General features: G+C 50.3%; 3 protein-coding genes and 1 pseudogene across 3 annotated transcripts; 2 read left to right on the top strand and 2 right to left on the bottom strand.

Annotated features, from left to right (window-relative positions):
• Window positions 1–11,866: 11,866 nt before the first annotated feature.
• LOC131559702 (olfactory receptor 14J1-like) lies at window positions 11,867–12,799 on the bottom strand. Its single transcript, XM_058808137.1, has one exon. The coding sequence runs from the start codon at window positions 12,797–12,799 to the stop codon at window positions 11,867–11,869; it is 933 nt and encodes a 310-aa protein (XP_058664120.1).
• A 6,201-nt stretch (window positions 12,800–19,000) lies between these two features.
• On the bottom strand, window positions 19,001–33,575 carry LOC131560193 (olfactory receptor 14J1-like; the record flags this gene model as incomplete). The annotated part of the gene is made up of 2 exons (XM_058808860.1): window positions 19,001–19,144; window positions 33,114–33,575. Coding segments are annotated over 2 exons (606 nt in total), but the record flags the coding sequence as incomplete, so codon positions are not given.
• An 8,350-nt stretch (window positions 33,576–41,925) lies between these two features.
• Window positions 41,926–49,621, top strand: LOC131560194 (zinc finger protein 239-like; annotated as a pseudogene).
• A 2,326-nt stretch (window positions 49,622–51,947) lies between these two features.
• LOC131559718 (olfactory receptor 14A16-like) lies at window positions 51,948–52,919 on the top strand. The gene has a single exon (XM_058808151.1). The coding sequence runs from the start codon at window positions 51,987–51,989 to the stop codon at window positions 52,917–52,919; it is 933 nt and encodes a 310-aa protein (XP_058664134.1). The 5' UTR covers window positions 51,948–51,986.
• Window positions 52,920–70,837: the final 17,918 nt, after the last annotated feature.

The following is a 70,837-nucleotide window of genomic DNA, read 5'->3' on the forward strand; positions in this document are numbered from 1 at the left end:
TGCGTGGTCATTAGCCCTGTGATAGATGTAGCCACTCATTAGTGAAACATATATTGACCTTTGTGTATTTAGAAGCCAGACAAGGCCATGAAATCTGACATCTGGCCTTGTTTGGGGCTGTACGGTCAAAATCAGCTCCCTTGGTTCCTCCTTGAGCCCTAGCCAGGCTTTGGGAGGGACCCAAAAGGAGGATGAAAGCAGATGTTGCCACACTAGCAGTGCTGTCAGTTTGTTCATTCAGCACTGTCAGAGCTGGGCCCTCTCCCAGCGGGGTTGGAGCCTCACCTGGGGCTGGAGGCACCTGCAGGAATTCCCAGTGCCCAGGAGTGGCTCTGCAGCCTTGGCTGTGACAGCTTCCCCAGCTGCTGTGTGGGTCTGGGGGATGGTAAAGGCTGAGGGTAAATGCTGCTGGATCTTTCTTAATCACTGCTGCAATCTTTGGTGTGGATGGTTGGGTGCATTGCTGAGCTGCTCCTTTTTTGATTCTTTGCTGCTCTGAACTGCAGGAAATGACACTGATTCCTTCAGCTGGAGTTTGTGTCTTTGGTGCTGACCCGTCCCACTGGCAAAACAAAACTGGCACAGTCTGGCCAGATGCCAACAAAGTGTCACTTGTTCAATGTAAATGTGAGGAATCAGTCTCATCAGAAATTCCCAGGTGGGAAGCCCTTCCCTGGAGTTCCCTGGCTGTGGAGTGGGCTGAGGTAAGAGCCCCGTGGGAGCAGTGGGGCAGTCGGGTAAAAGAAGCTGCACCCCTGGATGTCTTCAAATGCATCCAAAAATTGCACATGGAAAAGGAAAAGACCTTGTGGGTTTGGGCAGACAAGGATGAATTTGTTGAGAGTCCATAGGAAACAGCACCTTCAGAAGGAACAATGATTGTTGGAATGCTCCCATATGGAGCAACAGAAGAAGGTTTTAATCTTAAGCTCAGATGCATTTGTGCAAGTGAAATATCAATAAAATAAATAACTATATACATATTTATAGGGTAACAAGACATATATATATATATATATATATATGTTTGTATCTATCTGTCTGTATGTATAGCAATATGTGTATCTATATATAAAATAATAATAATGTGAAATAGTGCTGACAATGCTAATTTGGTAGCTTTGGCTGCTCAGGGATGTAACACTAAATACCCTACTGAACAGGATTGGCCAGGACCCTAATGTCAGTGGTCAAGTTTGTGAAGGCTGCTGTGACACTGAGCGACTTGCACAGGAATTCCATCCAGGAGCCTGGGTGCCCCTCAGGGACTGGGACCCGGCCCCTTCCAGCCAGAGGGGAAAGGGTCCCCCCAAGCCTTGTTAGCCACAGAGAACATGGTAAAGCTGAACAACAAAGGGCCTCGGGGCATTATTCTGGAATTAAAAAGGTGCCAGCTCCATGGACAACAAAATTATTGTTCCTAACTCCTATGAGATTGAGAAAAAAGAATGAAGAACAGTGTCACTGAAGTACTACTGATGTCTGTAAGATATACCTTGATAGTCAGCCAGAATCTTTGTCTGCCACAAACACCTCTGGTGTTTCACCAAGGGGTTAGTCATCAAAATGTAATGATGGGTTATGATGGATTGCTGAGCTTTTGTAATTTTTTGCTAATTTTCGTAGGAAGGAGACCAGGACACCAGATGGTTCATCACAGGTCCAATTTATTAAAGAAAACATCAAACACTTATACAGGAAATAATAAGCTCATGAATATTCTGTAAGCCAAGCAATCTATTGGTTAAACTATACCATTAACTCATCCACATTCTTTTGGGCCTACGTTCTCTACTTCTCACACCTCGCTGTCCATTTCTTTATCATACTCTGCTAGGCCCAAGGACACATTATCTTTGCAGCTGCAAGATTTGGAATTAACTACGGTCTTGTACTTTTCTGTTCTTTAGCCTGCTACTTTCTCAACAGACACCCTGCCTGCAAAATGGCCTCTGCCCTAGTTAGGACATCTTTACCAAATCAATTCGGCTGTGTCCTCTGTCCTCAAGCCACTCTTTGACAAAACTCTCCACAGCTAATGATGATGTACTTTGTTGAGCTTATCCTTTTGTAATTCTTTGCAGCTGTGCATGATATAAATGACACAATTCCTTAAGTTGGTGTCTTTGGTAGTGACCCTGCCCAGTGGTGAAACAGGGCCCCCTCTTGCCTAAGTGCTCCCTGGGAAGGCAAAAGCCATCACTCCAAAATTCCCCCCTTCCTCCCTGTTCCCCCCTTCACACCCTGAGCATGATGTGCTCTGGTCTGGGGTATGCCCGGGTCAGTTGGGGTCCCCTGTCCTGGCTGTGTCCCTGCCCAGCTCCCCCGCAGCCCCAGCCCCTCCCCAGCGTGGCTGGACGAGGGGCAGGACAGGCCTTGGCTGTGCTGCAGCTCAGCAAGAACAAAACCATCTCTGCGTGCTCAGCCCTGTGCTCAGCACCCGGCCCAGCAGTGTCTCAGTGCCAGGGGCTGTGCCCTCAGTCCCTGCCAGGGGTTTCCATGGCAACTGCCAGGCCAGGTGACCCAGGTGTCCCCCCCAGTGCCGGTTGCCATGGAAACAGTGCCCAGCCCTGCCCCTTTCTGTCTGGCTGACCTGGCCTTTGGCCCTGGCAGTGCCGGTGGCTGCTGGTTCCTGGTGCCTGAATGGCCAGCGCGGCACAGGGCAGGTGGCCATGGCACAGCCCCCAGCAAGGGATCCCCTCTGGCTCTGGGCACTGACACCAGCCCTGAGCAAGGGACCAGGGCAGCTTTCCATGGCCACCAACCATCACAACGGCTCCGGGCATTGGTTGCCATGGCACCAAACCAAGGAACGGGTCCCCGTGGCCGTTGTCATGGCACCTGGATGCACCAAGGAGTGTCACTGCAGATGTACCTGGAACAGCCCTGGCACTGCTTTGTCCTGAGGGTTGCCATGGCAGCTGAGGGCAGCAACAGCTGGGGCTCTGCAAGGGCCCTGGGGGAGATGGGAAGGAGCAGCAGAGCAGGGGCTGATCCATCCCCAGTGCCCAGAGCCGCATCGTCATGGAGCTGCCAACAACATCCCCCCTCTGCAGCCCTGGCCTCTCCCCCAGCTCACACAGGTGCCCCAGCCTTGCAGGCACAGACACAGCAGCACTGGCTCAGGAGCCCCTGTTTGCATTGCACACAACAGGCGGGATCACCCCCATGCTGTTGGTATGGGGACATGAACCTGAGGGAGCACAAATGCCATCAGCCTCTGGGGCCAGCAAGGGCTGGGGGACACCAGGGAAACCACTCAGCTTTGTCCTGGCCTCTGCAGTCAGCCAGAAAGTTTGTTCCCATCAGCTGGGAGTTTCCTGCCCCACTGCAGACACTGTTGCTCAGAGCCAGGGCTGCCTGGCAGCCACCCCCAAACTGCCATGAGCATTTCCTCTGCTTCAGCTTTACTTTCTTTACTTAATTTTCTAATATTACCAGTAAAGGCTGTTCAGTTCTTTTGAGCTCTTGAGTATCTCTTGTCAGGATTTCTCCAGTGTGTCCCCCTCAGAGTACACAAACAATTGTAATCCCTTTTAAATGTCTCCTTGAGAGAGTTTTTTAGGGACGAGAGTCAGGGCTTGTCTGTCCTGCTTGGCCCAGCCCAGGCAGGGCTTTCCCAACCACATTCCACACTCCATTTCCCAGTTGCAGCTGCTTGTGCCTCTGAGTTGTGCTGCCCCAGCCCCAGGGACGCTCCCCTTGTCTGCCCATTCCCCCACGGTCTCTGAGCAGGGATGGCCTCAGTGGGGGCTGCTGACATCCTCAGCACCTTGGAGGCTGCTGCTGAATTTTCCTGCTGCAGAGGCTTGTTCAGCCTTCAGCTCTTCAGTGCAGGAATTCAGTGTCCCAGGGCCCATTAACATTCAGAACACCTTAACAAATCAAGCCTCTGGGAATAATTTGATTTAATTTTCAAATCATTTGTCATTAATTAGACAGATTTCTGAAGTTTATTCAAACTGAATATATTCTATTTTAAAAGACAGTGAGAAAACATTTTATGGGGTTTTTTTTTTTCTGTTCATAAATTGATATGTGCAATCTCCAGCTGACACTGAATCCAAGTACCTCCTCATGCAGTTTGAATAGACATGAAAATCAAGACCCTTCATGGATTACAATCAATCAGACTCTGTCCCTACCCCCCACCCCACCATTTCCCCCATCCAAGCCCTGGCACTCAGAGCAGCCTTGTGCAAATCTGAGCTCCCTCCAGCCCAGGCTGCACCTGCAGCTTTCAGCTCCTTGGCTCCAACGCCCACCTGCTTTCTTTGGAGAAGGAGCTGCCTGAGACACAGAGGGATGTTCATTTCTTGTTAGCCAACAAAGCCAAGGCAGGGCACAGCTCCATCAAATACAGAAGTCATTCTTCTCCCTGGCTCTGGCCTGCCCCTGATCCCCACAGCCGTTCCTGTTTCCTTCATCCCTCCAGTGCCAGGGACTTTCTGGGACAAGGGATCACTGCTCTGGCTGTGGAGGGAGGTCCAAGTGCAGCCACTGGAGTGGGAACCACAACTCATCACGTTTGTGTCCTTTGAAGGACCAGAACTGGTGAGACTCAGAGGCACAGAAAGTTTCTCTTCATGGCATACATAAAATATGTGAAAATGATGAAATTTAATAAACATCAAAGCACTTAGCTCCTTGTGACATCCCAGCAACATCTGACATGTCCACCATCCCCAAGTTATTTTAATACAGGAAGGTTTTTAAGCAAAGACTAAACAAGAGGTAATATAAAAGGAAAAGATACAACTGTGATGATGACTAATGTTATAAATGATCAAATTGATAGCCAAATGAAAAAAAAATTAACAACTATTTATTGGGTCAATTACAAAAAAATAGAATTTTGAGCAACCACCACAGCCAAGGCAGTCTCTGTCCCGGGAACAGGTGCTGGGTGAAACCAGAGGTACAACCGACAGAGTGACAGTTTCCCCTCAAAGGTTCACCCCAAATGTCTCCAGGGTCCAGCTTACATACAGTTTATTCTGCCTGAAGCATAGATTACCACATCTTTCTATTCACTTCTTTGAATGCAAATCCATTTCTACACATAGACAAAGATGGGTCCCAGTTGCAGACAGAAGTCTGGGCACACAGGAGAAGTTTGTTTTCATATGTATCAAGTTGGTATCGATTCCTGAGTACCGCAATGAAATCATGTCCCAGGTGCATGTCTCCTGCGCTCCTCCAGACATTCCATTCTGGGAAGGTCCAGATGGTATCTCCCTCATGTGGGAACTGGAGGAAATCCCACATAATAGCTGGGGACTATTCCATTCATACAATAACAGACCTAATATCATCTTAACTGTCCAGGAATCGGCTATAATGTGAATAGGACTCTGCTCCGGCCAGGGTGGCTTTGCAAGCATGGGTTTAGACTCTACTTAATATTTTATGCATACTTATACAGCATGAATTAACTGTATTACATATCACAACTAAGAAGTATTTTAAACTTCTGAAAGATTTGCAAACTCCATGAAGCTCAAAGCATGATGCAATTTGAGGGTGGTGCATTGGAATGACCAGAGAACGGCTGCAGTAGGAAATCTGGGAGCCAGAGCAATTACATATATCCAGCTGCTCTAAATGTAGAGATGTCCTTAGACTTTGGCCATTTAAACAGGACATGTGGAAGCACCTAAAGGAAGGGTGTCATTAAATATTAGACTGAATGTTGGTGGCAAAGAGAGAGGGGAAAACCAGTATTTCTACTCATGCCATCAGAAAAGGAATCCAGTACATCTAGAAAATTCATGTTCCTGGTGAGAAAATGTGGGCCATTACTTAAAAATGCTCAAATGACCCAGATAATAAATATTTACTTATATATTATGAAAATAACAGCAATTAAAACCTGTGCCCCTTTCCAGGCAGACATCAGTTATGTGCCCATTAACAGCCAGTGCCATTTGTGCCCTGAGGTGCCCAGCTGGGATTGGATCACTCAGAGAGCACTTGAGGAAGAACAGAGCACCTTGCAAGCTGCAGGTCCCTGACAGCCCTGCAGGGCTCCTGTCCCATCAACATCTGCTCTGCTCCAGCCTGAAACTGGGCCCAGAATGGTGCCGGGATCATCAGAGAGCTGAGGTGTGTGCTGGAATTCAATGCCGTCCCCATCCCACAGTGGCCCTACATTTCCCTGCTGCAGCCTTAGTCTCTAGCACAGCCATCTCGTTGCTGTCAGCCCCGGCAGCAGCTGCGTGGCCCCTTTGTGGCCCTGTGCTGGCCCAGCCATGGTGGCCCAGCCCCTGTGCTGGCCCAGGCCAGGCCAGGAGCATTGCGGCTGGGAACGGCCCCTGTGCCGTGGTGCCCACAGCAGCCTTGGGGCTCTGTGCCCCATGGCCTCCCTGCTGGGCAGCCTCTGCCAGCTCCTGCAGAGCCCGTGGCACCTGTGGGGCTGCACAGACAGTCCTGTCCCAGGCTCTGCCGGCCTCTGGGCCAGCAGAGAGGCAGCCAGGGCTAGCCATGGCCGGGAAAAGGCCCTGAGCCCAACAGGAGGATGGAGCTGGGCCACAGCCAAACTCAGCCCAGGCCAAAGCTGGGCTCAGCAGCCAGGGCTGCCAAGGGCTGGGCACAGAGACTGGCACTGACAAATGTCCTGGGCCCCCTCCCTGCTCTGTCCGTGCCACCAAGGGCACAGAGCAGCCTCCTCTCTGGCCCACTTGCCTGTTTGCAATGCCTTGCACAGGTGCTGGCCCTGCCCCGCAAGGCCTGGCCTGAGTCCTGCCCCTGCACGCTCAGCCAGGCTGAGATGGACACTGATGGTTTCTGGGCCAGGGTCTCTGAGCCCAGCCCAGCTCCCTGCAAGCTCTGCCAGCTACCCTGAGCTCTGGGCAGCACCAAGGGCCTCTCCCCAGCCCAGCCCAGCCCAGCTAGCTCTGGCCCCACAGCTCTGCTCAGGCCAGGCTGCTCTGGGCACTGCCCCATGGCCTCAGCCCCTGGCAAGGGCACAGCAGCAGCTGCAGCTGCCACAGGACTCAGGCCCAGCCATGGGGGAAGGTGCTTGGCCAAGGCCAAAGGAGGCTCCCTGGCTGCCCTGCTCCCCTTGGGCTGAGGTGCTGAGAGCTCTGCAGCCTCTGCTGCCATCCCATCTTCCCAGGGCAGCACAAGAGCTCCGGCCTTGGGGCCCTCAAGTGCTGCTCCTGCTCCAGGCCCATGGCCCATCCCAGAGCTTGGGCAGCCACAAAGCTGGGCTCATTTCTGTTCATTGCTGCTCTGATGGGGATGGATCCTCAGCCACTTGGAGGTTGTTGATGAATTTTATTACTCCAGAGGCCTCTTCTTTCTTGAGCTCTTCAGTTCAGGAATTCAGTGAAAAAGGCTCATAAACATTTGTTCAAAACACTTGAACAAGACCAGTCCTTGGGAATCATTCCAACTTTTAATTCTTATGTGCTTCATTAGACAGATATCAGAAGTGTATTCAAAGTGAATATACTATATTGAAAACAATGAAGACAGTATTGTTTGTTCCAGTTAGGTTTTCTTCTCTTCATTATAGATGGACATCTGCAATATCCAATTTATATTGACCCCAGCACTTTCTAATGCAGTCTGATTAGATATTAAAAATCAACACCTTTCTTGGCTGACAATCAATCAGACTTTGTCCCTACCTCCTCCCCACCATTTCCCTCATCCAACCCTGGCACTCAGAGTAGCTCAGGAATGGAGTCACATCCAGGGGTGTCCCCAGGGCTCAGGACTGGGGCCTGGTCAGTTCAATCTCTTTATTTCTGAGCTGGATGAGGCCATCGAGGGCACCTTCAGTTAGTTCCAAGCTGAGCTCAAGCAGGGTAGGAGTGTGGCTGTGCTGGAGGGCAGAAAGCTCTGCAGAGGGACCTGGACAGGCTGGAGCCATGGGCCCAGGACAATGGGATGAGGTTCACCAAGGCCAAGGGCCAGGTCCTGCCCTGGGGTCACAACCACGCCAAATCCCTGGCCCTACCCTGACCCTGATCCCCACGGCCTGTCCTCTTTCCTTCATCCCTGCATTGCCAGGGACTTTCTGGGACAAAGGAGTTCTGCTCTAGGTTTGGAGGGAGGTCCAAGTGCCACCACTGGAGGGAACCACAACTCATCAGGTTTGTATCCTTTGGGGGTCAGGAACCGGTGAGACTCAGAGGCACAGAAAGTTTCTCTTCATGGCCAACAGACCACAGTTGAACAGGACACAATTTAATAACAATCATGCTCTTCCCTGACCTATGTACAACGTCCCAGCTGCCTCTGATGAGTGCACCATCCACTTGTGATTTCCATACTAAAATTAATTTAGACATTCATGGTTCTGTGATAGATATAAACACAATTAAGTTCTTGTATCAGGATGCTCATCCTGGAGTGGGTGCAAAACAGCTCAAAAAATTCCTGATTTGCAAAGTTGTCAGTGGGGAAGGGAGGTCAAGCTGCTTTTGGTGTTGAGGAAATGCTGAAACCAGCCTGACTCATTTCATCTCCTCCTGTCCTGGCTGATCTCCCTTCTTTCCTCTTCCACCCATTGGCTTTTGTCTCCACCAGGCCCCCCGGTGAAGAGCCTGGCTCTGTGTTCTCCATCCCCTCCTCGCTGGCACTGCCAGGCTGGGATGAGGAGCCCCTCAGCCTTCCCTGCTCTGGGCTGGACAGGCCCAGCTCCCTCAGCCTCTGCTCACAACCCAAGGGCTCCAGCCCCACCTTGGAGGCCCTTCCCAGACCCTGTCCCAGCTGCCAGACATCTTTCCTGCCCTGGGGAACCCAACCCAGGCCACAGTGACCTGGATAATCCCCGTCCTTGATGTCCTGGTCACACAGCCCTGGCCCCTTGTCCCCATGTCAGGCTCTGGGGTGGATCCTGTGGAACATCCTTTGGTGGAGGCTGTGGCTCCAGGTGGGCCAGGGGGATCCTGGGGGACAGGGACCCTGCTGGGCATGGGCAGGGTTGGACTTGTTGGGAGAAACTGTGAGGGGGAGCTGGGGCAGAGTGACCAACACAGTGACCTGACACAGCCCTGCTGGGATGTCACACAGCCCTCTGTGATGTCACAGCCTGCTCTGGGATGTCACACCTCTGTCCTGTGATGTCACAGTTGGCTCTGTGACGTCACAGAGTCAGTCTATCATGTCATAGCTGCTCAATGACCTCACTTGGCCCACTCTGTGATGTCATAGCCCACTCTGTGACGTCATGTTATCAGATGATCAATTTTCTCCACCAGCTCAGCTCACACCTGGAGCTTGTTCTCCAAAACCCCAGGCCTATGGAAAGCACACAATGCCCATTGTGTGAGGAGGGAACTGGAAGTTCACCAGCCTCAGTGTCCTGCCAGCTCAGCCAGGCCCTCTGTAACATTTGGGTCCACGACCACCAGGGACCACCAGAGAGACCCCCAGGGCAGAAGAACCCATGGGTAATGGTGAGGGAAAATATGTTAATGATTTTGGGAAAATTATTATCATGAGTGTGTTTAGTCCAGGACAATCAATGAATATGTGTGGAAAATACAGAATATGAACAGAAACTTTCCTGTACTCAGCATGTAGGGCTTTGGGAGGAGCTTTCCCCCGTGCATCCAGCTGAATAAAGAATGCTGCTTCTTCATGCTACATTGAGGTTAATGAGTTTTCTGTTTTACCAAATTTTTGGTAACACTCCCACTGCCAAGGAAAGCTCTGTCTCCTGCTGTTAACAAACAGAGGAGGGCTGGTGGCAGATGTGGGGCTCGGAGGCTGCCTGGGGCACAGTGACCATGAAATAATCAAGTGGTCAATGTTCTGTGGAAGAAGCAGAGGCAGCAACAAAACTTCTGCACTGGAATTAGGAAGGGCAGACTTTGGCCTGTTTTGGATGCAGATGCGGGGACTACCAATTCAGGTACTGATTGTTTTAAAGAGAAAGAGCCCTTAAAATCAAAGGGGTTGAGGAAGGACCAACACATTTCAAGAAATAATTTTAAAGGGGAAGGAGCAGCCTCTAGCAGGGAGCCAAAATACGATCTAGTGAGGAAAATTACTGGCCTGGCTGCCCATGGAGCTTTTGTGGGAACTTGGGGGAAAAAAGGACTGGCAATGCAGGAAGTATTTAAGGATGTCCTTAGATTATCTGAAAGAAAATTAGAGAGGTGAAAGCTCAATGAGAACTTAAACTGGCCCATTCTTAAAAAAAAAAAAAAAGTTTGTGCAAAAAAATATAAAGCAAAAGGATGGAAAAGGAGAACCTCTACTCTTTATTGATTGCAGTGGGGAATATAGTAACTAAAGATAATGAAAAAGGCAGAGCTACTTAGCAGCTTGTTTGTCTCAGTTTACAATATTAGGACAGTCTGTCCCCAGGAAAAGTGTTCTCCTGAGCTGGTAGATGGACACAGGGAGCAAAACATACCCCTGGAATCCAGAAGGAAGCAGCTGGTGACCTGCTGAGCCACTCAGATGGTCACAGGTGTCTCTAGGACCAGATGGGATCCATCCTAGGGGGATGAGGGAGCTGGTGGATGAGCTCCCCAAGCTGCTCTCCATCATTTACCATCAGTGGGGAGGTCCCAGAGGACTGGAGGTGCCAGTGTGAGCCCATCCCCAAGAAGGGCTGGAAGGAGGATCTGGGGAACTCCAGGCCTGTCAGCCTGATCTGGGTGCCTGGAAAGGTTATGGAACAGATCACCCTGAGTGCCATCACAGGGCACCCATTGGATGGCCCAGGGATCAGAGGCAGCCAGCGTGGATTTAATTGCCTGCATGAATTGGTCTGGAGGAGGGGATTGTGTCCAACATCAGCAAATTTGCAGATGACACAAAACTGGGTGTGAGTGTGGATCAGCTGGAGGGTAGGAGGGCTCTGCACAGGGCCCTGGACAGGCTGGATCCAGGCCCCAAATCAAACAAGGTCAGATTTAGCAAGTCCCAGTGCCACAACAATCCCTGCAGCACTACAGGCTGGGGACAGCAGCCAGGCAGAAAGGGACCTGCAGGGACTGATGGACAGCAGGCTGGACATGAGCCAGCAGTGTGCCCAGGTGGCCAAGAAGGCCAATGGCTCCTGGTCTGGATCAGGAATGGTGTGGCCAGCAGGAGCAGAGCTGATGTACTCAGCACTGATCTGCCCCGCAGCTCTGAACTCAGACATTGCTGCAGATCCAGAATAGGAAACACAAGGGGATGACAGCATAAAACTTTGCTGGGAGATCCTTTAGATCCTTTAAAGACACCAAGAGCACAGCCCCTCATCGAGACAGTCTGTGGGCGCAGGGGAGGTGCAGAGAAACGAAATGAAAAATGGCACAAACAATGGTTTTAATTTGTGGACAATATTAAAAAGCTAAAACACAGGGGAAAAAAAGAACCAATCCAAAAGAACTATCAAAGACGATTTATATTACAAATTATTTATATTACTTGGCCTGTCCCTGCTGCAGCCACAGCACTGCCACCCCCAGGACTGTGCCCGGCCCCGAAAGCACTCAGGCCCCACAGCAACACCAGGGCCACCAGGGCAGCGGGGCAGGGCCACGGCAGCAGCACTGGCAACACCAAGTGCTGCTGCTGCTGGGCACAGCTGCTGGGCCAGCACTGATCTGCCCGCAGCTCTGCACACAGACATTGCTGCTGCAGCTCCAGAGAAGGCAACAAAAGGGAATCTGCAGAAAACTTTGCTGGGAGATCCTTTCATTCCTTTAAAGCCACCAAGAGTGCAGCCCCTCATTGACATAGCCTGTGGCCTTAGGGAAGTTGGATAGAAACAAAATGACATAAACAATGCCTTTTCTTGTGAACAATATGAAAAAATTAAAACAAAGAAAAAGAACCTCCAAAAGGAAACCAGAAAGAAATATCAAAGATTACTTTTATTACAAGTGATTTGCAGAAATTGGCCAGCAGTTTAATGTTCCTGAATGCATCCAGTCATCAGTCTCCATGCTGCAGCCTTGAGCTCCTGGTTCCTCAGGCTGTAGATGAGGGGATTCAGGGCTGGAGGCACCACCGAGTACAGAACTGACAGGGTCAGATCCAGGGATGGGGAGCAGATGGAGGGGGGCTTCAGGTAGGCAAACATGACAGTGCTGAAAAACAAGGAGACCACGGCCAGGTGAGGGAGGCAGGTGGAAAAGGCTTTGTGCCGTCCCCGCTCAGAGGGGATCCTCAGCACAGCCCTGAAGATCTGCACATAGGAGAAAACAATGAACACAAAACAACCAAATACCAAACAGGCACTAACTGCAGTGGGCCCAAGTTCCCTGAGGTGGGATTTGGAGCAGGAGAGCTTAAGGATCTGGGGGATTTCACAGAAGAACTGGCCCAGGGCATTGCCATGGCACAGGGGCAGGGAAAATGTATTGGCTGTGTGCATGAGAGCATTGAGAAAGGCACTGGCCCAGGCAGCTGCTGCCATGTGGGCACAAGCTCTGCTGCCCAGGAGGGTCCCGTAATGCAGGGGTTTGCAGATGGACACGTAGCGGTCGTAGCACATGACGGTCAAGAGGGAATACTCCGTTGAGATGAAAAACAGAAAGAAAAATAGCTGAGCAGCACATCCTGTGTAGGCAATGTCTCTTGTGTCCCAGAGGGAATTGTGCATGGCTTTGGGGACAGTGGTGCAGATGGAGCCCAGGTCAGTGAGGGCCAGGTTGAGCAGGAAGAAGAACATGGGCGTGTGCAGGTGGTGGCTGCAGGTTACGGCGCTGATGATGAGGCCATTGCCCAGGAGGGCAGCCAGGGAGATGCCCAGCAAGAGGCAGAAGTGCAGGAGCTGCAGCTGCCGCATGTCTGCCAATGCCAGCAGGAGGAAGTGCCTGATGGAGCTGCTGTTGGACATTTGCTGGAGCTGCACCTTGGAACCTGTTAATGGAAAAAGGACAGTGACAAGTCGGGAGAAGCTGCTTTGAGCCAAGCCTGGGCCATTCCCTGCAGACTGTCCCACAGGGACTCACCCAGCCTTGCTCCTGCTCTGGGAAAACCTTCACACAGGTTCCTGCCTGAGCTCCTGCTGTGCTGACTGAGTGTGCCAGGAGCAGCCAGGGCTGTTTTTTGGGGGCTCTCGAGGAGCCATCCCTGCCCCACTGCTGTGGGTTTGTGGCCATGTGGCGGAGGGACAAGGCTGGGTATTCAGGATTTGTCAGGGGAATGACTCCTAATGGAGATAGGCTTGGTAGCATCTGCACTCCCAAGACGAAATAATGGCAGGAGTTTCTTTTAGAAATTGTTTTCCTACACACGCCACATTCCTGGGTCTCTGAGATCAGAAATCCCCAGCATTTCTGCTGCGCTCATAGGTTGCCACTGAGAGATGGAAGAGGCAAAGGATTCCCTGTGGCTCAGGGAAGGTGAGGGGCTGGATGGGCCTGTTCCCACCTGCATTTGGCTGCAATCAGAGCACAATAACACTCCTGGGTCTCCCTGGGATAAACCAGACCCTGCCCAGAGCAGAGGGATCCCTGAATGTCTCACCCTGGCACAAGGTCTCTGAGCAAGGTCTCAGCACCCCCTTGTGGCAAGGACACTCACGGCTCCCTTGGCAAACAGCAGCATTTCCTCAGCTCTGGCAGCTCTGCCCTTCCCCGTGGGACATTCAGGGAACTCCCAGAGGCTCTGGCACAGATTTGCATCCAGGAGGGCAGCTCAGACCTTGGAAGGGCACAGCAAGGAGATCCCTGGCTGTGCCCATGATGGGATCTCAGGGAGGGGGCTCAGCCCTTTCCCATGGACTGCTTTGCCCACAGCCCCACAGGTGCCAGGGAAGCTTGGACACCCCATTCCCATGGACAGCCCTGCCTGGCAGGAATGCCAAGGGCAGTGCCTGACTCAGCTGCTGCAAATGCCAGAGCCTCCCTGAGAGCAGCAGATAACAGTGACAATATCAGGGCAGTGCAGAACCAAGAGAAGATGTTGTGGTGCTGTGCCTGAGAGGGCAGAGCAGAGACAGCCGGGCACTCAGGACAGTGTTCCCGTGCCCAGCTGTGCCCGGCACCTCCCACACACCAACAGTGCCCTCATTCTGCCCCCAGCACCGCTCTCTTCAGCCCCCTCTCCTTCCCTGAGCATCTCCCTGGGCCTGGACATTGCCTCCTGAGAGGAGCCTTGTCCCTGCCAGTGCTCACAGAGCCCATCCCAGCCTGTGTGCCCTGGCTGGGGCCCTACAGTAATCAGCCTGTGTGCAGGGCCCTGGCTGGGGCAGACTCTGTATGCAGCTGGGCAAGGGCAGCTCAGGAGAGCCCTGCTGGGCCCTGCAGAGGTAACGCAGCTGTTGTCCAGGGCTGAGGAGTTGCTGAGGGCCCTTTGGGAGGCCGCCAGCAGAGAGACTGACCACCCAAAGTTACAGATCTGGAGTCCCTGTAAATGTTCAAACATTCCTTGAATGATCCAGTGTGTGCATTTCAACTCAATATGTTTTGGGATTCTGGGATTACAATTTCTGTTCTGCTTCTCTCATCCCTCTGTTGTCTATAATCAAGAGAGAAAAAAAATAAACAACCCTTGCAACAATGTTAGAACAGTTAAGTAAAAAAAAAGATATTTATTGGAAACTTCCAGGTGTCCCCGTGGGGATGTAGCACATCCTGGCCCCTGATTTCAGCAATTTATTAAGGTTGATTAATTAGGATATTTAACAGGAACATCCAATAGGAGTTTCAGTGTCCCCAGTTACACACCCCTGGCTCAATCCATTGGAGTCAGTCCAAGGGCTTCTTTGCCTTCACTTTTTGTTGTGACTGCTCACATTCTGGTTAACAAACAAAAAGTTCTTGTAGGTTCTCTTCCTGATAATAAGACTAAAGAGTATTTCAGGAATGTATTTAGACAGTCAGCTTATTGTTCTAAAATCTAAGAGAAAGCTAAGGAAACATACTAGAGTTAATAAGGATTGAAGTTATGTAAGTATATAATTGTAGTTTAATAGAGTTAATTAGGAGTTTAATAGAGTTAAGTAAGGATTATGGTATTATAAATATATAATAGAAATTTACAGAGCTATGAATAAATAAAAATTTATAAAATGCAAAAATCTTTTTGTCATTACCCCAACGTTCCCATCCTTGTCCCAGAAAGAAATTGAAATCACTCTCAGAAAAGCTCCTGATAATTACAGCAAACCCAGCCTTACCTTCTTTTGGGAAATGAGCTCCAGAGCTGTGCCCAGGCTGGTCTGGAGCTGGGAGCAGCTCCTGCCCTGCTCAGGGTGGCTCCTTCTCAGGAGCACCTCTCAGCAGCAGCCCCTGCCCTGCTCAGGGTGGCTCCTTCCCCCCACAGCTTCTCCCCAGTGCCAGGAGCAGCTCCCCGGGCTGGCTGAGAGCTGTCCCTGGCAGGCAGCAGAGTCCCTGCCCCAGCACAGCGCCCTGGGCTGCAGGACCCTGCTCTGCAGGACAGCCCTGGGCACCCCTGGCTGCAGCCCCGGCTGCTCAGCCCTGCAGCAGAGCCTGGCAACAGGAGCTGCCTTGGGCTGTGCCTGGGCTGGGGCAGCAGGGAAAGCCAGCCCTGCCCTAGGGCCACAGCCCTGCCTTGGAGCAGCTCTGAGAGTCCTCCTGAAAGGTCCTCAAAGCTGTGGGATGTGCCAGCTCCAGGAGATCCCTGCAGGAACTGCAGTTTCTCTTCCCACAGCCAGGGAATGACTGTTTCAAACCTGTGATGCTTCCTGCTGTAGGGAGCCCTGATTGAGCTCTGCTCTGTGCTCCCAGCCCAGGCTGAGTTTAACCCCTCTGTGCCTCTGTGCTGTGCCCGGGGTGGCTGCAGGCAGTGCCCCAGCCCTGCTGGGCTGTGCACAGGAGCTGCTCCTGGGCAGAGCTGTCTCTCTGCAGCGCTGCCCTTGCCAGGAGCTGCTTCTGTGCCAAGAGCCTCTCTGTAGCTTTTTCAAAGGACTTTGGGTTTTGTTTTTGCCTTGGAGTCTCTGAGAGGTTTGTGCAATCATGGCCTCTAATTACCTGCTGTAATGAGTCCCTGGAGAGGCTTTGTCAGTAACAGCACTCAGTGGGGCTCATTAATACTTCAGGATACTTCAGGTTTTTTTAAGGTACTTGGTGTTTCTCTTTTGATACAGACTCTGTGAGAGGTTTGGCAATCATGGCCCCAATTATCTGCTTTAACGAGTCCCTTGAGAGCTTTGTACTGACACTCAGTAGTGCTCATTGATACTTTGAGATACTCAAGTTTTTTAAGGTACTTTGGATTTTCCTTTCTACACTGAGTCTCTGAGAGGATTTAATGCCATCCTGGCCTCCAATTCTCTCCTCCAAGGAGTCCATGAGGAGTCCGTGTTGGGGATGGACCTCAGAAGGACACATTCATGCCTCAAGACACTTTGGGTTTTTTGTCCAACTTTGACTCCTGGAAAGGTTTGTGCAATCTCCTCTCAAACCCTGAGGTTCCAGGGCTCAGCTCCAAATGCACCATGGGGCTCATTATGATCAAGCACATCCTGACAAACCATGGTTTTGCTTTGATTTCCCTCTACTGTAGTGCAGTTCACTAGGAAGTTCTTTTTCTATTGTTACAGAGAAATATTTCAAATAGCTTCTAATAAATCCACATTCCAGTTTTAAGGGTGTATGGTTCTCTTTAGAGAAGAAATGATAGCAGCATTCTTTGACTGATAGAACCAGGGGCTTTCCTAAGGAGGTCTGGCCTGCTCTGAGAAGCTGTGCCTTGAGATCTGACCCAGTGTGGAGAGCCTTGCTCGACATTTCCAAACCAGTCCTGTCTCTCCTCACTCACCTGGGGTCAGCTTAGCTTGGAGAACTGGCTGCACTCAGCCAAAGAGGGGTTTTTCTTCTTTTATTTTAGTAATCTAAAACTCCTAAGCTCCCTGTTGAAAACAGACACCCTCCTCAAGTGTGTGCCAAGCCCAAGCTGCGACCAAGACCACTCCAGACCTGCCCTGGGCCAGCTGTGAGGATGTGTGGAGGCCCAGGGGCCCACCATCAGAGTCTCAATCCCCCAGACATGGAGGACTGGTTCCAGATAAGAGGAATAGGCTTTGAAGTTAGGGTGAGACTCTTTCTTCTCCCATTGATCTTTGCAGACAGATGATTTATGTCACGTTATGTTACCCCATTGGCCCATTGGCCTAATTACCCTAGTTCAACTCCTATTGCCCATGTTTGTTTGGCCCTAGAATGTTCTCTTCTCTTTCTGTCCCTCCATTGGCCCTAGTTTGCTGCATTCCTCCACCCTTGTTTCCCTATTGGTTGACCTGACCTCTGACCCCTCCTCTGCACCATTTTCGCCATTTCCATTGGACCCTGACCCTTAGCTCCATCCTCACTACCCCATATAAGACTCTGTTCCCCCAGCCTACGCCTTGTCTTCGTCCCTGGACCTTGTTCAGCTGTGTAGCCTGTTCCTGTACCAATAAACCCAGTTTGCAGGAGATCATATGAGGACCCATCCTGCCTATTCTCTCGGCTTTCTAAGGTAGCAGTGAGCTTTGGGCTCATGAGTGCTGGATGCTCCAAGGGCCTCAGTAGAGCCATGATGTAGAGCTACACATGGCGCCCAAACAGGGATCAGATTCATTGAGGTCCCCGTGAGCATCCTGCCAGCCAGATGTCACTGGAAGCTGTTCCCCTTTCAGGTCAGCCACAACACTGAATTGAGACTCAAGTTTTATTGAATCTCACTGAAGAAGAAGTTGACAATCCCCTCAACATCGATGGGACCAACTTCACTGACAGCCCCACAAGCCCCACTTTGGCTGGAGATTGTGCCTGTGAGACTGAGAGTGAGTGACTGAGTGGCAGAGAGCTCACAGGGATTTGGGCTTTTGATTTTCTGTTCCTATGGATGGGCATTTCCTCTTCCATTGGGGGCAGCTATGGGAAATAATCAGTCCCAAGCTGCAAAGGATGTTTTTGTTTTGAAGAGTTTTAAATTTAGAAGGGAGTTTATTTTCTGAGGGGAGTTTAAAAGGTATTGTTCATGGTTATTTGAGGAGCTTCCTGATATCTCTGTTGATTCTATCAGTTATTGCTTTGGGATGCTGTTGGGGAAAAGCTCTATATTTTACAAACACAAGGGGTTTTAAATGTTGGGAAATTTTATCTGTTGTTTCATTCAATCTATAGGATAATTTAACGAGCTAATGGGTCAGCCCCTTTGTCCTGGTTTATTCAACCTGCCCCCCACATTCCCTGAGAACAGGACGAGAGATGGAGTCTGCCCTTTGGTACAGACAAGCCATCTGTTGTCTGCCATCCCCCCTCCTTTTCTGTCCTCTTTTCAGGCTGGTAGTGGCCATGCTGCCCTGAGATATTCCCTTGCCCACATTCCTTCATTCCATGATCCTAATCCCCCTTCCTATAAATCACAAGATGGCAATGCTCCTGTTAGAGAGACCTCCATTTCAGATTCCCTCCCATCTTCATCCCCATTTCCTGCCTTTGCTCCGGGTACCTCCCCTGTGATGGGTCCCACCTTGATGTTGAGTTCCTACCCCGGAACTGGACATGGGGCCAAACAGAAGGAAGCCATTTTTGCTACCATAGGCCTTCAACACTGGGTGTTGGTGGTCGTCCAAAAGCCCTGTGCCTCTGCCAGCAGACCTGCTTGCTCTACAGAGGAAGAGAGCAATAGCTTATCCAAGAGTGAGGATGAGCCCAAGGATTCTTGGCAGAGGATACGGAGAAAAGCCGCAAAGAGGGGAACTGGGAGGTGGTAGCCAAGATTCAGGTGGCACCTGTGCAGTATAAGCAGGGGCCAAAACCTCAATGGGAATCTATTCCCACAGAGAAATGAAGTATATAGTAAAGGCTGCAAAAGATTATCGGAGGGGTTCTCCCTATTTTAACAATTTGCTGGACATGACATTTACCACCCACGTGATGGTACTGTATGATTTAAAACAGTGTATGAAAATTATATTGTCACCTGATGAGTTTATTTGTGAAAAGGACTTTGGATAAATAAACTTGATGAGTTATTAAAAGGTTATGTTAAGGAAAAAGGGCAAAAACACCTCACAATGGACCACATTACTGGGGAAGGAGACTATACTAGACCGCAATATCAGGCTGAAGTCCTCCCCCAGTCAATACTGGAAGATCTCAAAGGTGCTGCATGGTCCACCCTCCTCCAAACACCTGATGCTTATACACCCAACACTGACTTCACTGACATTCCCCAAGGCCTGGATGAGAGCTATATCAAGTTTGTCGATCACCTTATGAAAGTTCTGGAAAAACAGATTGACAATCAAAAGGTCTGGGATAATTTTATTAGCAAATTAGCTTCCTGTAATGCCAGTATTGACTGCTGAAATGTTCTGCACACCCTCCCCCTTGACCCTGAGCCAGCCATCGCTCAGATGGTTGATGCTTGCATTTGCTAAGCGGTCTGAGACTGTGACTCCAGCCTAGCCAAGGCCACCAGCCAGGGTGCAATTGAAGTGCTGGTTGCAGCAAACGTTCTTCCCCACGATACAAAATATAATAAAGGTAGTGGAAACTATTATAACTGCGAGAAAACTGGACATGTAGCAAAAGACTGTAAATACAAGAATAACAACCGTTCTCATTTTTCACCAAGCCCTCAGTCCCACAGCCATTGGCCAAATTGTTCCTGAAGCTAACAGCACTACTAGCCCTTGGGAAACTCACAGCAGAGCACAAAATGACACCAAATATGAAGTTCTTCCATTCCACCCTTTCATTGGTAATAGATGGAAGGGTGGGATACAATTGGTTACAATATAAAGATGTATTCTATTCCCATCCTCAAGAGCAGTTTAAACCAGGAGGGGCATTGTTTTATTCCTTATCTCCTGTTAATGGGCCCTTCAATGCCATTCTGCATGACTGAGAGATAACTCCCTCCAGGAGCCATTTCTGTTTAATGGACCCACCCCATGACTCACAGAATGATATCAGCTCATTGTGAGATGCTCTGCCCAGGAGGGAGGAGGTAGGCATCCCCATCTGGATATAATCTGGGGTTTGGGACAGAACAAGCTGCCTTTCCATTGGATTTCCCAGAGGAACAGCTGCCTTTGTCACTGGATCTTCAGAGGAAGACTACCCTTCTACAGGATCACAGCTCCAACAGAACCACACCTGCCACTCCAGGAGGACTGCAGCCACCATTCCAACTGGACTGCTACCAACATCCTGACCAACAGGACATCAGGTTGTATTCTGACTCTGTCAGTGGTTTTTCTATTGTATTATTGCATGTATTTTGTTTTTGTTTTTTTCCTAATAAATTGTATTTCTGACTTGGAGTCTCTCACTGGTTTTGCTTTCAAACCAGAACATAAATTTTGGCACCCAATGAGAGGCAGGAGGTACTGAGAAAAGTCAGAATTACAATTTTGTATTGTAGAAGCCACCTATTTGCTATGATGCTCAACATGCTTATCTGGGTCTTATACCTAGCTCTCTGTATTTTTCTGCACATGGTGAATTATCTGCCAATTTTAATGCTTCTGTGTAAACCAGGGTATGGTTTACACAGCAAGAAAAATTGCTTTATTGGTCTGTTATGTCTATTGCATGATAACCTCTGGGGCAATGAACATAATTTGGAATATGTCCTCAATATTGGTTGCTTGTCATAATCTAGGCTGCTATGTCTGGGGCCTCACCAATTACACCCCGCTACTGGGGGAAGGGGTAAAGAATTTCTTTTTCAAGCCTCTCAGGCTTGACACGGCAGTTTTTGAAAATGCCAAGTTCTCTCTGGATGACAAGGACAGCATAGTGTTGTTAGTTCTGTTTTGTCTTTTCTAAGCCTGCAACATGATTAGGAAAAAAACACTACATGGTGTGGTGCAGCATTTTCTCGAGGAAGAGGAAAAGAGAAGCAAAACAACAGCATCTGTGTGCGCACAGAATGCCACAAAGGAGGAAAGAACCAAATGCCAAACAACAGCATCTCTGTCTTGGCAGACTGTCACAGCTGAAGAAGAAACCAAAAGCAAAGCAACAGTGTCTGTGTCTACACGGACTGTCACAGAGGAGGAAGAAACCAAAAGTGCCATCAGCATTGCCACACACACCATCACCAAACCAGAACAACCTGAACCAGTAGCAGTTGCCCCCATTCAGAAGAAGAGATCAAAGAGCAAATCAGTCCGCATAGTGACTGATGAGGATGCAGCCGGACCCTTGCACCCAGTGGAAGAGACAGAGCCAGAAAACATCACTCGCTTTCTATCCCTGGGTGAGCTGTGAGACCTGCAGAGGGAATTCACCTGCCAGACGGATGAGTCCATCCTGACCTGGCTGCTCCCATCTGGGATTCTGCAGCCAATGACACCATTCTGGATGGAAGTGAGGCCGGGCAACTGGGATTGCTGTCCCGGGATGGGTTCATTGACCAAGGGATAGGGAGAACCCAAGAAACTCTCAGCCTCTGATGGTGACTGCTGATGAGTGTGAGGGACAGATGCCTTTGGAGAGAAGATTTCTAGGTGCACCATGGAAAACGGAGTACAATGGAACAAGGTATCTGATGCCCGAGGGAATTGGCTGTGCTGGAGATTAGAGGCAGCCCCTAGGAGGCCAAGGCAAGCCAGACCTGTGGTCAGGGAGGAATCCTTGGATAGACAGAATTTGGGGGGCCAAAGCCCACTTTTGTCTACGGGCATCAGGACAAGAAGGACCATTCTTTTCCATAGGAAGGAAAGTACAGAGTCCCAGTGTTTTAAAGGCAGATGAGAGCTGGCCCTCAGAAAACCAAGAGAACCTGGACAGGCCTGACAGCTTTTGTCTGGGAGATCTCCTTGGATATAAGGAATTTCAGAGGCTGATTCTTAATTTAAGCCATGGTTGCCTGGAGTTGAAAGACCTTTTTTTCCATGAGAAGAAAAGCACAGGCCCCCAGTGTTTTGAAAGCAGATGGGAGGTGGCCCCCAGGAGGCCAAAGCCAGAACATAGTGGGTTGTGTGAGGTCACAGGTAGGGCTATGACATCACAGAGTTTGTTGTGTGAGGTCATCAAGCAGCTACACCATCATAGAGGGGATTCTGTGACATCACAGAGCAGGCTGTGACATCATGGCATGGCTGGATGACATCATAGAGCAGGCTGTGAGGTCAAACTGTGTGCTGTGCCATTACAGAGTAGCAGTATGACATCACAGAGAGGGTTTTGTGACATCATTGAGGGGGTTGTGACATCACACAGCTGGGTGTGACATCATAGGGTAGGATGAGGGGCCACAGAGAAGATCCTGCCATCATAGAGGGTGGCTCTGTGACATCAGAGAGTGGGTTGTGACATCACTGGGTGGCTGTGTAATATCATGGGATGGGCTGTGACATCACATAGTGACTTTCTGACACCACAGAGTCTTCAGTAAAGTCACAGTGCAGGTGCATGACATTCCAGGGTGACATCCCAGAGCTGGCTCTGTGACATCACTAGGGTGGTGTGATGTCCAAGAGTGGCCTGTGACATCACAGATCACCGTGTGACATTGCAAAAGGGCTGTCTGAGATCACAGGGGGCTGTGTAACATCACAGGGGCTGTGTGACATCACAGGGGCTGTGTGAGGTCACTGGGGAGGTCACTCTGCCCTGGCCCCCCAGAGCAGTCCAGCACCGCTCGTGCACAGCAGGGTCCCCTGTCCCCCCAGGTCCCCCCGCCCCCGGCCCCGCAGCCTCCCCCAGAGGATGTTCCATGAGATCGACCCCAGAGCCTGACACGGGGACAGGGGGACGGGGCCCTGGGGGTGGCACAGGGGAACAGGGACCCCCTGGCAGCGTCCCCGTGTCCCCCAGGGCCAGAGCCTGGGCCACGGCTCCTTCATCCTGTTACGAACGAGGGCTTGAGAGCGCTGAAAAAATCCCCAGCAAGGAATCAGCAACAATCAGATTTAATATTAAGGGACAGAAGCACAAAATTCCTTGGCAAGAGTCACTCTGCTCTCTGCTCCTGACTGGACACTTCAGGCACACCAAGGAAACAAAGCAACAACAAAACCAAACCAAATCCAGGCAATCATACCAGAAATCAGCCAAGAACTCTTCCTGGCTATGTGTGAGACACAAGGACAGTGAGGGTAAAGATAAAAGGCATACGGCCCAAAAGCTTAACAGAGCTCAAACTTAACAGGACTTAACTTATACCTTAACTTTTACTGATACCTTCAACTCCCCAATTTAGCAAAAGAACAGCACTTAACACTATTTAACCTAACTTAAAACCTAGGAGTTAGAAATTTAGCAGAGGAATTACGCTTAACAATCCTTAACTTAGCTAATAATTTAAATTTAACAACTTAGAAAAAGAACAACGCTTAGCAGCATTTAACTTCGTTTAGACCTCGTGACTTAAACTTACTTACTGATAACTGGATATCTAATTGACTCAGCTATCCAAGGCAATCAAGCCCCCCAGAGAGCAGCATTTCTACCACATCTCCCTAGCACAGGCACTCCTGTGTGCACACAGACACAAAGAGTCAGTGCAAGGCACCTGTGAGAAATTCCGCTGAGGGCAGGAAATGCTCACTGTGGATCCTTTGGCATCCCCCCAGGGGGCGAAGAGTTGAGCCTGGAGGAGTGGGGGGATCGGCCTAGGCTCCGTCGTTGTTCAGGATCCCCGAGTGCAGCAAACATGAGAGTTCTCATCTGGGAGAGGCCCCACTAAGAGGGAGTGGCTGGCCCAGGAGAGCTCCAAGGGCTCCTTTTGGAGCGCTGTTTGCAGGGCCCTACGAGACGGGCCCCAGCCCCAGCAATGGTTCATCCTGGCTGCACTTGGCATCAACAGCTTTCTTTGGCAGGGTGAGAACAGGGATCTTGTGCTACTGAGGGAACAAAAACAGTTCCCAGGGCTGCTCCTAAAGGAACCAGGAGCTGGTTGGGCAGAAGCAGTGCCTGAAGCAGACAGCGTTTGTGATGAGCAGCAGAGGAGCTGAGCCCAGGGGCTGTTGGCCAAGGCTGAGCCCCAAGGAGCATTTTTCAGCTGGCAGGGTGGCTTGAGAAGGGGAGGACGGAATGCAGCAGCACAGGGCCCATGGAACCAAGGGACCATTGTGACACTGTGGGGCCCTGTGAGACTGCTGAGACTCATGGAGTCATGAGAGCTGTCACAGACATCTTTTGTTAAAAATCCTTTCATTAGGATTTTTGCCCTTTCTGAGAAGCTGTGGCCTCAGCAACAAAATGTAAACAATGTTTATCTGCTGCTGTGGAATGTAACAGGTGCATCTGTGACTGGTCTTCTGTGAATGTTTGGATTTACTTACCTCTCACGGCAGAACTGTTCTTGCTTTCTACCTGGACACAGAACTTCGTTATTACATTCCTTTTCTATTCTTAGTTTAGCTAGCATTCTGAGAACTTTCCTTCTATTTCTTTTTAGTATAGTTATAATGTAATATATATCATAAAATAATAAATCAAGCCTTCTCAACATGAGGTCAAAATTCTCGTCTCTCTCTTCACCCTGCAACCCTTGCAAGCCCAGCAACAGAGAGCACTGTGACATTGCTGGACCTCATGGAACCAAGGGGACCATACTGACACTGTGTGGCTCCATGGAATGTAGGGATCATTGTGACATTGTGAGGCCCCATCAAACCAAAGGTCCGTTGTGACATTGCCATGGCTCATGGAACCACGGAGAGACCATTAAGAGACTTCACAGCCTCATGGAACCAAGGGGCCATTGTGGCACTGAGGGGCACCATGAAACCAAGGAGACCATTCTGACATTGAGGGGACTCATGGAATCACGGAGACCCTTTGACACTATGAGGCCCCATGGAATAAACAAAGCATTGTGACACTGTAAGGCCTTATGGAACCAGTGAGACCATTGTGACCCTGGGGGTCCCCACAGAACCAAGAGGACCATTGTGATTCTGTGGGGCCTTGTGAAACCAAGAGGCATTTGTGACACTGCAGGGCTGCATGGAGCCAAAGCTCCAGGGTGATGCAGAGGAGCCTCGTGTCATCAATGGTCCATTGTGACACTGTGGAGCCAAAGGGGACCATTGTGACACTGCAAACCCCCAGGGTCCAAAATCCATTGTGACATTGCAGAGCACATGGAACAGAGGAGTCCCGTGACACTGTGGGGCCTGGGGAACAACAGAGACACTGCAAGACCTCATGGAACCAAGGTGTCATTGTAACACTATAGGGCACCATAAAACTAAGGGAGGATGGAACAAGTCGGGCTGGTTCGGTCTCCTGGGCCCCCTTACTGGTCCAGCTGACCTTGGCATGTTGAGGGTCTCTTCTCATCTGCTACTGAAAATGTGCTTTCCTTGCTATGGAAAGAACTGTCCTTCTCCTCCAGGTGCCCATGGCCAGAATTGGGATTTCACCTCCAACATTGCCTTACTGTTATAGACTGAAGAAGATTGTTGGCTCAAAACATTTCATGTATGGGGGATGAAAGGGCAGGTCAAGCACTGCCCTGCCCTGGAACCCCAATCCCCCTGGAGCCTCTATCCCAGCCCAGCAGTGTCTGCCAGTCCCTGGCACAGCACAGGCAATGCTCCACAGCCACCTCTGCAGCCCCAGCCCAGCTCCTGAGGGACCAAATGAGCCCAAGTCCCACCTGGGGGAAGGGCCCAGGAAGACCAAGGGGAATTGAAGGCTGACCACAAGGCAAGCACACATCTTGACCCTACCTCCTCTTGGAATTTCCATCTGAACAGTGCTGGAATTCAGGAGTTGGTAGCTGTATGTGTGCCTCTCTGTATCTTTTTTGTGTTTTTGTGCTTCTGTGTCTTCTTCTTCTGTTTCTGTGCTCCTGCAAATTTTGATTAACATTAAACAGGCTTAGAGTTTGTGAGGTTGAAAGTGCTAAGTCAGTGCTTTGAGAAGTGTTTTTCTTGGTTGAATGTCTGTCGTAGTTTGAACATGAGAAGAATTATACAAAGTAATACAAAACTTTTTGTGTAACTGACAATCTGTTAAACCACTAAGATACTGAACATGCCTCTGTTAAACACATATGTTAAAAACAAAGAAACCCAGGAACCTCCTCTTTCTTTTCCAGTCAACAAAGAAGTAGCGGGCCCCAGCTCCAGCCCCCATTTCAACCAAACCAAACCAAACCAAACCAAACCAAACCAAACCAAACCAAACCAAACCAAACCAAACCAAACCAAGCAACCCTGCCATGGGCCGAGCCCCTTCCCCCTTGCCCAGGCCATCCCCTGTCCCCATCGGCCCCATTCTAACCAAACCAAACCCCAACAACTACCAAACAGAAAATAAAAGAGGCCACAAAACCCCAACTAGAACAGAGCTAGCCACAGCTATTAAAATCTTAGCATCAAGTCCCCTCTCCCCAACACAACTGAAACCAAAAACCCCTACAACCTATAACCCATAAGAAATAACCCTACAAATAAAATTAAACACAAAAACCCCAAAAACCAGCTATAAAACCAATCCTAACACAACTCCACCATTACTTCCACCACAAGTTACTGGTGGGTCAGGTGTTAACCCTTTCCATATTTCAATCCTCTTCAAAGTAAAAGAAAAAATACAAACATATTAAAAAAAATTTTAAACCATCAAGATCAGTAAAGAAGAAAATAAATCCCAATTAAAAAAGAAGAAAAAATACCTTAATCTTAAAACTGAAATCCTCTTATAAACCATAAAAAACCCTCTTTTTCTTTATAACACATAAAACTATAAAAAATATTCAAATTATTATTGAACAAAAACGTCCACATTAAGAGAAAAAAAAATAAACTGTAATTCCATGAAAAGTTTAAACAGAAATAAAAAGTATTCCAGTACCCTCAAGAGAAGATCTCTATTCCCAGAGATAAAGATATTTTAAAAGTAAATAATAAAAACATTTACCTTTGAACAACTCATCTTTAAAACAATACCTCATTAGTCGACATGGCCCACCAACAAGATGCAAACAATCTTGTAGCTATAAAAACAACTTCACAATAACAAATTTCCCCAGACAGCTGTTAGCCATGACAAAATTAAGAACCACAAAAAATATTTTTTCCTCTTGTAAAAACATTTCCATAACCATAGAAAGAAAACTTCTCTCCCAAAGCAAATAAAAAAATCTATTCTAGAAAGAGTAAACTAACTAGAAATTTTAAGTTTACTTAAGTTTACATTGTCAGTAAAATAAAAGTTGTAAAGAAAAAAAGGTGTTCCAAAAAGTTTATTTTAATTCTTATTACCTTTTTCCTTTTTAACTTATTTTTAATAAAATTTTCTTTAAACCTTTAAAAAATTTTTAAGCCTACTTTACCTTTCTCATAATCCTGTCTCACAACAAAATAAATACATAAATAACTGACACTAAAACCCACCACACTCATCAATCCATTAATTAATATCAAGATTAGAAAAATCTTAAATTAACAGACCAAAACCACTACAATGTCATAACAAACCATTTGCTAAAGTTTCTCTGATTTTCTAAAGTTCCCAGTATAGGCTTTTTTGTTGTTTGGAGCTCCTGAGAATCTCTTGTTGGTATTTCTCCAGCAGTCCAAATCAGAGTACACAAACAATTGTAATTCCTTCTAAATGTCTCCTTGAGAGAGCTGTTTGAGGTTTGGGTATCAGGGCTTGTCTGTCCTGCTTGGCCCAGCCCAGGCAGGGCTTTCCCAGCCACATTCCACACTCCATTTCCCAGCTGGAGCCGCTGGTGCCTCTGAGTTGTGCTGCCCCAGCCCCAGGGACGCTCTCCTTGTCTGCCCATTCCCCCACGGTCTCTGGGCAGGGATGGCCTCAGTGGGGGCTGCTGACATCCTGAGCACCTTGGAGGCTGCTGCTGAATTTTGCTGCTGCAGAGGCTTGTTCAGCCTTCAGCTCTTGAGTGCAGGAATTCAGTGTCCCAGGGCTCATTAACATTCAGAACACTTTAACGAGCCAAGCCTCTGGGAATAATTTGATTTCAGTTTTCAAATCATATGTAGTTAAGTAGATCTCAGTAGTGTATTCAAAGTGAATATATGATATTTAAAAAGCCAGCGAGAAAAGATTTTTTATGTGCCTTTTACTTTGTTTTAAACCTGTTAATTTATTGATATGTGCAGTCTCCAACTGACACTGAATCCAAGTACCTCCTCATGCAGTTTGAATGGATATGAAAGTCAAGACCCTTCATGGCTGACAATCAATCAGACTCTGTCCCTACCCCCACCCCACCATTTCCCCCATCTAAGCCCTGGCACTCAGAGCAGCCTTGTGAAAATCTGAGCTCCCTCCAGCCCAGGCTGCACCTGCAGCTTTCAGCTCTCGCTCCAACTCCCACCTGCTTTCCTTGGAGAAGGAGCTGCCCGAGACACAGAGGGATGTTCATTTCTTGTCAGCCAACAAAGCCAAGGGAAGGCACAGCTCCATCAAATGCAAAAGCCATTCCTCTGCTGGATATTAAATCCACTTTCCACAGCAGACAGTCTCAGAGCAATGGAAAACACCTTCTCTGCCCAGCACAGATCCCAAGGTCCCCCAAACCCTCCCTGCCCTGATTCTGCCCAGATTTGCTCTTTGCACACACGAGTCACATGCTGTAGTCAGGAGCTCTCTCCATGCCCAGAGGGAGGAAAAGAGAGAAAGGGAATGCAGAGCTCTCCTGTGCAGAGCCAAGGTCCAAGTCCCCCTGCAGTGGGAACCATAACTCATCAGGTTTGTGTCCTTTGGGCTCAGGGTCTGGTGACACTCAGAGGCACAGAAAGGTTTCTTGCAAACAAACACAAGTTGAACATTTGAACAGTTTAATAACCATCACAGCTCTCCCCTCAGCTCTCTGGGATGTTCCAGCATCATCTGACATGTCCACCATCCCCCAGGGATTTGCATACAGGAACAGTTTTAGACACAAACATAAGAAAAGCTAATTCTAGGACAGATATAAATGTTATTAGGATGTTGACTAATGAGATATTTATTTGAATTTCAGAAATACTGAGCAACATCCTGAAGTTCAAAGCATGATCCCAGTCAGTTGAGAGGTACGTGAATGACCAGAAAGCATCTGGAGGAGGAAATCTAGGAGAAATGGAAGGAAAATAGATCCAGCTGGTCTAGTGAAGAGATGTCCTTTGATGTGGCCATTTATCCAGGAGACCTGGAAACATCTGAAGGAAGGGGGTCATGAAATATTAGATTGAATGTGGATGGCAAAAGTAGAGGAGAAGATCAGTATTTCTTCTCCTGCCTTCAGTAAAAGGATCCAGTAGATCCAGGAAATTCCTGTTCCTGGCAGGAAACTTTGCCATTTCTTAAAAAACTTAAATGACACAGAAAATAAAAAAGTGCTTGTATAATATGAAACCAACTGTACTAAAACCTGTGCCCCTTTCCAGGCAGATATCAGCTGTGTGCCCATGAACAGGCAGTGCCACTTGTGCCCTGAGGTGCCCAGCTGGAATTGGATCTCTCAGAGAGCACCTGAGGGACAGCAGAGTACCTTGCAAGCTGCAGATCCCTGACAGTCCCACTGGGCTCCTGTCCCATCAACATCTTCTCTGCTCCAGGCTGAAAGAGACCCCAGCCTGGTGCCGGGATCATCAGAGAACTGAGGTGTGTGCTAGATTTCAATGCCCTCCCCATCCCACAGCAGCCCTGCATTTCCCTCCGGCAGCCTTGGTCTCCAGCACAGCCATGGAGGCTCTTTGGGCTCTGGACTGTTCCTGTAGCCCCCAAGGGCAGATGAGCTCTGCCTTTGGCACAGTCAGGCCTGGCCAGCGCAGGCCATGCTCAGCAATTGCTTGTGTGTGCCTGGCCTTGCTGTCAGCCCCGGCAGCAGCTGTGTGGCCCCTTTGTGGCCTTGTGCTGGCCCAGCCATGGTGGCCCAGCCCCTGTGCAGGCCCAGCCCAGGCCAGGAGCATTGCGGCTGGGAACGGCCCCTGTGCCGTGGTGCCCACAGCAGCCTTGGGGCTCTGTGCCCTATGGTGTCCCTGCTGGGCAGCCTCTGCCAGCTCCTGCAGAGCCCATGGCAACTGTGGGGCTGCGCTGACAGCCCTGCCCCGGGCTCTGCCGGCCTCTGGGCCAGCAGAGAGGCCGGCCAGGGCTGGTCATGGCTGGGAACAGGCCCTGAGCCCTGCAGGAGGATGGAGCTGGGTCACAGCCAAACTCAGCCCATGCCAAAGCTGGGCTCAGCAGCCAGGGCTGCCAAGGGCTGGGCACAGAGGCTGGTGCTGACAAATGTCCTGGGCCCCCTCCCTGCTCTGTCCATGCCACCAAGGGCACAGAGTGGCCTCCTCTGTGGGCCACTTGCCTGTTTGCAATGCCTTGCACAGAAGCTGGCCCGGCCTTACAAGTCCGGGCCTGAGTCCTGCCCCTGCACACTCAGCCAGGCTGCGATGGACACTGATGGTTTCTGGGCTGGGCTTTTGGAGCCCAGCCCAGCTCTCTGCAAGCTCTGCCAGCTGCCCTGAGCTCTGGGCAGCACCAAGGGCCTCTCCCCAGCCCAGCCCAGCCGGCTCTGGCCCCACAGCTCTGCTCAGGCCAGGCTGCTCTGGGCACTGCCCCACGGCCTCAGCCCCTGGCAAGGGCACAGCAGCAGCTGCAGCTGCCACAGGACTCAGCCCCAGCCATGGGGGAAGGTGGTTGGCCAAGGCCAAAGGAGGCTCCCTGGCTGCCCTGCTCCCCTCTGCCTGAGGTGCTGAGAGCTCTGCAGCCTCTGCTGCCATCCCATCTGCCCAGGGCAGCACAAGAGCCCTGGCCTTGGGGCCCTCAAGAGCTGCTCCTGCTCCAGGCGCAGGGCCCATCCCAGAGCTGGGGCAGCCACAAAGCTGTGCCTATTTCTGTTCCTTGCTGCTCTGATGGGGATGGATCCTCAGCCACTTGGATATTGATGATGAATTTTAATACAGTAGAGGCCTCTCCTTTCTTGAAATCTTCCGTTCAGGAATTCAGTATAAAAGGCTCATAAAAATTTCTTCCAAAACATCTCAACAAGAACTACCCCAAGGAATTATCTAAATATTCAATACTACTGTGGATAATGAGACACATTTAAGAAGTATATTCAAAGCGAATACACTACATTGAGAACAATGCAGTGAGAACAGTTTTTTCCTTTTTTCTTTCCCTATTTTAAAAGTGATATCAGCAATGTCCAATTGATATTGACTCCCAGAACCTCCTAATGCAGTCTGAAAAGATATGAAAATCAAGAACCTTCATGGCTGACAATCAAAAACACTTTGTCCCTACCCCCTCCCTAGCATTTCCCTCATCACACCCCTGTCATTCTTATGGATCAGGAATGGTGTGGCCAGCAGGAGCAGGGCAGTGATTCTTTCCCTGGGCTCAGCACTGGCTGGGCACCACCTCAAGTGCTGTGTCAAGTTCCAGGCCCCCCAATTTAGGAACGACATGGAAGGGCTGGAGCATGTCCAGAGAAGGGCAACAAGGCTGGTGAGGGGTCTGGAACACAAGTCCTGTGAGGAGTGGCTGAGGCAGCTTCTAGGGTTGTTTATCCTGGAGAAGAGGAGGCTCAGAGGAAACAAGGCAGGTATCATGGTACAGGTTGGACTTGATGATCTCCAAGGTGTTTTCGAACCTTGCTGATTCTGGGATTCTCTGAAACCACCCTTGGAGCAGTGGCAGGAGGAGCCTTGGGCCTCCTGTTCAGAAGCTCCAGCAGCCCAGGTCCCTCAGCTGCCAGCCCCAAAGCCCATCCTGTCCTGCAGAGCCTCTGCAGCTCCTCCTCACTGCCTAGAACAGGGAGACCCAGAGCAAGACACAGCAGCCCAGATGTGCCCCCATGGCCTGGAGTGCCTCTGGCAAGGGAGCAGCAGGAGGAACTGCAGGAGCCTGCAGACAATTCCTGCAGCACTTGTAGGATGATCCTGCTTCCCAAGGGACGTTCCCATGCTGCCAAGTCAGGAACTGCAATGGGGAGTGGGGCCAGAGAGGAAAGGGCAAACAGGGATGGGCTGTTTGCAGGGCAGGGAACGGGGCTGGGCAACAGGAAGAAATCTGGACAAAGAAAGACTAAGGAAAGCAAAGGTGGCACAAAGGAAATGCTGAGGGCAGTTTGGGAGTGGCTGCAAGGCAGCCTTGGCTCTGACCAACAGCATCTGCAGTGGGACAGGAAATTCCCAGCTGATGGGAACAAATTTCTGGCTGACTGCAGAGGCCAGGACAAAGCAGAGTGGTTTCCCTGGTGTCCCCCAGCCCTTGCTGGCCCCAGGGGCTGATGGCATTTGTGCTCCGTCTGGTTCATGTCCCCACACCAACAGCGTGGGGGTGCTCCTCCTGCTGTATGCAATGCAAACAGGGGCTGCTGAGCCAGTGCTGCCGTGTCTGTGCCTGCAAGAATGGGGCACCTGTGTGAGCTGGGGGAGAGGCCAGGGCTGCAGAGGGGGGATGTTGTTGGCAGCTCCATGAGGATGCTCTGGGATGCTGCCCTGGGCTGTGCAGCGCACTGGGGATGGATCAGCCCCTGCTCTGCTGCTCCTTCCCCTCTGCCCCAGGGCCCTTGCAGAGCCCCAGCCATGCTGTTTGCCCCCAGCCTGCCCACAGCCAGCCTGGGGCTGCTCATGGGGGTTTTCTGTGCTGAGCATTGGCCTGGGTGTGTTCTTGAGAGAGCCTGGGCAAGGAGCCTGGAGCCCCCAGGCCCTGGCCTGAGGCGTCAGTGCTGCCCCAGCAGTGCCCATGGCCTGTCCCTACTTCAGCCCCGGCACTGTCACCCCCAGGACTGTGCCCGGCCCCGAGAGCACTCAGGCCCTGCAGCAACACCAGGGCCACCAGGGCAGCAGGGCAAGGCCATGGCAGCAGCACTGACAACACCAAGTGCTGCTGCTGCTGGGCACAGCTGCTGGGCCAGCCCTGATCTGCCCCCAGCTCTGCACACAGACATTGCTGCTGCAGCTCCAGAGAAGGCAACTACAGGGCATCTCTGCAGAAAAATCTGCTGGGAGATCCTTTGATTCATTTAAAGTCACCAAGAGTACAGCCCCTCCTTGAAATAATCTATGGGCACAGGGATGGTGGAGTGAAACAAAATGAGAAATGGCACATATAAGGGCATATTTGGTGGACATTATGAAAAAAGTAAAACAAAGGAAAAAATCCCCACAGCTGAACCAACAAGAAATATCAAAGACGGCTTTTATTACAAGTGATTTACAGAAATTGGTCAGCACTTTAATGTTTCCAAAACCATCCACTCATCATTCTCCACACTGTATCCTTGAGCTCCCGGTTCCTCAGGCTGTAGATGAGGGGGTTCAGGGCTGGAGGCACAACTGAGTACAGAACTGACAGGGCCAGATCCAGGGATGGGGAGGTCATGGAGGGGGGCTTCAGGTGAGCAAATATGGCAGTGCTGAGTAACAGGGAGACCACAGCCAGGTGAGGGAGGCAGGTGGAAAAGGCTTTGTGCTGTCCCTGTTTAGAGGGGATCCTCAGCACGGCCCTGAAGATCTGCACATAAGAGAAAACAATGAACACGAAACAACCAAGTGCTAAACAGGCACTGACAGCAATGAGCCCAAGTTCCCTGAGGTTGGAGTGTGAACAGGAGAGCTTGAGGATCTGTGGGATTTCACAGAAGAACTGTCCCAGGTCATTACCGTAGCACAGGGGAAGTGACAATGTATTAGCTGTGTGCAGCAGTGAATAGAGAAAGGCACTGGCCCAGGCAGCTGCTGCCATGTGGGCACAAGCTCTGCTGCCCAGGAGGGTCCCATAGTGCAGGGGTTTGCAGATGGACACGTAGCGGTCATAGCACATGATAGTCAGAAGGGAAAACTCTGCTGCAATGAAACATCCAAAAAAAAATAGCTGAGCAGCACATCCTGTGTAGGAGATGTTCCTGGTGTCCCAAAGGGAATTGTGCATGGCTTTGGGGACAGTGGTGCCGATGGAGCCCAGGTCGCTGAGGGCCAGGTTGAGCAGGAAGAAGAACATGGGCGTGTGCAGGTGGTGGCTGCAGGCTACGGCGCTGATGATGAGGGGGTTGCCCAGGAGGGCAGCCAGGGAGATGCCCAGCAAGAGGCAGAAGGGCAGGAGCTGCAGCTGCCGCGTGTCTGCCAATGCCAGCAGGAGGAAGTGGCTGATGGAGCTGCTGTTGGACATTTCCTTTGGCTGCACATGGGGACCTGATCATGGAGACAGGACAGGAACAAGTCAGGAGAGGCTGCTTTGAGCCAAACGTGGCCCTTCCCTGCAGACTGGCCTGCTGGGACTCACCCACCCTTGTTCCTGCTCTGGGAAAACCTTCACCCATGTCCCTGATCTCCAGTTTTGCTGGTTGAGTGTGCCAGGAGCAGCCAGGCCTGTGCGTGGGGGCTCTCGAGGAGCCATCCCTGTCCCTCTGCCCCAGGTTTGTGGCCATGTGGCAAAGGGACAAGGATGGATATTTAGGATTTGTCAGGGGAATCACTCAGAATGCAGACAGGCTTGGTAGCATCTGCACTCCTAGTGTTTTAGGACATGGATGGCAGGAACTGGTTTAAGGAACTTTTTCCTACACACGCCACATTCCTGGGTCTCTGAGATCAGAAATCCCCAGCATTTCTGCTGCGCTCATAGGTTGCCACTGAGAGATGGAAGAGGCAAAGGATTCCCTGTGGCTCAGGGAAGGTGAGGGGCTGGATGGGCCTGTTCCCACCTGCATTTGGCTGCAATCAGAGCACAATAACACTCCTGGGTCTCCCTGGGATAAACCAGACCCTGCCCAGAGCAGAGGGATCCCTGAATGTCCCACCCTGGCTCAAGGTCTCTGAGCAAGGTCTCAGCACCCCCTTGTGCCAAGGACACCCACAGCTCCCTTGGCAAACTCAGCAGCATTTCCTCAGCTCTGGCAGCTCTGCCCTTCCCCGTGGGACATTCAGGGAACTCCCAGAGGCTCTGGCACAGATTTGCATCCAGGAGGGCAGCTCAGACCTTGGAAGGGCACAGCAAGGAGATCCCTGGCTGTGCCCATGATGGGATCTCAGGGAGGGGGCTCAGCTCATTCCCCTTTCCCATGGACTGCTTTGCCCACAGCCCCACAGGTGCCAGGGAAGCTTGGACACCCCATTCCCATGGACACCCCTGCCTGGCAGGAATGCCAAGGGCAGTGCCTGACTCAGCTGCTGCAAATGCCAGAGCCTGCCTGAGAGCAGCAGATAACAGTGACAATATCAGGGCAGTGCAGAACCAAGAGAAGATGTTGTGGTGCTGTGCCTGAGAGGGCAGAGCAGAGACAGCCGGGCACTCAGGACAGTGTTCCCGTGCCCAGCTGTGCCCGGCACCTCCCACACACCAACAGTGCCCTCATTCTGCCCCCAGCACCGCTCTCTTCAGCCCCCTCTCCTTCCCTGAGCATCTCCCTGGGCCTGGACATTGCCTCCTGAGAGGAGCCTTGTCCCTGCCAGTGCTCACAGAGCCCATCCCAGCCTGTGTGCCCTGGCTGGGGCCCTACAGAAACCTGCCTGTGTGCAGGGCCCTGGCTGGGGCAGGCTCTGTGTGCAGCTGGGCAAGGGCAGCTCAGGAGAGCCCTGCTGGGCCCTGCAGAGGTGACGCAGCTGCTGTCCAGGGCTGAGGAGTTGCTGAGGGCCCTTTGGGAGGCTCCCAGCAGAGAGACTGACCACCCAAAGTTACAGATCTGGAGTCTCTGTAAATGTTCCAACATTCCTTGGATGATTCTGTGTGTCCCTTTTAACTAAGAATATTCTGGAATTCTGGGATTAAAATTCCTCTTCCACTTCTCTCATCCCTCTGTTGTCTGTAATCTAAAGAGAAAAAAATAAAACCCTTGCAACAGTGTTAGAACAGTAAAGTAAACACCAGACATTAATTGGAAACTTCCAGGTGTCCCAGTGGGGATGTAGCACATCCTGGCCCCTGATTTCAGCAATTTATTAAGATTGATTAATTAGGATATTTAACAGGAACATCCAATAGGAGATTCAGTTGCCCTGGTTACACACCCCTGGCTCAATCCATTGGAGTAGGTCCAAAGGCTTCTTTGCCTTCACTTTTTTTTTTGTGACTGTCCTTACTCTGGTCAATTAGAAAAATGTTTTTGTAGGTTCTCTTCCTCATAATAAGACTATTGGATAATGAGAATGAGATGACAGTATTTCAGAAATGTATTTAGACAGTGAGCTTATTGTTCTAAAATCTAAGAGAAAGGCTAGGAAACGTACAAGAGTTAATTAAGGATTATAATTACATAAGTACATAATAGTAGTTTAGTACTCTTAATTAAGATTTTAGTAGTGTTAAGTAAGGATTGTAGATTTACAACTATCTAATAGTAATTTACAGAGCTATGAATATATGAAAAATGTACAAAATGTAAAAATCTTTTTGTCATCACCCCAACTTTCCCCCCCTTCTCCAAGTAGGATATTGAAAACACTCTCAGGAAAACTCCTGATCATTGCAGCAATCCCAGGCTTACCTTCTTTGGGAAGTGTCCTCTGGAGATGTGCCCAGGCTGGTCTGGAGCTGGGAGCAGCCCTTCCCCACCCAGCCCCTCTCAGCAGCAGCCCCTGCCCTGCTCAGGGTGGCTCCTTCCCCCCACAGCTTCTCCCCAGTGCCAGGAGCAGCTCCCCGGGCTGGCTGAGAGCTGTCCCTGGCAGGCAGCAGAGTCCCTGCCCCAGCACAGCGCCCTGGGCTGCAGGACCCTGCTCTGCAGGACAGCCCTGGGCACCCCTGGCTGCAGCCCCGGCTGCTCAGCCCTGCAGCAGAGCCTGGCAACAGGAGCTGCCTTGGGCTGTGCCTGGGCTGGGGCAGCAGGGAAAGCCAGCCCTGCCCTAGGGCCACAGCCCTGCCTTGGAGCAGCTCTGAGAGTCCTCCTGAAAGGTCCTCAAAGCTGTGGGATGTGCCAGCTCCAGGAGATCCCTGCAGGAACTGCAGTTTCTCTTCCCACAGCCAGGGAATGACTGTTTCAAACCTGTGATGCTTCCTGCTGTAGGGAGCCCTGATTGAGCTCTGCTCTGTGCTCCCAGCCCAGGCTGAGTTTAACCCCTCTGTGCCTCTGTGCTGTGCCCGGGGTGGCTGCAGGCAGTGCCCCAGCCCTGCTGGGCTGTGCACAGGAGCTGCTCCTGGGCAGAGCTGTCTCTCTGCAGTGCTGCCCTTGCCAGGAGCTGCTTCTGTGCCAAGAGCCTCTCTGTAGCTTTTTCAAAGGACTTTGGGTTTTGTTTTTGCCTTGGAGTCTCTGAGAGGTTTGTGCAATCATGGCCTCTAATTACCTGCTGTAATGAGTCCCTGGAGAGGCTTTGTCAGTAACAACACTCAGTGGGGCTCATTTATGCTTCAGGATACTCCAGTTATGTTAAGGTACTTGGTGTTTCTCTTTTGATACAGACTCTGTGAGAGGTTTGTGCAATCATGGCCCCAGTTACCTACTTTATTAATCTCTGTATTGACACCCAGTGGAACTCATTAATACTTTGAGATAATAATGGTTTTTAAGGTATTTTATGGATTTAAGAATACTTTTAGGTATTTTAAGGATATTTCTTCCCACATTGAGTCTCAGAGTTTTTTGTCCTATCCTGGTCTCCAATTGTCTACTCCAAGCAGTCCATGAGGAGCCTGTGTTGTGTAACTTCCCCCTTTCTGTTTTACAACAAAGATGGAACTGAAATAATTTTGTAAGACTTTCTAAAACCATTCAAACAACATGGGGTAATTAAAAATACAGCAACAACCACTAAGAGAATGAATAGTCCTGTTTTAGCTCAACATCATCCAACCCTTTAGTCCCTTGGATTGGAAGAGTTTATTGACCCAGTCTTTGTTTTCCACTTGAAGATTCTTGAACCCTTCCTTCAGTACCTAGATGCTCTTGTGGATTGACTCACTGTGGCTGGAGAGGTTCATGCAACACATGCCCTCAGAGTCTACACAGCCATGCCCACGTGCCCAGAGTAAAACCTCTATTGCTGTTCTGCAAGGTGGCCTGTCTGATGGTCTCTATGTCTGAGAGCAGGCCACTCAATGTGAGGGAGGTAGCATTGTTTTGCTTACTTAACAGGCACCCAAGATGGTCTGATTGTCCTAAAGCTTTAGCTGCAGCTACCCTAGGTAGTCCACACTGGGGGTGCTACCATCCGATACCTGGATTAAAGCTTTCAAAGCCACCTTTTTTATATCATCCAATACTTCTCTTGGGATACCTGCTGCTTGATCATCTAGTAGGCTGTGTTGTCCTTCTCCAGCTAGATGGTTGATTGTCAATTCCGCCCTTGCCTCATTATTAGCATAGTCTGCTATTAATTGATTTAGTAAACACTTCCATCCCCCTTCCCACAGGGTGTATTCTGTAGGTAATAACAACATGGTCATAATACATTTTGAATCATAGGGGCTTAAGACACATAACCATGGCCCTCATTAGGCCATTAAAACAAGGTAAGTCCTTCCTATGGTCTTTAGCTGCCCTACACAGATCCTTGATTTCCTCGTAAACCAGTGGCTGATACCTGGGATTCTGCCCCCTTCTTTCATAACATACTGGGGCAATGAGGAATTTCAAAACTATTTGTCTGTCTCCTTCCTTTCCCAGGGATCTTCTGGGGTTGAGGGATGAGGTGGCTCTGAGGAGTCCAAAGTGACTTCTGGGGAGGAAGAATAACTTGGAGCTGAAACATTTGGATTAGAAATAGTGTGACAGTTGGGCTTATTATCTTTGACTATGGGGTTATATTGTTGCCAGAGGGTGAGGCAAAGGGCACTGCCATTTTGTCAGGTGTTAGGGAGGAAGGGCCTTGATCTAGGATGGCGGACTTCCAGAGTGGAGTTCTGGAGGCATGGCCCAGGGTGGAGGTGGAATGATTGACAGTGGAGCATGACATGCATTTGTGGGGGTGGAGTCTGGAGGTTCGTTCAGGGAGGATGAGAAGGTTGTGGTAGCAGGAAGTGGAAAAGCCAAGATGAAGGGAGGATGGTCAGTCTCCCGAGCCACATTCAGGCTCCTTCCATCTTGAGTTTCCAGGGCATGATGCTCCAAGTCTGCGTGGCCATTGCCATCTTGGACCATCGTGCAAGGTCTGAGAAAGGCGGGTTTGAGGGGAGGTCCTGAATTAGGAGTGAGCAACGGATTTAGTTTTCAACACACTGCTTGCTAGTGAGAGTGGTGTTGGAGATGGGGAGCATGTGGGGTGCAATGGGGTCCCTTTTGATCTAAAGTTGTACAGTTTAACTCCCACGGAGTCCCAAAATTCAGTGGTATGGATTTCATCAGCAGAGGCATCTGGAAAATTTTTAATGATCTACCTCATGATTGATTTCTATTCGTTCTTTGAAAATACTTTGTCATGATCAGTGAGATTTAACTTAAAGCATCCGTATATACTCCTTTCTACTTTGGAGAGCTGGCTGCCCATTTTTCTTATTCTCTGCCTTATGGGGAAGAGCCACGGAAACACCCCAAATCAATTATGGGACGTGGGTGCATATTGTAAAAACACAATGGCAAAATGGGCAATAAATGTCTTGCATTTCCCTAAACCCACCTGCAATCCTATGCAGGTGAAATCATCGTTGTCCCTGCCAATCCTGGGCAAGGTCCCTCGAAGCAACGATAAATCCACTAGGCCCGGCACAATCCAAAATGCCATGGAGCACTGGCCAATCCATCAGCTAACCCCAGCTGACGTGACTGACACAGGGAGGCCTGATTGTCAGGGTCACTGTTTGGGTGACAAATGTCGCAGTGAGGGTGGCTGCAACAAACCTCTCTGGTTCCCTGAGTCAGGGCTAGGGTGGCGCAAATGAAAAGGAGCGGGTTTGATGGAGTTGACCAAAAAGAACTTTAATAATGGAGTGAAAAAGAATAAACATGGAGAAGTTGAGAACAGTATGAGGGGCAGGATCCAAAAACCTGAGACAAAGGGGAAGCAGTAACATGTACACTCGGGGGTTGAACATTCTAGAACAATAACCCTGTAGGGGAAACAAGTAACCAATAGGAGAACTTACCATAAAAACACTAAAGGTTTATGGGGGAAATCTCAAGCTCATCCTTAGTTAAACAAATGATTCCCAGGGCTTGAAACTCATGCCCAGTTCTTCCCAGTTAAAATCTGGCTGAGTCTCAGTTACAGCTGGGCTAACTACCGCACCACTGCTTTGTACTGGTCCCTTGGGACTGTGTGGCCCAACAGAGCCACAATGATGTCCTTGGTTCCATAAGGCCCCACAGTGTCACAATGGTCCCTTGGATCCATGGTGCTCTGCAGTGTTACAATGGCCCCTTCACAAGGCTCCCAAATGTCACATTGGTCTCAATAGGATGGAAACCATAGAGCCCCCATGTTTCAGGAGCTGATGAACAGCAACCACCAGAGGCCAAGGCAAACCTGGCCTGTCTGTCCTGGCAGGTTTGCTTGGAGCAAGCCCTGGATACTTGAAATTACGAATGTGGAGTCCTAATTTAAAACATTTGTGCCTGGAGAAGAGCGATGGGGGTTTTTTCACAAAAAGAAGAGCACAAAGCCCTTTCTAGTGTTTGGAAAACAGGTGAATGCTGCCCCTCAGAAGTGAAAGACCAGTCAGATGTGTCTGTCCCGGCAACTTTTATCTGGGAGCAATCCTTGGATACACAGAAATTTGGAGGTGTAATCCTAATTTTGGCCATGGATGCCTGGTAAAAATGAACAGTTCTTTTCCATAAAAATAAGATCCCAGAGCCCCAGTGTTTCAGGGGTAGATGGGAGTGGCCTTCCACATTCCAAGGTCAGCCAGACCTGTCAGGTGACCCCTGGGAGGTCAAGGCAGCCACACCTATTTCATGTTCCCTTGGTTTCACAGGGCCCTGCAGTATCAAAATGTGTCCTTGCTTCCATGAGGCCTTGCAGTGCCACAATGGTTCTCTTGATTCCGTGATGCCCTCAGGTGTCATAATGGCCCCTTGATTGCACAAGTCCTTAAGGATCTTAATGGTCTCCATGTTTCCACATGGTCCCCCAGTGCCATAATGATCTACAGCTTCCATGAAGCCTCACTGTGTCCAATGGCCCCTTGGTTCCATTGGGGCCCAGTAGTGCAAAAATTATTCCCTTGGTTCCACAAGTTCCCATAGTGTCACAATGGCCCCTTCCCTCCATGAGGCCCTGCAGGGTCACAATGGTCTCCATGATTCCATGGGGCCTTGCAATGCCACAATGCTCTCCATGGATCCACAGTGCCTCGCAGGATCACAATGGCCCTTTGGCTCCATGAGGCCCTGAAACACAGCAATGGCCTCTTCCTTCCACAAAGCCCCGCTGCCTCACGCTGGGCCCTTAGGACTATGTGGCCCAACAGAGCCACAAAGATGTTCTTGCTTCCACAAGGCCCCACAGTCTCACAGTGGCCCCTTGGATCCATTGTACCCTGCAGGGTCACAGTGTTCCCCTTGGTTCCCCTGTCACAATGATCTCCATAGGAAGGAAACAAGTGAGCCCCGGTGGTGCAGAGGCAGATGAGAGGCATATACCAGAGGCTAAGTCTAGCCAGACTTGACTGTATGGGCAGCTTTCATCTGGGAGTAACCCTTGGATATAGGGAATTTTAGATGCAGAATCCCAATTTTGGCAATGGGGGCCTAGACAAAAAAGAGAGTTCTTTCCCAGAGGAAAAAAAGCACAGAGCCCCAGTGCGTCACTGTCAGATGGGAAGTGGCCCTTGAGATGTCAAATTCAGTGGGACCTGTCAGACAACCCCCAGGAGTCCAAACCAGGAAGATCTGGTTTGACCCATGAAGATCTGGATTGACCCATAAAGTCAATGGAGCATGGTTCCATGCTCCATTGACTTCATGGGTCATAACACTGTCACAATGGTCTCCTTGATTCCATGAGGTCTGGCAATGTCACAATGGCTTCTTAGTTTCATGGGCCCCAACAGAGTCACAAGGGTCCATTGGCCCCACACAGCCCCGCTGTGAAACAATGGCTCCTTGTTTCTATATTAAATCAATCACAATCAAACCACAGTTTGATCATTGATCCTTGCTTCCATAGGGCCCATGATTTGCACAATGGTCTCCTTGATTCCATGATTCCTGGATTCCAATGTCTTACCAGAGTTTCCTTGGATCTCCATTGTCACAACTGACCCATGCTCCATGAGGTTCCGTAGTGTCACTGTGATCGCTGTCAGAGGCTGGATGAGATCAATGTCCCGAGACACCTTGGAATGCTCGGAATGCCTGTATGGGGCCAGGGCTGGGTCAGGCCTTGGTTTGTGGTGGGACATAGCCCTGCCCCCAGCCCTGGCCTGGCAATGCTGTCAATCACATAGCAAACGCTGCGCTAACCCCACTCTAATTGGCTGAGCTGTCAATCAATCACACACTAGCAGCTGGTGCTACCCTGGCTCTGATTGGACAAGCAACTGGCAGTTCCACCCCAGGGGCGGGACCTTGAAGGCCTAGGGGATTAAAAGCCAGAGCACAAAGCCAGCCCAGGGTCTGGGTCCTGCCGTGTCCTGGGGTTCCTCGTTTAGCAATGCTGTAACTCCAGCAGTTGGTACCTATGTGCGTGTCTTTGCCCGGATCTTCTGTCTTTCTGTTGTTCTCTATTTCTTCTCCTTCTAATCCTATTTATCTGAAACACTTTTGAGTAACTTCCCATGTTAAGGGTTAAAGGGTCTTAGGTTAAATACGTGGGAATCCAGGGCACAGGGAATATTTCTGTGTCTGCTCTGAGGAGCCCCAGAGAAGCACTGCCTTTAACCTTTGCCCATGGAGAGGACTTCCAGGACTTTGAGATAGATTACAATTTACCAAAGTGTGAAATAGGTAATAGAGAGTACTATATTATGTTCCTTGGGTGAGAAATGTATGTTTTGGGATTTTTAGTATGGTGTAGATAGGAGGTGTAGATAGGAAGCAAGAAGGAGGGATTGGGGTGTAGTCCCTGTCTTCTTTTTCATCTACTCCATTTTCTGCAGTGTTGTTGTCACAGGTGATTGGTCAGGGAAAGCACAGTGCAGAGGTTATGTGGAGAGTCAAGGGATGAGTTTTTGGTTAATAAGTAGAAATATAGTATGTTTTAAGAGGTAATTGGATGAGGCAAGCCATACATTTTGGGGCAATTTTGTGGTGCTTTTCCAGTGTGCTGAGGCTGGTGTGGACAGCAATGCAAAACTTTAGATAAAATAACAAAAAACAAGAAGCTGAAGACTGAAAAAGTTTTGGTGGCACAGGGTGATTGGTCAAGGAAAGCACAGTGCAGAAGTTATGTGGACAGTCAAGGAATAAGTTATTGGTAGATAAGTAGAAATAATGTATGTTTTAGGAAGTAATTGGATGAAACAACTTTAAAAGAGCTTCAAACTGTATATTTTGGGGCAATTTTGTGGTGCTTTTCCAGTGTGCTGAGGTTGGTGTGGACAGCATAGTTTGGCACTGTTCTCTGACCCCAAGTGCCTTTGACAACAGCATGGTTCCCTTCTCTGAGGAGGTTGCAATTCTCTCTGGAGGAACTCTTGGAAAATTGGATGCAGCTTCCTCTGAGTGACTTACAGGAGAACTGATGAGGAAAATAAGTGTTGTGGGTGGCCAGTGTAAAGAAATATTTAGTTGTCCTTGCTTGAAATGTTTGTTAAAATCACTGGAGGAAAGGGAGCAAATTATACCAGCAAGACTGACAAGGTTCATTTACCCCACAGTGAGGAACACAAAGCTGCTGAAAGTCCTACAAGAAGCCCAGCTCAAGTAGCTGAATTTCCGATTAACTCCTGAATTCCTAGTCTTGGGTTCTTTACCAAATCTGAGAATCTTTTTTCTCTTCATCCCTCTCACCTTTGTGACTGCTACACAGAGCTTCCCTTCCTTTTAAGAATCTCTGTTGGGCCAAATTTCTTCTTTTCTTTTATCTGAACCTGTCAGCAGCTGAGCTGGAGCTGTGCAGGAACTGATGAAACTTGGAATTGCCACATCACTGCTTGGATTATCAGTTTATTCATATTTGGGATTTGTTTACACTTTTGTTGCAAGTTACTTGTGGGAAGAGCAAATATTCTTCAAAGTGATTTATGCAGAGTCAAGTTTGATTTCTGCCAAGTTTTTTTCTCCACTGCTCATGATGGGGAGAAGCCCTACAAGTGCTTGGAGTGGGGAAGAGCTTCAGGCAGAGCAGCACTCTGATCCAACACCAGATGACCCACACCAAGGAATGGCCCTACGAGTGTCGGGCATGTGGGAAGGGCTTCAGCTACAGGTCCAACCTTGTGACTCACCAACGCATCCACACTGGGGAGAGGCTCGTTGCAAGTTACTTGTGGGAAGAGCAAATATTCTTCAAAGTGATTTATGCAGAGTCAAGTTTGATTTCTGCCAAGTTTTTTTCTCCACTGCTCATGATGGGGAGAAGCCCTACAAGTGCTTGGAGTGGGGAAGAGCTTCAGGCAGAGCAGCACTCTGATCCAACACCAGATGACCCACACCAAGGAATGGCCCTACGAGTGTCGGGCATGTGGGAAGGGCTTCAGCTACAGGTCCAACCTTGTGACTCACCAACGCATCCACACTGGGGAGAGGCTCTACGAGTGTCCTGAGTGTCAGAAGAGGTTTCAGATCAGCTCCAGTCTCCTCTGGCATAAGCGGATTCACACTGGGGAGAGGCCGTTCCGCTGCCCTGAAGGCGGGATGGGCTTCAAGCACAACTTCAAACTTCGTCACCCACCAGCGCACCCACACTGGGGAGAGGCCCTACGAGTGTACCCAGTGTGGGACAAGCTTCACGCAGAGCTCTGCCTTGACCAGTCGCCAACGGAGGCACTGTAAGGGAAGCCTGCCAGTGCCCCAAGTGCAGGAGGATTTTTGTGCACTGCCTCAACTTCATCCATTGTTGGAGGATCCATATTGGGAAGAGCCTGGTGATCCATGTTCCCTATGATCTATGTGGGGAAGACACCAGTCCCTTGTCCTGCCCCTCCCAGTGACGTTATGTGGCATTGAAAAACATGAGGATCCGGCCATGGACGTGTCATTACATTTACTCCCATGTCAGATCATTGCTAGGGGCAGGAAAGGCACTCTCTCTCTCCCTGAGGAGAAGGGTGTCCTTTCCAGGAAGGTGAAATTGTGGCCAGGAAGACCCAGTGAGTTGTGTTGTAGTTTTCCCTGTAAACAGTTTTTTTATCCCTTCAATATTGTTTCTGTTCTTGTTTGTTCCTTATCTCGTTGCTGTTCCCAATAAATTGGTCTTATCCCTGCCTGGGATCTTTGCCTTTTGTGCTATTCACGGAAGGCAGGAGGGCAGCAAGGGCAGTGCACTTTTAGTGGGAGCAGGAAATGGGGGAATCCCATTCCTGAACCCCAGCCCCTGGAAACCGAGAATCCCAGCTGGTCCCAGCCCTGGTGGCCATGGCAACAGCCTTGGGAGCGGGTCCCTGTCTGGGGCTGTGGGAACCTCTTCCCTCTGGTGCCCAGGGACAGGAGTGGAGGGAACGGCTGCAGCTGAGACGGGGCAGGCTCAGGTTGGATGTCCAGAAAAGGTTTTTGCCCAGAGGCTGCTGGGGCCCTGCCCAGGCTCCCCAGGGAAGGGTCCCAGCTCCAGGGCTCTCTCAGCTCCAGCAGTGTTTGGACAACGCTGCCAGGCCCAGGCTGGCATTGTTGGGGTGTCCTGTGCAGGGCCAGCAGTTGGACTGGAGGATCCTGATGGGTCCCTCCCAGCTCAGCCAATTCTGTGGTTCTGGGATCCCATGAGCCTGGGGATGGGGCTGCCAATGGTTGCCATGGCAATGGGCTGTGGCTGCAGGCCTGAGCTGGTGTCCATGGCAACCACCCCTGGGAAGGAGTCTCCATGGAGCTGCCAAGGGACTGACCATAGCAACAGGGGATTGGTGATGGTTGCCATGGAAACTGACCATAGCAACAGGGGATTGGTGATGGTTGCCTGCTAAGGATCAGATTTGTCACAGGCCTTCAGAGGGGTTCCATGGGCCTTTCCAAGAGTCTCCAGGCTGTTCCAGAGCTGGAACATCACACGCATCGACAGGGACCTCCATGGGGACCTCCCAGGGCTTTCTGGGAATGGTAAAGAGCCCTGTGATCAGAGGCAGTCACAGCCATTCCATGGTGACATCCCAGGGGACCTTGTGCTGCAAAGGCATCGATCTGTCACAGGCACTCACGGGGGCTTCACAGTGACATCTCAGGAGTTCCCAGGCTGCCAAAGAGCCGGGATGTCCCAGACACTCACAGGGGTTCCTGTCATGGGCACAGTGGGAGCTTCAGGCAAAGTTTACTTGAGAAGCTCTGGTTGGGTCATGAGGTGCAGAAAGGATCCCCAATAGCCCCCTTAGATCCCCAAATGTCACTGTTGAATCAGAAATTACACAGACTCAGATCAGAAGGCCAAGAGCTAAAAGCCACCTGTTTTTTCAATCCTCTTCTTTTATATCTTGGTTTGCTACAGGTGGATCTCATTGATCATAAATCAACCCATTTCACATGATTGGCCTATTAAGACAAAACCCTTCAGTAAACAAATTTATGGAAAAACCCAACTTATTGCAAATATTGTCAGGGCACCTGCTATTGATGTTTGTTTTATGTTGGGCCTTTCTGGGCGAGGGAAACCTCCAGCAGCAATTCTGTGCCAGGTAAAAGGAGATGCATGGGACTTTTTTGGACTTCAGCTTCTTTTTTCTTGTTAACTTATCTAAAGTTTTGCATTGCTGTCCACACCAACCTCAGCACACTGGAAAAGCACCACAAAATTGCCCCAAAATATACAGTTTGAAGCTCTTTTAAAGTTGTTTCATCCAATTACTTCCTAAAACATACATTATTTCTACTTATCTACCAATAACTCATTCCTTGACTGTCCACATAACCTTTGCACTGTGCTTTCCTTGACCAATTACCCTGTGCCACCAACACTGCAGAAAACTGAGTAGATGAAAAAGAAGACAGGGACTACACCCCAATTCCTCCATCTTGCTTCCTATCTACACCACACTAAAAATCCCCAAAACCTAAATTTCTCACCCAAGTAACATACTATACTACTCTCTATTACCTATTTCACACTTTGGTAAATTCTAATCTGCCTCAAAGTCCTGAAAGTCCTCTCAGTGGGCAAAGTTTAAAGGAAGTGTTTCTCTGGGGGTCAGGACCCCTCAGAGCAGACCGAGTAATATTTCCTGTGCCTTGGATTCCCACACATTTAACCTAAAACCCTTTAACCCTTGACATGTGAAGTTACCCCAAAATGTTCCAGGAAAGTAGGATTAGAAGGAGAAGAAATAGAGAACAACAGTATAAAGATCAGCAAGGCACAACAGTTTAAGTAGAATATTAGTGGTTATCACAGGGTGGAAAACTAGATTTTAGAATCTTTGGTATGGGGGTTCAGGAGGCAAGATGGAGGGAACTGGGTGTATCCAGCCTTTCTTCTTCTTATTCTTGGCCTCCATCTTCTGCTGTGATGTTGGCACTTACAGATTGGTTTAGAGCAGAAGCTCACTGTCTAACATAGGTGATAGGTTTTGGAAAGTAATTGTAAACATTGTACATGTAGTTTTTAGTATGAAGACATAACACTGCCCCGGGGGCAGGCAGAATGCCTCGGACTGTCTTGCTGAGCTGACCTCGGCAGGGCAGGAGAAAAGTTTTTACAGATAACATAAAATAAACAACCTTAAGATGGAGAAATGAAGAGCCCTGACCCCTTCTTCAAGCACTGGGCTGGGAAAAGAAACTTTTGAACTTTTCTCAGGGTCAATCTGACCAGCTAGAGATCCCAACAGGTATGGGTGCAGGGGCCTTGTTTGGAGCTGCCAGCCACAGCTTGGAGCAGGCCCAAAAGAGGACCTCAAAAGAGACACCCAAAATGGATGTCCAAAAGAGGAGAAGAGTTCCCATTACAATACAATAAATCTTCTTCTGTGACGCATATTCTAATTTTCACTAACCACTCTAGTACAAGATACAAATCTTATGGCATTTACATACAGCCTATAAGAAACTTTACATTGCCATACTGTGTTATATTTTAAACCCTAAAAACTACTCCTTGGACCCCTTCTGCCAAGCTAGTAGGGTCTGCTCTGACCCTTGGACTTATCTGCAAGCAGAGGGAATTGTTTCATCAAAAGAAAATTACCTTCAGCCGGCCATACCATTGTTTTCCAGTTGTTCAGTAACTAAGGCTTGGTATCTAAAAGCTTGCTTTCATTTCAATCTCACTTACAGTTTCTATATTCTCAAAATCTTTTGCCAGGCAATCATATTTATAAGGCTTTCCTGTTTCATCTTCCCCAGCATCTGCTCCTTTTCATTTACACCACCCTTGCCCTGAAGTTGGGGAACCAGAAAGGTTTGTCAGAGCCACCCTCATTGTGACATTTGGTGCACAAACAGGGACCCTGACATTCAGTCATGTCAGCTGGGGTTAGCTGATGGATCGGCCAGCACTCCCCGGGATTTTGGATTGTGCCAGGCCAGCAGATTCATCATTGCTTTGAGTGACCTCAGCCAGGATCCACAGGGACAATGACAGTTTCACCTGTGTAGGATTGCAGGTGGGTTTGGGGAAATACAGGACAATTAATGCCCATTTTGCTATTGTGTTTTTACAATACGCATCCACGTCCCATAACTGACTTAGGCTGTTCCAGTGGCTGTTCCACCTAAGGCGGAGAAAGTAGAAAGGTACGTATATGGATGCTTTAAGTTAATTCTCAGTGATCATGACTAAATATCTTCAAAGAACAAATTAAAATCAATCATGAAGTGGATCATTAAAAATTCTCCAGATGCCCCTGACCCTGACCGTTTTCCCTCCATCTTGGCTGCTCCACTTCCTGCTACCAAAACCTTCTCTTCCACCCTGAATGAACCTCCAGATTCCACGCCCACAACCACAGGTTATGCCTCCACGGTCAATCATTCCCCCACTACCCTGGGCCATGCCTCCAGAAGGCCAGCCTAGAAGTCTGCCATCCTAGGTCAAGGCCCTTCCTCCCCAACACCTGACGCCTTTTGCATCACCCTCTGGCAACAATATAACCCTATGTTCAAGGTACTAAGCCCAACTGTCACACTATTTCTAATCCAAATGTTTCTCCTCCAAGTCATTCTTCCTCCCCAGAAGACAGTTTGGACTCCTCAGAGCCACCTTGCCCCTCAACCCCAGAAGATCCCTGGGAAAGTAAGAAGACTGGCATATAGTTTTGAAATTCCTCATTGCCCCTGTATGTTATAAAAGAAGGGGGCAGAATCCCAGGTATCAGCCATTGGTTTACGGGGAAATCAAGCATCTGTGTAGGGCAGCTAAAGACCATAGGAAGGACTTACCTTGTTTTAATGGCCTAATTAGGGCCATGTTTACAGCACGTCTTAACCCCCTATGATTTAAAATGTATTATGACCATGTTGTTGTCACCTACAGAATACACCCTGTGGGAAGGGGGATGGAAGTGTTTACTAAATCAATAATAGCAGACAATGCTAATAATGAGGCAAGATCTGAATTGACAATCAACCATCTAGCTGGAGAAGGACAACACAGCCTACCAGATCAAGCAGCAGGTATCCCCAGAGAAGTATTGGATGATATCAAAGAGATGGCTTTGCAAGCTTTAATCCAGGTATTGGATGGTAGCACCCTCAATATGGACTACCTTGGGTGGCTGCAGCTAAAGCTTTAGGACAATCAGACCATCTTGGGTGCCTGTTAAGTAAGCAAAACAATGCTACCTCCCTCACATTGTGTTCCCCGCTCTCAGACATAGAGACCATCAGACATGCCACCTTGCAGAACAGTGATAGAGTTTTTACTGCGGGCATATGGGGCATGGCCCTGTAGACTCTGAGGACATGTGTTGCATGAACCTCTCCATCCACAGCGAGTCAATCCACAAGAGCATTCAGGTACTGAAGGAAGGGTTCAAGAAGCTTTAAGCAGAAAACAAAGACTGGGTCAATAAACTCTTCCAATCCAAGGGACTAAAGGGTTGGATGATGTCTAGCTAAAACAGGACTATTAATTTTCTTACTGATTGTTGCTGTATTGTTAATTGTCCCATGCTTGTTTGGATGCTTTTAGAAAGTCTTACAAAATTATTTCAGTTCCATCTTTGTTATCAAACAGAAAGGGGGAAGATACCCAACACAAGCTCCTCATGGACCCCTTGGAGGAGAGAATTGGAGACCAGGATGGCACAAAAACCTCTCAGAGACTCAGCATGGGAAGGAAAATTCTTAAAAGTACCTAAAAGTATTCTTAAATCCATAAAGTATCTTAAAACCCTTGAGTTTCTCAAGGCATTAATGAGCCCCACTGAGTGTCAATACAAAGCTCTCAAGGGATTCGTTAAAGCAGATAACTGGGGCCTTGAGTGCACAAACCTCTCACAGAGTCTGTATCAAAAGGGAAACACCAAGTACCTTCAAACAACTGAAGTACCTTGAAGCATTAATGAGCCACAATGAGTGTTGTTACTGACAAAGCCTCTCCAGGGACTAATTACAGCAGATAATTGGAGGCCATCATTGCATAAACCTCTCAGAGACTTCAAGGCAAAAGCAAAACCCAAAGTCCTTTGAAAAACCTGCAGTCCCTGCAGGGAGCATTAAGGAGGCCCCAGGGCCATTGCTGAGCAAGGCTCCCCAGGGACTCCTTCCAGCAGATCCTTGAGGCCACTGGGATGTGGGCTAGGGGGGGATGCTGAGGGCAGGACAAGGGGCTGACAGTGCCCAGCCTGGCTGGGGCTGTGCCAGGAGGCCCCAGGGCCTCAGGACAAGGTGTCTCCTCACAGCCCTTGGTGGCACAGATCCTGCTTTGCCCCAGGGCACCAAGATTTGGCTTCTCTTTGTCCCCACCTGTCATCACTGCCTACAGTTCTCTGCTCTGCCTGGGGCCTGGGGACACTTGCTCAGTCGTGAACCTCAGTGGGACCCATTAAAAGTCCAAGAAAGTTTGGAGTGTGATTCTGACTTAGAGTTCTGCAGTGGTTTCTTCAGCTCCCTCTCAGGGACTGATATTCAGGATCTGGGCACAAAGTCCCAGAGGCTCATTAAAGTCCTTGTGCTGTGTCTGTGCTGCTGAGCTGGGCTGGGCTCCTGGCACAGAGGCAGCTCCTGGTAACCAAGAAGAGCTTCAAAAGCACATGATGAGCAGCTCTTCTGCTAGCCCAGCAGGGCTGGGGCACTGCCTGCAGCCACCCTGGGCACAGCAGAGAGGCACAGAGAGCTTCAATCTGTCAGGGCTGGGAAGGTGCTGAGAAGTGCCTGGGGCAGAATCACTGCCAGCCCTTGGCACAGGAGCCTCTGGCTGCAGGACAATGCAGCTGCAGCTCCTGGAGCCGTCTCCTCAAGCTGGAACATCCCAATGCCTACAGACCCTGTGAGTACATTCTCTGATTGTCTCTTGTGCAGAGCAGACAGGGGTGCCCAGGGCAGTCCTGCAGAGCAGGGTCCTGCAGCCCAGGGCACTGTGCTGGGGCAGGGACTCTGCTGCCTGCCAGGGACAGCTCTCCGCCAGCCCTGGCAGCTGCTTCCAGCATTGGGGGACAAGATCTGGGTGGGAGGAGATAGCTGGTAAGGCTTGGAAGTGTTCTCCTTGTGTGGGGAGGATGCTGCATGGTTCAGGACTGCTCCCAGCATGACATTTAACTGCAGAACATTTCCAAGTAGATTATGCAGGGAGCAGAGCGAGGCAGGGACTGCATAAAAGGGAAAATCCTGCTTTTTTAAAGTACTGCTCTGGGTTGTCTTGATGGGAAATTGCTCACAGATATTCATCTGGCAGTCCAGGATGAGAAAAAAAAAATTTTTTCTCAGATGTTGCTAAACCAGGCAGTGACAGAAATCAGCACAGGGCCCCTTAGAAGCTGCATTTTGTCTTGTTTATCCAGCCTCCTCAGGGTTGATTTGACGTTGCCATCAGAGCCTGCAGGTCCAGAGCTGTCCCTGGGCAGTGCCAGAGCTGGGAGGGGTCTACAGGGCAGAGCTGAGCCCCCAGGTCTGGGCTGAGCTCTGGCAGCACTTGCAGGGCCCAGCCCTGGGCACAGGGAAGCAGCTGCTGGCAGGGACAGCTCCAGGCAGCAGAGCCCTGGGTAGGGAGTGTGTGGAATGTGCCCCCAAGCTGTGCTGGGATATTTAAGGTCCTCTCCAAACCCAATTATTCCATGATTACTTTTTTTACAGATCCCCATGCCAAGACACTGCAAATGTCCAACAGCAGCTCCATCAGCCACTTCCTCCTGCTGGCATTGGCAGACACGCGGCAGCTGCAGCTCCTGCCCTTCTGCCTCTTGCTGGGCATCTCCCTGGCTGCCCTCCTGGGCAACGGCCTCATCATCAGCGCCGTAGCCTGCAGCCACCACCTGCACACGCCCATGTTCTTCTTCCTGCTCAACCTGGCCCTCACTGACCTGGGCTCCATCTGCACCACTGTCCCCAAAGCCATGCACAATTCCCTCTGGGACACCAGGAACATCTCCTACGCAGGATGTGCTGCTCAGCTCTTTTTCTTTATGTTCTTCATCTCAGCAGAGCTTTCCCTCCTGACCATCATGTGCTACGACCGCTACGTGTCCATCTGCAAACCCTTGCACTATGGGACCCTCCTGGGCAGCAGAGCTTGTGCCCACATGGCAGCAGCTGCCTGGGCCAGTGCCTTTCTCAATGCTCTGCTGCACACAGCCAATACATTTTCCCTGCCCCTGTGCCATGGCAATGCCCTGGGCCAATTCTTCTGTGAAATCCCCCAGATCCTCAAGCTCTCCTGCTCACAATCAAACCTCAGGGAACTTGGGCTCATTGTAGTTAGCCTTTGTTTATCATTTGGCTGTTTTGTGTTCATTGTTTTCTCCTATGTGCAGATCTTCAGGGCTGTGCTGAGGATCCCCTCTGAGCAGGGACGGCACAAAGCCTTTTCCACCTGCCTCCCTCACCTGGCCGTGGTCTCCTTGTTCGTAAGCACCGGTACATTTTCCTATCTGAAGCCTCACTCCATGTCCTCCCCATCCCTGGATCTGGCCCTGTCAGTTCTGTACTCGGTGGTGCCTCCAGCCCTGAATCCCCTCATCTACAGCCTGAGGAACCAGGAGCTCAAGGCTGCAGTGTGGAGACTGATGACTGGATCATTTCAGAAACATTAAACCGCTGGCCAATTTTTGCAAATCACTTGTAATAAAAGTCATCTTTGACACTTCTTGTTGGTTTCATTTTGGAGGTTATTGTTCTTTGTTTTATTTTTTTCATATTTTCCACAGAGAAATGTCATTTTTTCTGCCATTTCTCATTTTGTTTCCCTCCAACTTCCTTGTGGCCACACACTGTGTCAATGAGGGGCTGCGCTCCCGGTGGCCTTAAAGGAACTAAAGGATGTCCCAGCCGAGTTTTCTGCAGTGAAGCCCTTTTGTTGCCTTCTCTGGAGCCGCAGCAGCAATGTCTGTGTGCTGAGCTGGGGGCAGATCAGTGCTGGCCCAGCAGCTGTGGCCAGCAGCAGCAGCACTTGGTGTTGCCTGTGCTGCTGCCGTGGCCCTGCCCCACTGCCCTGGTGGCCCTGGGGTTGCTGCAGGGCCTGAGTGCTCTTGGGGTCGGGCACAGTCCTGGGGGTGGCATTGCAAGGGCTGCAGCAAGGACAGGCCATGGGCACTGCTGGGGCAGCACTGACACCTCAGGCAGACAGGAAAGAGCAGCAGAGCAGGGGCTGATCCATCCCCAGAGTGCTGGACAGCCCAGGGCAGCGTCCCAGAGCGTCCTCATGGAGCTGCCAACAACATCCCCCCTCTGCAAACCTGGCCTCTCCTCCAGCTCACACAGGTGCTCTATCCTTGCAGGCATAGACACGGCAGCACTGCCTGAGAGCCCTTTTTGCATTGCACACTGCAGGCGGGAGCACTCCCATGCTGTTGCTGTGGGGACATGAACCAGAGGGAGCACAAATGCCATCAGCCCCTGGGGCCAGAAAGGGCTGGGGGACACAAGGGAAACCACTCAGCTTTGTCTTGGCCTCTGCAGTCAGCCAGAAATTTGTTCCCATCAGCTGGGAGTTTCCTGTCCGACTGCGGGCGCTGTTGCTCACAGCCAGGGCTGCCTGGCAGCCACCCCCAAACTGCCCTGACCATTTCCTTGGCTTCACCTTTGCTTTCTTTCCTTTGCCTTGCTAGAAATTTCTTTCTGTTTCCCAGCCTTGTTCCCTCCCCTGCAAACAGCCCATCCCTGTTTGCCCTTCCCTCTCTGGCCCCACTCCCCATTGCAGTTCCTGACTTGGCAGCATGGGAACGTCCCTTGGGAAGCAGGATCATCCTACAAGTGCTGCAGGAATTGTCTGCAGGCTCCTGCAGTGCCTGGTGCTGTGCCCTTGCCAGAGGCACCCCAGGCCAGGGGGGCACATCTGGGCTGCTGTGTCTGGCTCTGGGGCTCCCTGTTCTGGGCAGTGAGGAGGAGCTGCAGAGGCTCTGCAGGACTGACAGGATGGGCTTTGGGGCTGGCAGGAGAAGCTGAGGGACCTGGCCTGCTGGAGCTTCTGAAGAGGAGACCTGTCGGTTTCTCGGCTGTTTAGGTGGCCTGGAAAGGCCCAGGGATGGCCTTGGACAACCGGCGCTTCAAAGGACAAGAAGAGACTTCAGATCTTTCTCGGTCTCGGTGTTTATTAATTGTTTATCTAAAAGATTTTCTCTCGGCCCAACAGAGGTCTGCACAGCAAGCCAGCCATGGGCACAGTGAGAGCCCCCGGGGCGGTCACTTATCTTTATACTCGAAGTTACGTATACAATATTTATAATTTTTCCCCAATACCTTTTACCCTTATTAACCGGTGCTCTTCTAGTAATAACCAATCCCAAAGTGCCAACATCACCACAGAAGATGGAGGCCAAGAAGAAGAAGAAGAAGAAGAGGACATGGCCAATTCCTCCATCTTACTTCTTTAGACCCCCCTGTACAGAAATCCTAAACTCTGTGTCTTACACTCTAATTAACTTATCCCTTCACCATTCACCCAGTGAAATCCTCCCATCCTCATACAGGTGTTGTCTCCTGTGTATGATCAAAGTCCAGCCACCAGACACTTGTCGCAGACATTTTTCCACAGAAATCTTTCCTTTTGGATTTCTGTGTCTTCGGGAGGCCAGAGGCCTCTGAAGACAAGGTAAACAATTATTATCAGCTGCTGTGGAATGCAATAGGATTCACCTTGATTGGCTCATTTTCTATGTTTATAATTAAGGGCCAATCATCAGTGCAAGCCAGGGGACTGAGTCCCTGGACACAACTTTGTTGTGGATTCTTTTCTATCTCTTCTTAGCTTAGCTAGCAGCTCTGCAAACCTCTCTCTATATTCTATTAGTATTACTATAATGTATAATATCATATATTAATAAATCAAGCCTTCTGATCAAGAAACAAGATTCACCGTCTCTCTCTCACCAGCAGCGACCCACACAGGACGCTGTAATAGACACTTCTGGCAACATTCCAGGACTCCCGAGCCCCCCAAGGGTGGTCTCGGCCACTCTGCACCTCCATCCTGAGGTGCTGAGATCCCACAGAGACCCAGGGCTCATCCTGCAACTGCTCCATGGGTGGTTCCAGAGAATCCCAGAATGAGCAAGGATAGAACAAGCCATGGAGATCATCAAGTCCAACCTGTGCCCTGGCACTGCCTTTTGTCCTCTGAGACTCCTCTTCTCCAGGACAAACAACAACAGCTCCCTCAGCCACTCCTCACAGCAGTTTTGTTCCAGATCCCTCCCCAACCTTGTTGCCCTTCTCTTGACACACTCCAGCCCCTCCATGTCCTTCCTATGCTGGGGGCCCCAGAACTGGACACAGCACTTGAGGTGCTGCCCAAGCAGTGCTGAGCACAGGGGAACATTCCCTGCCCTGCTTCTGCTGGCCACAGCATTCCTGATCCAGGCCAGGAGCCATTGACCTTCTTGGCCACCTGGGCACACTGCTGGCTCATGTCCAGCCTGCTGTCCATCAGTCCCTGCAGGTCCCTTTCTGCCTGGCTGCTGTCCAGCCACTCTGTCCCCAGCTTGTAGTGCTGCAGGGGTTGTTGTGGCCAAAGTGCAGGACCTGGCACTTGGACTTACTAAACCTCATCTTGTTGGGTTTGGCCCCTGCATCTATATAGTCCAGGAGCCCTGCTCCCAGCATGAGCTCAGTTGCTGCCCCTGTGTGATTCCAGTTTCCTTGCCACTGCCAGTATGATCCTGGTCCACTTCCCCTCACTCCTGGCAGGATCCCTCTTCTTCCCAGTATGAGCCCAGGCACTCCCAGTCATTCCCTATGATGATGCAGTTTGTCCCCAACATGGTCCCAGTTACTCCCAGCTGCTCCCACTTTCATCCAGTGTGTTCCCTGTTCTACCAGTTGCCCGTAGTATAGTCCCAGTAACTCCCAGTATGATGCCAGTTTCTCCCAGCAGGGCCCCAGGCACTCACACTTGCCCCCAGTTGCCCCCAGCTTCGTCCCAGTTCCCCCAGCACATTCCCAGTGGCTCCCAGTGTGGTTCCAGCCACCACCTGCATAGTCTCAGGCACTCCCAGTATATCCCAGTTGCCCTGAACATTCTCGTAGTCATTGCCAGGCACTCCCAGTTACCTCAGCATGGTTCAGCTGCCCCCAGTTTTATCCCAGTCACTGCCAGGACATCCCAGTTGTCACCAGCATGCATCCTGTCATTCCCAGTTTTTTACAGTTCCTCCCAGTGTGTGCTCAGGCAGCTCCCAGCATGGGCCTGGTAGCTCCCAGTAACCCCAGTCAGGGTCTATTGACACCCACTATAATCCCAGGAGGATCCCAGTCACTCCCAGTATGATGCCAGTGGCCCCCAGTGTGATCCCAGTTGTTCCCTGTCAATGCCAGCAGGACCCCAGTAGTGCCCAGTATGATCCTCATGACTCCCAGTGTCTCCCAGTATATCCCAGACATGCCCAACATGCTCCCAGTCACTCCCACTTCTTCCCAGTTGCTTTCAGAATGATTCCAGTTGCCCACAGCCCCTCCCAGTCAATCCCACTATGATTCCAGTCACCCACAGTGTGATCCCAGTCTCAGTCAGCATGGACCCAGCTGCTCCCACTTACGATCCCAGCTGCTGCCAGAATAGTTCCAGTTGTTCCCAGTTTCTCCCAGTATGATCCCAGTTTTCTCTAGAATAGTCCCAGTCCCTCTTAGCATTGTCCCACTCACTTCCAGTTGGCCCCAGCATGGTCCCAGCTGTTTGCAGTGTGGTTCCAGTGCCCCTAGTATGGTCACAGACACTCCCAGCATATCCCAGTTTCCCCAGTGAGGCTCTGGTTACCTGAGAATGATCCCAGTCTTTCCCACTTACTCCCACTTGCCTCCAGCATGATCCCAGTTTCTGGCAGTGGCCCAAAGTGTGGTCCCAGTTACCTCAGATGTGTCCTTAGTCCCCTTAGCATGGTTGCAGTATCCTCCAGTTGATCCCAGTTGCTCCCAATGTGTCCACATTTTCTTCTCAACATGGGCCCAGTAGCTCCCAGTACCCCCACAGTCAGGATCCATTCTCACCTGCTGGAATCCCAGTGGCTCCCAGAATAATCCCAGTTGCACCCAGTTACTCCCAGTAGGATTCCATTCCTGCCCAGAGTGACTCCCTGTCACTTCCTGTGTGGGCCCACTTGCTCCCAGTCACCTCCAGCATGGTTCCAGTCACAGCCAGCAGCTTCCCAGTCACTCTCAGTCTGGTTCACAGTCATTCTCAGATACTCCTAATACTTTTCCAGTCACTCCCAGAATGATGGCAGTCATATTTAGTAAGATGCCAGCATGGGCACCGCTGCTCCCATTATCATCCAGTGTGGTTCCAGTTGCTCCCATTTATCCCCACTACGTTGTGAATAAATCACTGGGTTTCAATCAGTCCCCAGTGTATTCCAGTTACTCCCAGCATGTTCCCAATTAGTCCCAGTTGTCCTCAGTTGCTTCCAGCCTGATCCCAGTTGCTCACAGCCACTGCCAGTCACCCTCAGTGCAATCTCACTTGCTCTAAGTATGACCCAGCATGGTTCCAGTTGATCCCTGTTCCTTCTAGTGTGATCCCAGTTGAACCCAGTTGTCCTTTGTATTATCCCCATCACTCCCCATATGATCCCAGTCCCTCCCGGCATGGTCCCAATCATGCCCAAAGTTCCTCAGTATAGATTCAGTCATTCCCACTCCCAGTTACCCCCAGCATGGGGTCCCAGTTCTCCCCAGCATTGTTCCTTTTGTTCCCAGTGATCACCAGTGTGCTTACAGATACTCCCAGTATATTCCAGTTGCCCTCAGCATGTCCATGGTCCTTTCCATACTCCCCAGTGATCCCAGGAATCTACTTGTTATCCCAGTATCATCTCAGTCATGCCCAGTATATCCCAGTTGCCTCCAGCATGCATCCAGTAATTCCCAGTTCCTCCAGTTTGCTTGTAGCATGATCCCAGTTTCTCTCAGTTGCTCCCAGTAGCCCAAAGTGTGATCCCAGTTGCTCCTTTTCAACACCAATATGAGCCCAGTAACCTCCAGTATGATCCTTGTCACATCCCAGCACTCCCAGTATGGTTCCAGTATAATCACAGTTACTTACAGTCACTCACAGTGATTGGTCAAGTATGGTCCCAGTTGCCTCCAGCTGGATCAACCCAGTCAGCCCCAGTATGAAGCCATTTGCTTCCAGCGCGCTTCCAGTTGCTCCCAGTCACCCCCAGTATGGGGGATGATGTGCATGATGCGTTCCCAGTCACTCTCAGATGCTTCCAGTATTAGTCCAGTCCCTCCCAGTATGATCCAGAGATGACCCCAGTGTGCTCCCAGTCACTGCCAGTATGAACCAGTTGTACCCCATATGGTTCCAGTTGCTCCGTTTCACCCTCACTTTTGTTCCAGTCACTCCCAGTCTCTCTCAGTGTACCCCAGTTCCTTCCAGCACATTCCCAGTCACTCAAAGTTCCTTCCAGCATGATCCCATTTTCTCACAACCACTCCCAGTCAGCCTCATGTAGTGGCACTCACTGCCAGTATGATCCCAGTCACCTCCAGCATGATCCCAGTTCATCCCAGTATAAGCCCAGTGGCTTCCAATCACCCCCAACATGCACCCAGTCACTCCCAGTTCCTCCCAGTTGCTTCTTGCATGATCCCAGTTGCTCACAGCTGCTCCTGGTCACCCTCAGAATGATCCCAGTCACTCCCAGTATATCCCATCTGTCCCCAATATGGTCTCAATTACCCCTCACAGGCTCCTACTGTATCCCAGTATGATCCCAGCATGATCCCAGTATGATCCCAGTCTCCCTCAGTGTGATCGCAGTCTGCCCCAGCATGGGCTCAGCTGCTGCCAGTACAATCCCTGTAGCATCCCAGTACAATCCCAGTCACTGAAGGTGTTGATCTTTGACATCCCTGAAGGTCCCTTTTGGTCCTGAAACAGACTTGCAGAATCCTGAAACAAAGAACTGCTGAAGAAAAATCACTAATAACTATTAAAAGAAATCCCTTGATATTTACCAAACAATATTGAGAAAATTTCTGGAATGCCTTGGGCACTGTCCTTAATTGAATCACTTGGGCTGAGTCTGACTCAGTGGCTTTCCAGTACTTTGAGCTGGTAGCTCTGTCCATCTTCCACAGAACAGTGCCCCGTGCCCGGGTAGTGGGATCAAAGCCCCAAAACCCGGCGGTGGGCAGGCCAAACAGCCCAGACCTGGCCTGCAGGGCAGGGTCTTTGTTCTCACAGCCCACCCCCATCGTTCTGCCAGTGCCTCGGCAGCAGGAGTGACCAAACGCTTTGTCCCTCTCCCCCCAGAACCACAGTGCACACCGGCAGCTGGGAAGGAGAAGCTTTCCCAGGGATCTCCCTCCTGGATCTGCAGGTCTTCTTTCCCCAGAAAAAGTGAGCGATGCTCGCTCTCCAACACCCCCACCCCTAATCTCATGATTCAAATTCCAATGTTCCTGTTTTCTGCTCCTCAACATCACTCCCATCCCCTCCAGGCTTGTGGCCAGAGGCAGCGCCTCTGGGAGCCAAATCCCCCACGCCGCTGGCGCACGTGAGGAGAGTCAGGCACCCCAAATCCCAGCGAGAAGCCCCTGACCAAACGTGAATCAGCCTGTGAAGAATGTTGTGTCCCAGAAAAACACTGATTTTGAAAGTTTTCAGCTGGGAGGCACCGGCTGTATACAAATGAGCCACGCCTCCCCTGAGGGACAGGCCAGTGTCCCCTTCTTCTCTCCCAGCTCCCACCACAGGGGTGTTATAAATAAGAAGCTTGACTGGGCCAATATTCAAGCAGCAATCAATTCATTAATTAATATGGTAAAGTATGAGCAATACAGCGATGGGTACAGTGGGGGAAGTTTTCCCTCCAACTGCACACTGATAGTTGAGGCTTACAGGTGTTTATAGGGGTACTCATAAGCTTTCTCAGCCGTTTCTATTCCCAATTTTTATGTCAAAATTCCATACCTTTTGTGATTTAGTTTTTCTCAGGATGTATCCCAGAAAGGAGTATCCACAGATGGTGGTGGTTCGGTTTCTGAAAGAAGGAAGAAATCTCCCAGATGCTGTGGTCCAGATTCCAGATGTGGGTCCACCTTTTAGTTGCAGAGACTATAAATCTCATAACAGTGATGTCAAGCTTCCCTTGGCTGAAACTATTAATCCTTGAGTTGATGTTCATCTTCCTTTCTCAAGCTGCTTTTCACTGTTTTGTTAAAGTGTGAGATAAGCATGTTTCTTTTTATATATATTCTAAAGCTATCGTTTCAAAGATCCTTACTACAAGCAATATTCTAATATTATACTTCAAAAGGTTATTATTGCCAAACTCTTTCAGGCTTAACTACAAGCATAAAGTTCTTGTCAAAAAGCAACATCCTTAAAGCTTTAATTCAAATGCTCCTAAATCAACTTAAGACTTTTTGAGGTTAATTACAAACAAAAGATACGTTCCAAGGCCTTCTTCTGTGCTTTACTTTCCTCAGTAATTATTAGAATTCGTCATTATAACTGTCCCATGGTCGGTTTCCACACATATTGCAATCACAAATACACACGTTGCCTGTATGTACCTGACACGAAACACAGCTTTGTATTTCACAGGGGGGCACAGGGATGGCTCCTGTGAGAAGCTGCTGGAAGCTTCCACCGTGTCTGGCACAGCCAATTCCTGGTGGCTTCAAAGATGGACCTGCTGCTGGCAAAGGCTGGGCCAGTTACAAATGGTGGCAATACCTCTGCAATAACAGATTGAAAAGGAAATCAAAATAGAGATTGTGGCGCAGTTTTAACTGCAGTCAGAGGAGAGCAGTAGGAGAACATGTGAGAAGAACAACTCTGCACACATCAAGGTCGGTGCAGAAGGAGGGGCAGGAGGTGCTCCAGGCACTGGAGACCCAGGCACCCTGCAGGAGAGCCATGGAGAGAGGGGCCCTGCTCCCAGGCTGGAGCAGCCTGTCCCTGGAGGAATGCACCCCCTGGAAGAGTGACCCATGCTGCAGCAGTTTGGGAAGGACTGTTGTCCCTGGCATGGACTCACACTGCAGCAGTTTGCAGAGGGCTGCTGCCCCTGAAATGGACTCACATGGGAGAAGCTCCTGCAGAGGTGTCTCCCTTGGGAGGGACCCACGGTGCAGCAGAGGAACCACTCCTCTCCCTGAGCAGGGACAGAAGCCATGGGTGATGAACTGACCATAACCCCCATTCCCTGTCTCCCTGCACTGCTGGGGTGGGAGGCAGAGCTGGAAGGAGGGAGGTGAGTGGCTTATTTATTTTATTTCCCCTTTTTCTGCTCTGATTTTGTTAGTAGTAAATGAATTTCACATCTCTAAGCTAAGCCTGTTTTTCCCAGGACAGTATTTGATGAGTGATCTTGCCCAGTCCTTATCTCAACCCATGAATCCTTTATTAAATTTTCTTTGTCCAGCTGCAGAGGGGAGTGAGTGAGCAGCCCACATGGATGCCTGGTATTTGGCCTGGGTCAACCCACGACACCTTGGTACCACAGGGTCACAATGGACCCTTGGTTCTATGGGGTCTCATTGGTTCCATCAGGCCCTGCAGGGCTACTTCATTCAACAAGGCCCCAAAGTTTCACAGTGGTCTCCAGGATTCTATGAGGCCCTGCAATGTCAAAATGGACCTTCGGATCCATGGGGGCCCACGGTGTCACAATGGGCCCTTTTGGTCCTACAGCTTCACAACGGCACCTCGGTTCCATGTGTCCTGCACTGTTCCATGAATCCTTAGTTCCATGGGGTCCTGTTGTGTCACAATGGTCTCCTTGGTTTCATGGTGCCACACTTGCCATAATTTCCATGGTATCCCAAGTGCCCGTGGATCCCAAAAGGCCCCAGAGTGTGACAATGGCCCCTTGCTTCCATCAGGCCCTGTAGTGTCACAATGGTGTCCATGATTCCATCAGGCCCTGCACTGTCCCCATGGGCAGTTGGTTCAATGACACTCCACAATGTCACCACGGCCCCTTGGTTCCACAGAGCCCCACTGTGTCACCGTGGTCTCTTTGCTTCCAAGGCTCAGAAGTGCCAGAATGACCCTTTGGTTCCATCAGGCCTTGAGGTTTCAAAATGGTCTCCATGGTTTCATGAGTACTCCCTGTGTCACAAGAGACTCTTGGTTCCCTGAAGTTCTCCAGTGTCACAATGGGAACTTGGTTCCATAAGGTTTGGTAGAGTCCCAATTGACTCCCTGGTTCCATGAAGCCCTGGTGTGTCACAGTGCCCATGGTTCCATGAGTGTCCATGGTGTCACCACAGTCTCCTTGGATCCCCAGTATCACCATGGTCTCCTTGGTCTCATCCGGGCCTTGTAACAAGTGATAGGGAGCCATTTTCTGCCTTAGATGAAAGGCTGCAGAACTCATGGTTGTGAGGCTGTGTCACTGATTAGAAACAAAAACCACCTGAATCTGAACACAAAATATCATCTCAAGTACCTCGAGTACCAGTAAATCAAAAACAGGGACCATATTTTGAATGCAGGCAAAATGCATTCAAGTGCATTCGAATGCACTCGATATGATGGGGAGGTGATGATCCCCTATTCCAGGAGTGAACTTAAGAAGGGCTGACTATTGAAGGAACTGCAGAGAACCACAATATAAGAAAAGCTGGTGCCATAGGTAATTCTGGGATAGGCAGACCAGAAGAAAGCAAGAGCAGTGCAGTTGCCACCAAGAAGATCACGTTCACATGCTGTGGGCAGCAACCCCATCAGACCATGCCACCATCCCCTGGTACAAGGGGGGTCACGATGGTTCATTTCACTGATGTCAGGGTGCAAAGACACACAGCAGAGCACTTTCAGTATTAACCAAAACAAATGCACCTTTTATTGAGTGCCCACAGCAGATGCAGCACAAGGATTAGAATTGGGATAAAGGATAGAGAGAAAGAGAAAAGGAGGGGGGGAATAGCTGCCAACAGAGAGATTAAATCTTTGTGGTCCAGCCAATAGATCCGTCTGGTCACATCGGGGAGAGTCTCAAAGCCTTTGGTTAACTCAGGGCTCTTTTATAATCTACTGCCGGGAGGGGAGCAGGATGGCACATGGAGGGAACAGTGGAGAATAAATCCATTGGGAACAGGTACAGACAGCCCAGTTCTGAACAGCACAAACCGGTGCCAGCAGTGAGTGGGGCCCGTTGTTTCAGGACTGGTTCCTATGGGAAACCTCCTGCTTCCCATGGCAGACATCCAGCTCTGGTGAGGCCAGCACCCCTGGGTTAGAATTTGAAGGGTCTCAGTCTCAGTCCTTGGGGAGGGCTTTAATCTCCGTCCTTGACAGCGGCTGTGAGGCAGATGAGGGATCTTTGGACCGTCTCTTACAGACTGACATCGCAAAACATAAAAATAATTATTCATCTCCCCTTAAAAGAAAATTAACTGAATTAATAAAATTATAATTATTTTTCTTATTTATAGTATTATTATTCTAAATTTGTATTACCAAATTTGAATGTTTTTATCAAAAAACCCATACCATTTTAGAAAGCAAAAAATTTATTGGTCACTGGTTCTAAGTAACATGATTCCCTTTGTGATAAATAGGTATGATTCGTGCTGATAGAAATTGAAACAGTAATCAATATTGATACAATAATTAATATTTGAGAATAATAAAACAGTTAATAGTTAGAAGTTGTAATGCCAAAGAAGAGAGGGAAAGGAGGGGCTCCACCCACCCCCCCTTCTCAGCAGATTTTCTCAAGGACCACAGGAAAGAAGCTGAAGATAAAGTTGCTAAAAATTACCAAGAACCTGGTTGGGTCCAAGAAAATGCTTATTATAAGGGACTTATTGCTTTGATATGTAAACGCAGTGATATGTTAGTCTTGGCTTACATTGTACTGGCTTGGTGCGCATGTGTAACCCAAAGGTGAATTAAAGGACAACGAAGAAGACTACAGGGCCTTCATCAGTGACGACCCCCAAAGACTTGTGCGACCACCAAACCGAGTGGTGGCGCATGCGTGGTAAAGGTGGTAATGAAGGCGGAGACAGAAAAGTGACGAACCGAAAATAGGAGGAGATGGCATTGACACATGACATATAAGGGGTTACTTTTACTTGGCAAGCTTGTACATGAAGTGGCAAAGGTCATTGAACTCTGCCCTCCGTACCCCGCAGTAGTTTTTGCTTATGCGCTAATTTTGGAACCAAGTTATCCCTTATTTTAATCGAATTATATTGTATCCAATTTTATATTTTTCATCTTAATTATTTCATTAAAATTGTTACTACTTTTAATATTGTTTGGTTTTTTTTAATGATGGGATAATTGGACAAACATACCACCTTCATTAATTCACTGTCCAGCGCGGCTCTCAATTTCTTCTTTATGCTAATTAGAACCATTTTAAATCCTTTTGTCATCTTTTTTATCATTTTCACAGACAGAGTAAAAAAGGCCACTTTGGGGTCCATGGAGACATTTCTGGGGATCATTTGGGGCAGTTCAGGGTCTGGGAGGGAATTCAGAGAGAACTTGAGGGTCTGGGGGACACTTGCAGGAGCCGGGTGGGTACTTGGAGGTGCACTCAGGGATTCTGAGGGACACTTCGGGGTCCGGAGCAGCACCCGGGGGTCCAGGGCTGCCCTTGGAGGTCAGGGAGGGGAATTTGGGGCCCTTCGGGGTCCGGGCGGGCCCTTGGGAGGCTCTGACTGGGATCTCTGGGGCGCGGGGGTGATGGCAGTTGTAAGCGCGGGTCTAATACAATTTAACGGGGCCGCGGAGCATCACGGGAGTTCGAGACGCAGCTGCAATGGCTCTCAATGGAAGCGCGGGGCATGACGGGAGATGAAGTCCCGGCTGGAACAGGGCTGGACATGCGCCGCAGAGCATGATGGGAGCCGTAGTCCCGGAAGTGGCTTCAATGCCTTGTTTGGAAGTCCGGGAAGGCTCTTCGGGGAGACTCCTGCGTCCGAGCCGCGACTTGAGATCCTGGGGGGAACGTAAGCGGTTCAAAAGAACTTGCGAGGAGTTCGAGGACCTCTAATAAGGCTCTTTAGGGTGCGGAGCACGGCAGGAGTTTTAGGCGCAGGACTGTGTTCTGAGGGGCTCTGGGGCCGCGTGGGTGGAGAGGAGATGAATTCCCAGAAGTGGCTGTATCGGGCATCTGTGGGGTCGGGAGCACTGAGGGGATCCGGGGACGCTTTTTGGGGGTCCCGAATGGGCGCTGAGGGGGCACTGAGGGATCCTGGAGGGTCTGGGGGATACTTAAGGGACACAGAGGCGGCGGATCCTGGATGTTCTGTGGAGTGCGGGGCATGACGGGCGTTGTAGTCCCGGCTCCAATGGGGCTCAATTGGGCCGCGGAGCATGACGGGAGTTGTGGCTACCGTAGGCACCGTCCCCGAGTCTCCGATCTCTGGCGCTGATTGGCTTCGAGAGATGACGGGCGGGAATCTCGGCAAATGGGATGTGGCAAAGGCGGGAACGGCTCCTTCAACCTGTCTAGTCCCTCCCATTACAGCCCAGTTCATCCCGAGTAAAGGCCAGTACAATCCCAGTGCCCCTCCAGTCCCTCCCAGTACAGCCCCGTCCCTCCCAATAACCCTGAGTTTATTCCCAGTCCCTTCCAGTTCCCTCCTGTGTCATCCACAGGATGCCCCAGTGTCCCCAGTCTTCTCCGCAATGGCCCCAGTGTCTCCAGTATGTCCCAGTTTGCCCCAGTGTCACTCTCAGTATGTCCCAGTGTCTCCCACAGCGCTCCCAGTGTTCCCCAGTATGTCCCAGTCATCCCCAGTGTTTCCAAGAACAGTTTCATTTCTCTTGGTGGCCGTGGCAGCCAAACCCAGCAGTGGGGTCAGTGCAGTGCCCATGGCCACAGCCCTTTGCAGGGGCTCAGTGCAGCTTGGGCTGATGATCCACCCTCACAGCTGGCCCAGGGCAGCTCTGCAGTGCCTTTAGTGGCACCCGGGGCTGGCACACACCTGAGCACTGGGTCTGTTTGCACTGGGGAAACTCAGGAGTGTGAGATTGCTGCAAAAAGTACAAAAAGGGAAAACCCCTCTCAGGCTGGGTGCAGCCAGCTGTGCAAGCACAGCAGGGCCCAGGGCAGTGAGGACAGACAGGATGGGGCTGGGCAATGTGGAGCAAGGTTGTCCACACTGGGTCAGAGCTCCAGGCACAGCTTCTGTGAGCAGGCCAGAGCTGCTGAGGAGAGACCCTGGCTCAATGTCAATCACAGAATGCTGCAATCACCTCTGCTGTAAAGAGAAATTTAATAAAAGACACCCTTTAAAATAGGAATGTATATTTTATTACTGCTCTTTGAAATCTTTCTCCATGACTGGACTAGGAAAACTTTAATGACCCTCTCAGGGCTTTCCTGTTGTTTACATCAGACTCAGTCCTTGAGAGTGTCTTCAAAAAACTTCTCAAGAACACAAAGTTAAATTTAGACTCCAAATTTTCTTGAACTTTTAATGGGTCCCACTGAGAGACACGACTGGAAAAATGTCCCCAGGTTCCAGTTAGAGCAGAACACTGGAGGCAGTGATGACAGCTGGGGACAAACAAGGCCAACGTGTCTCTGGTGCTGAGCAAAGCTGGATGTGTTTGAGGAATGCAAAGGGCCAAGGCCTGAGCCCCAGCCCCTGGCCAGGCAGATCCTGTCCCACCCTCCTTGCTCAGGGCTCTTCCCGGGATGGGCACTGGCATGTGGGGATGTGCAATGGCAAGGACAGGAGCATGGGGCGGCCCCTGCCAGGCTGCTGAGCAGGGACAAGGAGGCAATGAGGCCCCAGCCCTGCAAGGGTCACTTGTCTCCTGCTCCTGCCTCAGGCCAGGGCCAGCAGCCATGGCCAAAGTGCTGCCCATGTTGGCTCTGGCAGGGCTGTCTTGCAGCTGCTGCCCATCCCTGTGCCCTGTGCAGCCCAGGCTGTCCCACGGTGTCCCTGCCCTGCGCCTCTGTCCCTGCAGGCTGTCGGCATCCCCTGTCTGCCCCACCTGGGTGGGTCCTTCCTTTGCTGACAGCTCTGCCTCCTGCCTGCCTCTGCCTGCCCACACAAAGCCTGGGGCTGATACCAAAAGGGTTCATTCCATTTTTACCCTGCCTGCGAACTTTCAGCACAGAAACAAGGCATGCAGGGGCTGCTTTCTCAGCCAGGATGGGTGGAAGGGAAGAAGAAAACATCTGGCTCAAGGGTGCAGGGATAGAGAAAACAAGGACTGAATCTGGGAACTTGGGGTGGGTTTTATGGAAATGGATAAATTTTAATTCACATTTAGTGACTGTATAGAAGCAACACGCTGGTAGAATTACATGTCCATGTGAGGTTGGGAGTTATCCCTCACTAGAGCTCAGGCCTGAATAAATGACACCCTCTGAAATAGCAAATTCGTGTACAGGGACAAATCAGCTCTGTGCTCAGTGGAGTGGAGACTGACGAGAGCAGAGGAGCCCTGGGAGGGATTGAAGGGAGGTTTCAGAGATGGTGGATCCTTTTGGCATAAAAGAAAACAGACAGAGGGAGAAATAATTAATGCAAAGGGCAAATAGGGAGAGCCAGACAGAACCCAAACAGAAAGGAATTTCCCTGCCAGGGCAGGGCTGTGGTGCAGCGTGTCCCCCAGCAGGAGCCTGTGTGGGCAGGCAGAGGCAGGCAGTTGTGTCCCTCAGTGGGAGCCATTAAAACTTCAAGAAAATTTGTAGTCTAAATTTACCTTTGAGTTCTTGAGAAGTTTTTTCAAGACACTCTCAAGGACTGAGTCTGATGTAAACAACAGCAAAGCCCTGCGAGGGTGATTTAAGTTTTCCTAGTCCAGTTATGGAGAATGATTTCAGAGAGCAGTAATAAAATATACATTCCTATTTTAAAGGGTGTCTTTTATTAAATTTCTCTTTACAGCAGAGGTGATTGCAGCATTCTGTGATTGATATTGAGCCAGGGTCTCTCCTCAGCAGCTCTGGCCTGCTCACAGAAGCTGTGCCTGGAGCTCTGACCCAGTGTGGACAACCTTGCTCCACATTGCCCAGCCCCATCCTGTCTGTCCTCACTGCCCTGGGCCCTGCTGTGCTTGCACAGCTGGCTGCACCCAGCCTGAGAGGGGTTTTCCCTTTTTGTACTTTTTGCAGCAATCTCACACTCCTGAGTTTCCCCAGTGCAAACAGACCCAGTGCTCAGGTGTGTGCCAGCCCCGGGTGCCACTAAAGGCACTGCAGAGCTGCCCTGGGCCAGCTGTGAGGGTGGATCATCAGCCCAAGCTGCACTGGGCCCCTGCAAAGGGCTGTGGCCATGGGCACTGCACTGACCCCACTGCTGGGTTTGGCTGCCACGGCCACCAAGAGAAATGAAACTGTCCTTGGAAACACTGGGGAGGACTGGGACATACTGCGAGTGATACTAGGGGATACGGGTGCAAACTGAGGACACTGGGGCCATTGCGGGGAAGACTGGGGACACTGGGGCATCCTGTGCATGACACTGGGGGGAAACTGGAAGGGACTGGGAATAAACTCAGGTATACTGGGAGAGACTGGGCTGTACTTGGAGGGAGGGGAGAAGTTGAATGGGCTGCTCCCGCGTTTGCCACATCCCATTTGCCGAGACTCCTGCCCATCATCGCCCGAAGCCAATCAGCGCCAGAGATCGGAGACTCGGGGCCGGTGCCTACGGTAGCCACAACTCCCGTCATGCCCCGCGGCCCAATTGAGCCCCATTGGAGCCGGGACTACAAGGCCCGTCATGCCCCGCGCTCCACAGAACATCCAGTATCCGCCTCCCTTTTGTCCCTTAAGTATCCCCCAGACCCTCCAGGATCCCTCAGTGCCCCCTCATTGCCTTTCAGGACCCCCGAAAAGTATCCCTAGATCCCCTCCGTGCTCCCGACCCCACAGATGCCCGGTACAGCCACTTCTGGGAATTCATCTCCTCTCTTCCCCCGCAGAGCCCCAGAGCCCCTCACGACAAGTCCTGCGCCTAAAACTCCTGCCGTGCCCTGCACCCTAAAGAGCCTTGTTAGAGGTCCTCGAACTCCTCACAACTTCTCTCAAACCTTTACGTTCCCCCCAGGATCTCAAGTCGCGGCTCAGACGCAGGAGTCTCCCCGAAGAGCCTTCCCGGACTTCCAAACAAAGCGTTGGAGCCACTTCCGGGACTACGGCTCCCATCATGCTCTGCGGCGTATGTCCAGCACCGTTCCAGCCGGGACTTCATCTCCCATCATGCCCCGCGCCCCACTGAGAGCCATTGCAGCTGCGTCTCGAACTCCCGTGATGCTCCGCGGCCCCGTTAAACTGTATTAGACCCGCGCTTACAACTGCCATCACCCCTGCGCCCCAGAGATCTCGGTCAGAGCCTCCCAAGGGCCCACCCGGACCCTGAAGGGCCCCAAATTTCCCTCCCTGACTTCCAAGGGCAACCCTGGACCCCCGGGTGCTGCTCCGACCAAGAACTGTCCCTCAGAATCCCTGAGAGCCCCACCAAGTGCCCACCCGGCTCCCCCAGGTGTCCTCCAGACCATCAAGTTCTCTCTGAATTCTCTCCCCAGACTCAAAACTGCCCCAAATGATCCCCAGAAATGTCACCAGGGACCCCAAAGTGCCTCCCTTGACCCTTTCTGAGAAAAACATGATAAAAAAGATGACAAAATCACTCAAATATTACTAGTTACCATTAAGAGGAATAAATAAATAGCTAATGGATATTAACGAATGAATGAAGTGAAGCCCTAAAGCAGATAGCCTTCCAGAAGTAATGGGTTAAAACATGGAATGAGAGGCATGTAAAGAAGGGCCTAGCACTAGAACACACGGAGAAAGCACAGCACTAGGAAAACAGAGCAATAAATTAGATAAAAGGTAGAGCATCATGACAGGGGAAGAGATAGGTATAGGAGAAACTAATAAGCTAAGCGGGTTTAGAGCCAGCAATGTCAAAACGACCCTAAGGGTTTTGCCAAGCCACGGGATCTAAGCCAAATACACCGGGAATTGACCAAATTAGGAAAAGAGTTCAAAAGTTTAAAGAGGAAGACTCATCAGAAAGACCCCGTCTATGATGAAGGCAACAGGAACGACCACCTGAAAATTCCCCAAAAGAGATGTCTCCACCTACGCTCCGCCCACGCTCCGCCTACACCACGCCCCATATGAATGTGCATGATTATGTATCTGATCTGATGTAATCCTATACCCAAAATTGTATATAAGGCTTGCTTTTGCTATGTGAACTCAGAAATCCATTTTGTGATTTCTCCGACGCGTCGCTAATAAAAATACCTCCTGCTTAATTGACTTAAGCTGAGTCTGATTAGGCAGTCACTCTGCCTGTTTGGGGCAAAATTCGGCATCATTTTCTGGCGACCCAGATGGGACCAGACAGGAGATCCGGGCCCTGAGGTCCTCCCAGACCGGGTCCGGGGTCGGGATTCTCTGGGCGCCCCTGACGAATTTTTTGTCAGAAGAGACCCCCCTGGACCGGCGCCTTGGTGGACGGAGGGTTCCCTGCATCTCCTGCTTCAATTAAGAGGTATTTTAATTGTTTATTGGTCTTATTGGTAGGGAAACGGGGGTCAGACGTGACCGCCCGAAGGGAAAGC

This window comes from Ammospiza caudacuta, chromosome 7 (assembly GCF_027887145.1).
Source record: "Ammospiza caudacuta isolate bAmmCau1 chromosome 7, bAmmCau1.pri, whole genome shotgun sequence".
Taxonomy (NCBI): Eukaryota; Metazoa; Chordata; class Aves; order Passeriformes; family Passerellidae; genus Ammospiza; species Ammospiza caudacuta.

Bases quoted from the DNA above. Each gene is read 5' to 3' on its own strand.
- LOC131559718 (XM_058808151.1), top strand. From the start codon at position 51,987: ATGTCCAACAGCAGCTCCATCAGCCACTTCCTCCTGCTGGCATTGGCA.
- LOC131559702 (XM_058808137.1), bottom strand. From the start codon at position 12,799: ATGTCCAACAGCAGCTCCATCAGGCACTTCCTCCTGCTGGCATTGGCA.